Source organism: Amphiprion ocellaris, chromosome 19, assembly GCF_022539595.1.
Source record: "Amphiprion ocellaris isolate individual 3 ecotype Okinawa chromosome 19, ASM2253959v1, whole genome shotgun sequence".
Lineage (NCBI taxonomy): Eukaryota > Metazoa > Chordata > Actinopteri > Pomacentridae > Amphiprion > Amphiprion ocellaris.
In genome coordinates, this window is record NC_072784.1 from 27,553,775 (window position 1) to 27,624,642 (window position 70,868).

Consider the following 70,868-nt stretch of genomic DNA (forward strand, 5'->3'; position numbering starts at 1 on the left):
AATGCACTCTGTCTTATTTCTCTAGTTTAAGATAGTTTGCGTTTGTAATTCTCTCTTTATACTAATCACTGTTGTTCTTTTTTATGAGTAAGTGAGTTAAAGGAAAAGCAAAAGAATTACCTTTGACACACACACACACACACATCACCTCAGTGAGGCTATAGGTGATTGGCTGCGTGTTCCCACAGTGACAGCTGCTGTTGCTGCTGTTGTAGTTGTTGTTGATGCTGTTTTAGCTTTCATTTGGATGGAACCTTCTGGGGATGGTGAGCTGAATCAAATATTCATGATAGCAAAGAAAGGAAACATCAAACTCTACAAGCCTACTCCTAGCACCACAGCGTACATACACACACTTTCTGTGTGGTGGGAAAAATAAAATAGAAAAAAGAGAAAATATGCTTCAATGTAAGTGTGGAATTTGTGATTTTAAATCCTATAGGTGAGATAATAAGCTGTAGACATTTTATTTGACATTTTATTAATCTTGAAAGGAAAAATGCAAATTATTTTATTCAGTATTACCTTTAGAAAATAATTATGATTCTTCCTTCTGTGTATCATAAACTGGAACAACGCTGTGATTGCTTGCACTGGTCAAAATGTCTCTCTCGTCATAGCTATTGAACTCAACTGCGTATCTCCTTTGAGTGTTATCTGCCAGGAAACCCAGTTTGACCTTTTGTTTTGCAGGTCCATGTCTCTCTGCTCAGAGAGCCTGAAAAAAGAAGCTTTTCCATGAAACATTTTACTTTTGAAAGCTTGCTTTCTGAAATATTAATGCTAAGTCTTGTCAAACAAGGATGTTGCATTAACATTCTTAACAGAGCTATCTTCAGCTGCTGCTGCCCACTACTGCTTCTTGCTCAAAGTAGGGTATGGAAGGATTAAAATGGACCACCGGATGATTCCCTGTGGCAGCTGAAGAGCTCCGTTTCAGGAATAAGACACAGAGGAACAGCTCAGAAGTGGGGGATACCTACTTTCTAAGAATAATAAGGTTTTCAAAATTAAACACAGTAAAGCACAGTACTCAAGTAGTGAGCAAAATAAGCCTATAAATGAGATGAGATGTTTTAATTTAATCAATGAATAAGATACGTGTGATATTTGAGTTACTGGATGCATGTAGCAATAAAGTTTTAAACTTCAAGCTACATTAGATTTTCAGGCCTTTTGCATTATAACAAACATCAAACAGTACTGATGGTTTGTCAGTATATATATATCACAAAAACAACACAGTATAATTGAAGAAATTTAAATTTAAAATGAGCTCAGATTCTGCAGACTTGTTCATAACCGCAACACTGAATAGAAAAAAACACCAGTTTAGTATTAACAGGATGATTTTTTATTTTTTTTTTACTGTGTGGTGTTCAGTGTTAAAAGACGTGTTCCAGTTTGATGTCCGTCTTGTCTGTCTGATCAGTTTGTCCTCTGAATCTGCTGCTGCCAGTATTTCATCTGTGCAAGAAGAAAACGTATCTTTTTATCTCCTTAATTCAACAAGTTGCTAAAAGCTGTCAGGCACTGAAAAAACAAGTTTCAATTTTGCATGAATGCACCTGTGGATGAACAGAAAACATGTAGCTTCACTCTCACTGCTGGACACCGTGACCCTTTTATCAACCCAGTCTATTTTTATTTGGTTCTAAGCCTATTTAAAGTGAAGAAATTTGCTATTTTATGTAGTTTTCCATGCCAGTAATTTACGATAACCGCTTTGTTCAGCTGCACCTCCTTTTAGCTGTCATGTGTGATCATACATGCATCCATTTTGTAAACCTATCATATTTTTTTAAATTTTTAAATGCTTGAATATAAATGGTTAAATAATTTTTTCGTAAAGATTATTTAAAGAGGTAAAATATTTTTTTGTACTGTGTTCCACACACCAGGGGGGAGTGCAGCTCCCACAGCACCTCATGTCCAGTAGTTTTGTATAAATGTGGAGATAAAACTGCAATACAACAGCCAAGATACTAAATGGCAATAAAATATGAAAGTTCAATTTAATAGAGAAGTGCTGATTCATGTGTGGTCATTTTTGAGGCACTTGTTAGCATACTGTAAATTCAAAGGAATCATTTTGGGAATTCCAGTTTATGGAGTCAGATAAATGTCCCTGCATCCCTCTCGAAGTTACCACTAGCAGTCAGCTGGCTTAGCTTTCAGCAAGTAACCAACTGACAAGTATTCATCTCACCAAGATTGGAAATTGACAGCATGTTCTCATTCAAATAAATGTTGTTCTTCAGTAAGTTGCCCTAATACGACTTGCACAGCTGTTCAGTCTCATCCATACTTGTTGCAGTTTCTGTGGGGTTTGTCTGTCTTTATTTTCTGGCCTGCAGATTTCTGAGCCAGCTGCAGCTGTCAGTGAGCACAACAAATGCAAAACAGTGGAGTTGTAGTCAAATGGACTTTTTTGCTTTAGAAGTTTTCCAGTTGAGTGACATGACCTGCAAGTCTCTAGGTTGCAGCCATGATAAGAACTGGTTGATTTTTCTAAGTGCTATGTAAAGGAGATTATGCTGTCACTACAATTCCTTGCAACAGCAAAATGCAAAGCGATGCATGATGCACATGCTAACAACATCCACTGCTGCATGATTACATAGCCCAGAGTTAACGCAGCTGGATTCTCTTAGTGCAGTTTTCTTTTCAAGTGTTCTTATGAAATGTCCTTTACATATTTCCTTGTCCTAATTAATTATTCTGACAAGGAATGTGGTGGAATTATGTGATGATCAGTGTATGTTTGTCTGTCTGTCTGTCTGTCTGTCTGTCTGTCTGTCTGTCTGTCTGTCTGTCTGTCTGTCTGTCTGTCTGTCTGTCTGTCTGTCTGTCTGTCTGTCTGTCTGTCTGTCTGTCTGTCTGTCTGTCTGTCTGTTAGCATAAATGACACAAGGACCACCTCATTAGATTTTGGCAGTGATGCAGCTTATAGCCTGTATCCACAGATTTGCTAAAGATTTCTGTATCATTGCGACATAGTGGTACGGCATCACTGTAACCATGACAACAAGTGAACACAACGCTAGCTGCCTGCTGATGATCACATGATTGCGATCCTGCTACAAATCGACTGCTGCGGACTTATTGGGACTTATCTGTCAGAAATGATACAAGGAACAACTGATTAAATTGTGGGGGTGTTTCTGAGTCCCATCAATTCCCGCCTCCCACTACATATTTAGGTCATGCGATTCAGTATCTGTACATAACGTACACATGCATAACACACACTTGTGCTCAGCACAAGGTCATTTTGTTTGTGGATATATCTATATTAAATGACCACATTCTATGTTGCCGTGATGTCTGATAATCAGTAACTAATAAACAAATGCTGCATTTAAAAAAAAAATGCTGCATTTCTGACAATGCCATATGGGGGAATGAACAGCCTTGGTGGAGTACTGTGCTCTCTGAGTGCTTTTCTTTTTTCATTTGGGTCTAACTTGACTTGACTAACTGAAGTCATTGTGAACAAATATTCAGAGATCCAGGCTACAATGCTGGTGTTGCATAAAATATGGTAGCAGACATGCTGGTCAGGATGTTTTGTGCAAAAATAGCACAAATAGTACAAATCTGTGGTATTGTTTCAGTCCAAACATGATCTCCATTCCTTTTGCACCGATGGGTGGGCTGCCATGATCCGCATGGCTGTGTAGCGTGGGCTGCTCTATATGTGTGTGAATGACCTATTCTCACTACTGCTTATGCATCTGGTCTGTATTACAGTCTGACACAGCAGCGATAAATTATCTGCAGCAGTGAAAATAAGATCTGTAGTATCAGTGGAACATGTGGCTCACTAGGTGGCTGTAATGATGCAATGCTCAGAAGATGTTCCATTTTCACACATCACTGTAAATGGCTAAATGCTTAAAAAAAAAAATCTGGCAGTAAGGGCACCAGAAGATAGTGTGTTAAAAAAATGTGGGATATGAAAATGACAAAGAAAATAATGGCAAATATCTGTAAAATAATTAGATTTTTGAGCTGATTTTAACAGTAAAACTAGAATTTTACAGTGAGACTTTGTAAAATAATGAATTACTATAAAAAAATGACTTTTGATGTGGACATTATGTATAGCTTTGACCAGTTTTGTTTGTTTGTTTCTATAGTCAGCATCTAAAATAATACCTTTTTTCTGTGATTTTACTAGATATTATCCATAATTTAAGAAAAGTGCAAAATCTGTAAAATAACAGTTAAAATGATTTACCATTTTTCAGTCATTAATATACATATCTTTTAAATCGTGGCACATGTGTGAGATAATTATATGTTTGCTAATTAAAATACAGTAAAAAAACTATTTTACAGTAAACGTAAAAGAACAAAGTACATTGTGTGAAATACTGATTTTTTTTATTGTGAACACTATTTACTGCTTTATTCTGTGTTTTGTAAGGTTAGCAACATTTTTATTCCTGTGTTGTTATCATCTGTAATTTACCAAAAGAGGGAAAAACACATTGGTCACATACAACCTCTGTTAGTGTTTCACAAATCAGATAAACATTTTTCCCTCAAACAGCAAATGCTTTTTAACAGATTAGATTTTTCTGCATTATTACATCCAGCCCTGTGTTCGATTATTCCAGAGGCTGAATGTTGGTGAGGAAGGGGAGCAAGAACAACAGAACAAAAAGAAATTACAAAGAAAATGACTTGGATATGACTTATTCAGCAGCTAAATGATGTATGATGGCTGATGTGAGGGGAAAAAACGATGCGTTACCAAAATAATGAGATCAAACAACAAAGCAAATGCATTTCTCTGGAGTGTGGAAGCATGTGAGACTGCATTGGCAGGTAAAGGTTGTGAAGGTAAAAGGTCAGTCGATATGAGTCCCGCAATTCAGGATTTCAGGCGTCAGTTAAATGTTGTCACAAGCCATCTCCAAATTACTCTGTTTCCTCACCTGTCTCTGCAGCCTACGTGACGTCTGTGTGTGATGGCTGGGGATCGCATCAGAGAACCCCACTGGCCTAAAAGAGACGGAGAGAGCTAACTTTAAAAACAACATCCATAAAAGATTGATGTGCTCCTAATTTAGCTGCCAGCAGCTCCTCTGGCCATCAAACCCGTCTGAAACCATGTCGGACTGCACACTAATTGGACAACAGGCACTCACAGTCACTCGATCTCACACTGTCAGACCAATTTTTTCTTTCTTAAGAGGATACATCTATGTGAATACAAAGTGGTCTAAATGTGAAAATGCTACATGGATAAGTCTGTGAGCTACTGTCAAGTCATTCTCAGCAGCTGGTTAGCACAAAAAAAAGGAAGATAATCTGCCCTGCAGTAACAAAACCCACCTACTAAAGTTCAGTATTTAACATGTTATGTTTAGTCTGTACCATAAGTGCACAAAAGACACCTTGTAACTGGTAAATGGACTGCACTTATGTTGTGCTTTTTTTGCTCCAGAGCTTTTATTTTGCTTCATATTCACACACACACTCATGTACCAAGCTGCCATGCAAGATTGGCAACTTGAGGTTCAGCATTTTGCCTGAAAGCACATCAGCATGTGGACAGGAGAAGCCAATCCTTGTGTTTTTATGGCATCCATGTGCTGGACTACAGGACAGTAAGACTCTGCTGCGCTGCTTCTGTTTCCAGTCTTTGTGCTGAGCTAACTGGCTGCTGTTTGTAAACTCATCTAAGCTCCACGGGTTTGCTAAAAATGCAGACTCCAGCTATTTTTTTTTAATGTCTCCAGCTGCCATAATTGGCTCGCGAGGTAAATATTGTAAGCTTGTTCTTCTGGCGTGTGTTTTTGGACAGAAACAAAGTTCAATCCGACACTTTCCGTAGGCCAGAGGTGGAGAAATCTGCAGCTTGACAGGCTGCTGTTACAAAACTGTGATTAGACAAACCCATCCTCTGGGGGGACACACACTCCCCAGAGACCCTTCATGATTTTGGTGATCCCTCTAACTTTTTAACCTTCTTAAACGGTTAATTCTCCACGACCTTTAAAACATATGGGAAAGTCAAGATGAGAAAATGAATAAATAATATGCATAAATTATCTCAAACAGAAGGTGATTCATGCGTGAAGGATTTGGACTTTTTCTAAAAGGGTGTTTAGCTGTTTAGTGCTTCTGCTGTGTGTGTGTCCATCTGCTATCACTTGTTACAAGGTCTCTTTGTTCCTAAAATACTGTTAAATTTGAAATAGAAGAAAATATACTTTCAATTTTATTATAAAAATCTACATAAAGCTACAGAAAAACTGCTTTTACTGAAGTCAGCTTAAACTTAATTGGAAGGATGGAAGTGGGCCATTGTGGCTGCATGTTTTTCTGTGCAAACATTTCTTACAATATGATGTATACAAACACACATATACATTCAACCAACACGCCTACATTGTTGGCTGGCCTGGTATGTCATATCCTGTTGAGCATCTCCCTCTAGTGTTTTGCCATTAGAATGCAGGGGCAGAAAATTAAAGTTGGAAGTGCAGGAAGGCCATCTGAGATCAGGTCATATCCTCTCATCTGTCACAGACGATCCCTATCATGTCACCAGATGTATAAATCTAGGTTTTTTTTCTCTGAATTGCCTTGCAAAGTACAAAGAAACTGAGCTTTTGTGTAGCTGTGGAATTTGCTTTCACTGTAAAATCCATAGAAACCAAAGTGTAAAACTCACAAGTTACAGTTATGTGGCAGACTACTATATTTCTTGTTCAGAGGCTGTATTTTCTGCTTGCAATCTTGCAGTTCCATCAAGTTTTATAGAAGTTACCTTGTAAATTTAGTTTCTTTTGCACAAAGCAAGTTCAACCCCTGTTGCCAGTCAGTATGCTAAGCTCAGCTGACTAGCTGCCAAATAGATATAAGAGCGGCATCAATGTCTTCATCTAACTCTCCACAAGAAAGCCTAAAAGTATATTTCCCAAAGGATCCAACTATTCCTTACTGTCACTATGTGCACATTCAGAATAGACTCTGTGTGTTTGTGTGTGTGTGTGCGTGTGCGTGTGTGTGTCTGCATTGCAAAAATTTGCAAGCGTAGGTGTACGAGCAGGTGAGCACTCGCGTAAATCTGCGTTGTACATTTATCTGTGAGTGCAGAGGTGTGTGTCGGTGCACCTCAGAGTGAGTTACGCTAACAAGGCCCCTGCTCTGCTGACAACCGAAAGGAAGCAGGGGAACATAAAGTGACAAAACAAACAGCAGACGGGACAATCCCCATGTGTGTCACGGAGCTGACAGGAGGCTGCACATGCTGCTTTAATGTTGTCAAACCAAGTTTTAAAACAACAGCTCGCAACCTCCAACCCACCACCACACGGAGATGCACATTTGCCCCGACTAAGCTAAAGCCACTGTGTGAATTTCACCATTTTATTTCAATTTTTTGGTCAAAAATGACAGATACATTTATGAAGCCCATAAATTGAGATGAGATGAGATGAGATGAGATGAGATGAGATGAGATGAGATGAGATGAGATGAGATGAGATGAGATGAGATGAGATACGATAAGACAAGACACGACAAGACAAGACACGACAAGACAAGGTAAGATATGACATGAAAAGACAAGACAAGATGAGACAAGACAAGACAAGGCAAGATAAGATAGGATAAGATGAGACAAGACAAGATACGACACGACCAGACCAGACCAGACCAGACCAGACCAGACCAGACAAGACCAGACCAGACCAGACCAGACCAGACCAGACAAGACCAGATCAGATCATATGAAATAAGATATGAATAGAGAAGACAAGATAAGATACGGCAAGACAAGACAAAATACAAGACAAGGTAAGATTCGATAAGGTAAGATAAAATGAGATAAAATACGACAAGACAAGATAAGATAAAAAGACGATACGAGATGAGATGAGACGAGATGAGATAGCATCAAACTTTTTTCATCCCAAAGGAAAATCTTGTGCAAAATATTCCTCAGAAAAAAAAATAATGAAAAAACATAGAAATTGCAGTGCCTAAATGTAGAACGCAATACAATGTCAGTGTGGTACATTACTGAAATAAAATACATACGCTAAAATAAGGCTGGAATAAAACAGTGAAAAGTAATGCTGGCAAAAGGTAGCATGTAATGTCACTGATGATAATAAAATAATGACATAGTGCACCTGAGAAAAGAGATGAAAATGAAACATTGCACTTGAAAAATAACATGAAAATGCAATATTGCACCTTAAATCAACAATGTTGTGCATGAAATATTGCACCTAGGAAATGAAAATATGAAATGTTGCAAATTACATATTTCTAATGACTGTCATTCCTATTAACAATAATATAGCATTAGTATTATATACAGTAGGAATTTCAAAAAATAGATGCTGGTGTGTATCTTCTAACACCATTTAAGCATGGAGAGCAATGAGAAGCAAGAACAGTTAGTAGACTTTATTGCTGATAGAGAAAGAGAGACCATCTTACTAATCCACCCCCTTGTGAGTAATAAGTACATCTTTATGTTCCATAGTGCAAGAGTTCATACATCAGTTCACTATTTTACTGTGTGTTTTACAATGGCAAGACAGCATGCATGCTGGTAACTTTATTAAAGTGAATTAATCATGAATCCTGCTCATCTATGAATCATGCATTGATACCAGCCTAATTTTACACATGATCCATGAAGATGAAATGACAGATATATTTTTATAGATATGCTTAGAAAAAATAGCATGTAGTCAATATTTTAGAGATCTTTGTCAAAAATCTCACAAATCACAGAGGAGCTCATCACTTATTAGGAGGATTCATCAGTAAGTTCAAACCCAGAACCGTCCCGCTGTGCTAAACACTGCACCACAGTGCCACTCCAACCTGATCCATCTTTCTATTATTTCCTGCAGTTACATCTGTCGGGTTTATGTTCATTAGCTAAACTGCAAATAGTGGCAGCTGGTGTCCTGTCTGCTTTTTTAGTGGCAGTGACAGATTTAAACAATGTCAACATGCTTCACTAGCCCGCAGAGGACCAATCTCCTTATTATTAACTGTACAAAGTTAACTTTCAGGACCTCATAATTGTTCTCTTTAGCTCTAACAATTGTGCTCTAGCAACTATCATTATCCTATGTTTTAAGTATTTCCAATCTGGATTTAATCGTTATTTTGACTGGACTCATATCACTGGAATCTGCGATGAGAACAGTGAAGCAGTATAATTTTACGATAGATATTTGACTGTTTTGTCATTAAACAAAGCTGCTTTTTCTTAGTAGTCGAACAGTTTTACCCAGTAACTGCATCTAGTCATGCATCCAAATGTGCATATGGACATTTGATTTTTGATAGCTAAGCATTTAAAATAAGGCACAAGAAATGTAGACCAACCAGCACTGGCAGTGTAATATCTGATTATCTTGTTAACTTTCATGGAAAATCAGTCACGCAGAGTTGGGCGAACTGAAAGTGTGACTTTTTACAGAGTATCATACCACAGCCACAGAAACTACACATTTCTAATTGTTAGGTGTCAGTTGTTGCATTGACGGATAAGAATTTCCACTGAAATTGACCTAAACATGAGTCAAACTAGACACAAACAAAGTCTGAATATTAGTTTTATGACTTTTAATTATACCCACCTTTCTATTGTGGTAAGTGGTTTTGGCTATGAGCTAGATGAAAGCTGAAAATGTCACTTGAAACAGAGCACCATTTTTTGTCTCTGTCTGCCTATTGAAACGTGACAACATGACCAAATCATCAGCATCGCAGTCCTCAACATGATAAACTTAGATCCTGATTTGAGAGATGAGTTAAGGCTTGTGCAACGTCTATGTGAATAAATGAAACTGGTCTTTCAAATAAATGTAACTTCAAGTATAATGTTACTACTCAACCACTAGGGTCAGCTGGGTGTAACAAAAACAACCAGTTGTAATTGGTGAGGTAGAGCAATTTATTGTTCAGTGACAAATTTAACATAAAAATGATCAGAGAACAAGAACAACATCGAGACTGGTGGATGTTGCTAAATCAAAGAACAAAATAAAACCAACCAAAGGCTAACAGAGTTTTTTAACTACCTGAACAAAAACAGCACAACTAAACTCCTCAGCCAAACCTAAACACAATAGCGACACTCACCACCAAACCACAGAAACTAATACAATACAAATGTGTCAAGTGTGCATACTTAACTGAATAAAACTGGTGCCTCAAAACACACATTTCTTAACAAGACACAACACGCGAAGACTCGAGTCACAAGTAGCTTCTCACTGTAGTTTCTCAAACATCCATGATGTGCAGGTGAAGAAAAGAAGCTCTGCTGATACAGGCTTAATTGCTTAATAAAAGTTTATTATTACAAAGTAAACCAGTATCAGGAACAAGCTCCCCGAATGTCAGATATAAACTCATTTATATAGGTTTGTGTATGGGAACATAACATAACATATGGTTTCCGTCAATGACAGGCGCCACTTCACCTAACAATGAAGTAATAATTTCCCAGACACAGAAGCCTCTTCAACGTAAACATTCTCAGAACTAAAATAGAGAAAACATATGTCTCATGTCAGATACTACATGTTACTGAAGAAGAGGAAACATATGTTTCATGTCAAATACTACATCAAATTAGCAAGATGCTAACAGGAGCCACAGTCTTAACCAAGACTGGTAACTCCTACCGAATTAGCAGCTGCTAGCAGAAGCCCTAATTTCCAAGTAGCCACCCCTCAGTGGCTATGAAACCCACAGAACACACACAAAACACAACGACTCAAGAAGCACCAGAACGAACTGGTCATGTTAAATCCCAGCTGCCCCAACTGAGAGTTTGGTTGCAGATTTATATCATAGGTGTGGTAATGGTTGGGATCTCGTGGGAGGAGGAGTTGTGGTGGTGGACCAATCCGACGGGTTGGAAGGTGACAGTCATCACTCCTGATGACTGCCAGGTGGCATCTGGAGCTCGGTCTTCAGCCGGCTTTAAACAATACAGTCTTCTCAAGCCATCCAGACACACAGAGGCTGTACAAAGTCCAATACCAACCACCTGACTAGCAGGGAACATAACAACATATCAAATTATTAAATTATGTTACACTATGATTATAAAAGTGTGCCCGTTAGGCAGCCTATTTGAGATATTCCAGGCTGCAGCGTGGGCCTTTCTGTATTTCAGTCAGCAGTTTAACTCCCTGATCTGTGAGATGATTAAAACTGAGGTCCAGCTCCTCAAGGCAGCAGCAGTCTGACCTCAGAGCCGACGCCAGAGAGGAACATCCATCTCCTGTCACTTTACAGAATGACAGCCTACAGGAATCAAACAAGCGGTATTTCAGAGGTGTGCCAGGTGCCCTTATCATCTCCAATTTTCACCTGCTAACTTGACCTGAGTCCTGTTAGATTAGCCATTTATCCGGCTGTTCCTTTGACGTGTAGAACCACACAACACACACATTTTGAGGGAGGGAGGCAGAAGCAGAAGCAAAGCGTTCTTAAAGGATAATACTGACAGTGTTGCTTTTGATCAAATGATTCAGTGAAGACACTAAAAGCAGCAATGGAGTCGATGTAAAGAAACTGCTCCTGGGCAGAAAACTCATTTTCACACTGCTATAACAGTTTAAATATGAACTTTTCAAATGCAAAAAAAAATATTTTACTGCAAATTAAACAGCAATGCAACCTCTAAATAATCTTTCACTGTGAATCAGCACCTTTTGAAAACATTTTTTCAAACTAGACTGTATACTAGAACTCCATTGTTTTCAAGTATAATAGTTTTGTTTTACAGCTAGAGGCAACATTTGGTATGTTGTGCTAAAAGTTTACCAAGTCAAAGTGACTTAGAGCTATTTGTTGTACTAACCTTCGTGTTTCCAAACTTATCAGTGCATTACAGAGTCCTGCAGGTTATTAGGTGCAACTCTCTCAGGTGTGAAGGTCTGGAGCTGAACGCTGATTCCAGCATCTTACAAGCTTTTTCAGTCAGCTTGTTGTAAGATGTTGGAATGAGTGAACAACAGACGCTGAAATTTAATTCAGTTGCTTAACAAATAGCTACACATGAAAACACTGATTTTAATTATGTTTTTACCTCTAATTACAGTTGCATTTTACCTGATTGACTTTATCTATGTGACAGAATGTCAGTTAGAATTTGATAAAAAATTAACCTTGTCAACACTATTTTCGCTATTAGCACACTTTAAAATAAAAATTGTGTTTCTTTTTTCTTCCATACTACAAAAATAGTTGCAGCTGTGATTGAGAATTGAAATAAAAGTGAAGTATTTACCTCAGTGCCTCCGGTGTGCAGTTTGTGCTCATCGGCCTGGTTAAGAGGATCTCCATGTCTGAGTATTTAAGATTGGTGTAGCTCATTTCCAGCTCTCTCAGGTAACATGGTGAGGAGGTGAGTACTGTCACTAAGTCAGTTCCATCTTTTAGTGCAGACAGGATAAAACAACATCAAATTATAAATATTTAGAGAGAGTATATCATCCATTACCTATAACTTGCCTTGTGATTCAAAACAGTGCACAGACAGCTGCTAGTAGCTACATAAAAATGCAAAGACATTCACTACCAGTCAAAAGTTTGGACACACCTTCTCATTTAATGGTTTTTCTTTATTTTCATGGCTATTTACATTGTAGATTCTCACTGAAGGCTTTAAAACTACGAATGAACACATAAGGAATTATGTAGTAAACAAAAAAGTGAAATAAGTCAAAACATGTTTTGTATTTTAGATTCTTCAAAATAGCCACCCTTTGCTTTGATTACTGCTTTGCACACTCTTGGCATTCTCTGGATGAGCTTCATGAGGTAGAACCTGAAATGGTTTTCCAACAGTCTTGAAGGAGTTCCAGAGATGCTGAGCATTTGTTGGTCCTTCTACCTTCACTCTGTGGTCCATCTCATCCCAAACCATCTGGATTGGGTTTAGGTCAGGTGACTGTGGAGGCCAGGTCATCTCCATCATCTCCTTCTTGGTCAGATAGTCCTTCTACAGCTTGGAGGTGTGTTTGGGGTCATTGTCCTGTTGAAAAATAAATCATGGTCCAACTAAACCAAACAGGATGTGATGTCATGTTGCTGCAGGATGCTGTGGTAGCCATGCTGGTTCAGTGTGTCTTCAGTTTTAGAATAAATCCCCCAACAGTGTCACCAGCAAAGCACCCCCACACCATCACACCTCCTCCTCCATGCTTCATGGTGGGAACCATGCATGTAGAGACCATCAGTTCACCTTTTCTGAGTCGCACAAAGACATGGTGGGTGGAACCAAAGATCTCAAATCAGACCAAAGCACAGATCTCCACTGGTCTAATGTCCATTCATTGTGTTTCTTGGCCCAAACTAATCTCTTCTGCTTGTTGCTTTTCCTTAGTAGTGGTTTCTTAGCAGCTATTTGACCATAAAGGCCTGATTGGTTCAGTCTCCTCTGAACAGTTGATGTAGAGATGTGTCTGCTACTAGAACTCTGAGGCATTTATCTGGGCTCTAATCTGAGCTGCTGTTAACTTGTCATTTCTGAGGCTGGTGACTCGGATGAACTTATCCTCAGCAGTAGAGGAGACTCTTGGTCTTCCTTTCCTGGGGAGGTCCTCATGTTAGTCAGTTTGGCCGTAGCGCTTGATAGTTTTTGCGACTGCACTTGGGGATACATTCAAAGTTTTTGCAATTTTCTGAACTGACTGACCTTCAGTTCTTAAAGTAATGATGGATTGTGGTTTCTCTTTACTTAACTGATTGGTTCTTGCCATAATATGGATTCTAACGGCTGTCCAATAGGGGTGTCAATTGTGTACCAACCTGACTTCTGCACAACACAACTGATGGTCCAGACCCCATTAAGAAGGCAAGAAATTCCACCAATTAACCTTGACAAGGCACACCTGTGAAGTGAAAACCACTTCAGGTGACTACCTCATGAAGCTCACTGAGAGAATGCCAAGATGTGCAACAGGTGGCTACTTTGAAGAATCTAAAATATGAAATGTTTTGGCTTATTTCACACTTTTTTGTTTACTACATAATTCCATGTGTGTTCACTGATAGTTTTGATGCCTTTGGTGAGAATCTACAATGTAAATAGTCATGAAAATAAATTTTTTAAAAACATTAAATGAGAAGGTGTGTTCAAACTTTTGACTGGTAGTATAGGTGTTGAGGTCATCATATTTATTTGCAGAGAAAAAATACGTTAGCATGGAAAATACATGCCCAAGTGATTTAACAACAGTGTTTCACTGCTATTCCGACAATGCTTTGTAGAACAAATGTGCTACTCAAGGTATTTAAAGGCCGATGAAGGAGGACTGCATCCCTTTGCCCCCTTGTTAACCTGCCATCCAACCTCTGCATTCCTTAGTAGCAGACAGAGTGCAGGGAAGAGGGGCTGTTTTAAGTAAAATGTTATTTTATTGCCTGACTCACTGATTCTTTATATGACTGAGGTCTGTGCAAGTTACAATTTGTGACCCTGATCAGGTCTCTGGTATCAGCAGCCAACCTGTGCTGTATGTGGATGAATCTATGGAGCTGTCCTTGGTGCTGAAGAAGCAGATGGGTTTGTCGTGCCAGTTTGGCAATTTTCATCTTGGATCTTAACATTCTCTAAATGTTAAACTATAAATTCTCAACTCAAATCTATGATATATTGCAGCCTGCATATTATATAGACCTTCATAATTAAATTGGAGACATGTAGTCAGGGAAGAGCGTGAGGATCTAGACCAGGGGTGCCCAACCTTTTTTGACCCAAGAACTACTTTTCAAGTAGCCAACCTCCCGAGTTCTACCAGTCCAGTGTCAACATCGCAAACCCACACACATCGTTTCCAGCCTGCAGTAAAGAACCGAACAACATTTTTTCTTGTCACAAAACCACTCGACAACCCTCCCTCTCTCAAACACACACAGACACAAATTTCTCACACAGTTGCCAGCTTGCATAGTGCGCTGTAGCACAAATCCACTCTCTCTGCTCCTCTTTCTCACACACGCATGTCAATCTGCATGGTGAGAAATAGCCATAACTGACCTTAATATGAACTAAACAGAAAAACAAACGAGACACAAAACAGGTAGATCTCTGAGTTTGAAAAAAGGAAATCCCTTCCTACCTTAGTGGGAGACCTGGCACTGGGAGGAGGAGGCTAGCTTCTCGTAGTCAGGAGTGTAGGAGCTGGTTGCCAGGCGTAGTCAGGCTGCAAGGTGGTCATCTGTCATTGCTGATCTGTGCTTGGACTTGATTTTCATGTGCGAGAAAGCATACTCACACAAATAAGTTGATCCAAAAAGAGCTGTCAGGTTCAAAGCACATCTTCTGAGATTGGGATACTTCTCCACCAGTAGTTTCCAGAACACCACATGCTCTCCAGGTTGAGCAGATGTTGATCTGGCTTTGATCTCAATGTCATTTTGCAATGTCAGAACCTCATCCTCAAGAGCGGAGCTTTCCAAGTCAAAAAGTGATTTGACTTTGGCGGCAATGTCACCAACATCAATACTTGCACCAAATGGATAACACATATAGCTGGTTGCAGGCTCGATGGACGCAAAGTCAGTAAAACGTCTCTCAGACTCTGAGGAGATGCTCTGAACATGCTCTTCATAACGTGCACTGTCAAGCTGTGTCACACCTTTACCTTGACGTTGTAGTTCTGCTTGCATGTGAGGGAAGTTGCACAGGTTACCACGCTGCAGCCTGCTGGACATCAGCTGTAGCTTGCTTTTAAACGTGTTCACTGAACTCATCATGTTGACTACATCTGTACCCTGCAGCTCTAAATTCAATCCATTGAGCTCGCCAGTCAGATCAGTGAGGAAAGATAAATCTAAAAGCCACTGGTGGTCCTCTAGCTTTCTATGGTAATCCACATGTTTTGAAAGCTTCAGGAAGTCCTCAATTTCAGGCAACAGCTCCGTAAATCTGGCCAAAAATTTACCTCTGCTTAACCACCTAACATCCGTGTGAAGCAGCAGGTCTGTGTGCTCAGCATCATTCTCCTCCAAGTGAGCACAGAAAAGCCTTCTCTGCAGACTCCTGGTCCTCCATCGCAATATCCATCACTTCTTTCATATTTAAAATCTTTCCACACAACGCTTGCTGGTGAATTATACAATAATTCAGGATATCCGGGAAAGATTCACATTCTTTGCACAGTGCAATAAACCCACCAGTGCGGCGCATCAGGTGTGATGGAGATCAGCTTGAAGAGCGGCAGTTTTGTCTCGCTAACAAAGCTCATGAAAGCATTAAAAAATATCCTCACCTCTGGTGTGTCCTTTTAATGGCAAAATGGTGAGTAGCTCTTCCTTGGCAGTCATATCTTCAAAAACCATCCTGATGAAAACACAATTGAGTCACATCCACCACATCAGTGGACTCGTCAGATTGGAGGGAAAAACACTCGCAAGCGTCAATATCCTTCTTCAGTTGCTCCTCCACATCCACATCCATTCCTTCATATCGCCTTTAGTAGTATTGCGGGAGAGTTGTACTTCTTTAATGGCCTTCACGATCTCTGTTTTATTTTGAAAGCCATCAAAAAGGCTATCTGCTGCCTGGAGAAAGGCTTCCTTCACAATATCGCCGTCACCGAATGACTTCTTATGTTTAGCAAGGACGTGACTGAGGCGATAGGAAGCAATAGCTGTGGCCTTATATCACCCTGGGACTTCGGTTTGGTGAACACTGACTGTCGTGCTGCGAGCTGCGCTTTCAAATCTCGCACTTTTGTGGCGCGCAAAGGCGTTTTTGTCGGGAAATCCCTCTCGTAGCTCCCGTGTACTGTTTTAAAATGCCGCTCCAGATTGCCTTTCTTTGCCAACGCCACCGTTGCATTGCATATCAAACAAACAGGCTTTGAATGAGAGTAAGCAAAAAAGTAATCATCCTCCCATTCAGGGTGAAAATGGTAGGTCTTGGCTCGTTTCCCTTCGGTCATGTTCACGTTTAGGAGTACGTGACCGCTCTGATGGCTAGCTGCTAGCTGTTAGCTGCTAGCTACTGTTGACAGCTGTCAACTTCCTGTCATGCATGTCACGCCCTACCATAGGTTAAACGTGACCTACTTTTTTTCTTTTTCTCCTTTTTTAAAATACATTGTTTATGTGGAAGTGTTTAAGAGACTGATATGGTGCGCAACAAAACATACAGTCACACATTAAAAAAAAAAAAAAAAAAAAAAACAACCTTTATTTAAAAAAAAAAAAATTCCTGCAATCCTCACGGTCGACTTGGGATCAGCCCGCGGTCCACCAGCAGACCGCGATCGACTGTTTGGGCAACCCTGATCTAGACACATACTGTTGCCTGTAGAATTTGGATAATATTTCTTAAAATAAGTATTTAATTTAGGAGCATCTGTGCTGCTGTAAATACACCCCAGACCAATCCACATGCACAACATTTAGGAGAGCTATGATTCAAGATTCATTATTCGTGAGTCAAGAGTTTTTATTTGTCCTTCTGTTCCGTATCAGTAAGGCCTTGTCCACACGTAGCAGGGTTTTTGTAAAACCGAATATCCTTCCCCCTCCGTCTAGAGAAAAACTTACGTACACACCACCTCGTTTTTGGAAAAAAATCTTCATCCACACCTAACCGCATAAGTGCGTTTTTCAGCACATTCATAAGCATGCCGGACCTTTAGGTGGCAGTAGTTCCCCAAATCCTATCAAGGTGGTGGAGAATAACCGTCCTTCACGTCGTCCTTCGCCTGTGTTGTTGAATGTGGAGCAGTATCTGGGCTTGTAAAAACAAGCAAGTAAAAAGCGCCTGTACAAGAAACAGCGGCCAAAACCTTGTGAGAGCATCCATACTGTTACCGAATGTAAACACAGGTCGCATATGTGACGTAAGAACATATTTTGTCGCAGGCGGTGACGTTTCGAAACGCAAAACCCCGGTTACTGATGTCCACATGCAGACGCATAAAACGGAGAATTCACAAATCTTCACTTGGGTCGGAGTTTTTAAAATGAATCGTTTTTGATGACGTAAATCTGCGTTTTCGTGTGGATGATAGGCCGAATCGTAGAAAAATAGCTTCGTTTTGTAAGATACCCGGCTACGTGTGGACAAGGCCTAAGACATTAAAAATACATTCTTTAAAAAAAAAAAAAAAAGCCGAAGGCGAAGCTCTCAATTTACCGGTCGATCTACGTTCCTACCCTCACCTATGGTCACGAGCTTTGGGTAGTGACCGAAAGAACAAGATCGCGGGTACAAGCGGCTGAAATGAGTTTCCTCCGCAGGGTGGCTGGGCTCTCCCTTAGAGATAGGGTGAGAAGCTCGGCCATCCGGGAGGATCTCAGAGTAGAGCCGCTGCTCCTCCGCGTAGAGAGGAGCCAGATGAGGTGGCTCGGGCATCTAATTAGGATGTTCCCCGGACGCCTCCCCGGTGAGGTGTTTAGGGCACGTCCCACTGGGAGGAGGCCCCGGGGAAGACCCAGGACACGCTGGAGAGACTATGTCTCCCAGCTGGCCTGGGAACGCCTTGGGGTCCCCCAGGAGGAGCTAGATGATGTGGCCGGGGAGAGGGAGGTCTGGGCTTCCCTCCTAAAGCTGCTGCCCCCGCGACCCGATCCGGACCAGCGGTAGAAGATGGATGGATGGATGGATGGATGGATGAAAAAAAAAAAGAAAGAAAGCAAAAAAACTATAGAAAATAGAAAAGTAACTTCATATGCAGGTTTTAACGATAGATGTTGGGGAGTGGAGCAAGTAATATGACTGAGGAAATTAACCTGCATCATGATAAGCTGCTATAAATACATGAATCATGGTTTAAAAAAATATGATGTGTGTAAAAATAAGTTGTATTAAAGTGCTTAATTTGCTGAAATTTCTTAAGAAAAATAAATGAAATTTCAACAACATTATGCCTCAGTTTATCATTTACACATTAAAACTTTCAGATCACAGTTTATCTACAAAAAGCACAAAACTTTTAGTTACAGGCATGTGGAAGTGAATGATATAGTATTTTACTTCATGATCAAAACGACAATTCTGACAAAAAAGACAAAAAAACAACAAAAACAAGACAAAATGTTACAAAAATGAGATACAAAATCACAAAAGAACAATGAGCAATATAGTATTTTACTTTATGATCAAAACAACTTGTCATGATCTATAAATTATTTGAAATTTAAAATTTTACAAATTTACAATTGGCAGTTAATATCTTCTCTGTATTTTTTACACTTTATGAAGTCGTCCTGCGGGCCAGATTGGACCCTCTGGCAGGCCGGTTTTGGCACATGGGCCGCATGTTTGACACCTCTGCTCTAAGCCTTGCTAGAGATCTTTATGGTACAGAACGGAGTCTTTTTTATATAGATTTCACTGCTCACACAAAATCATAACAAATAGGAAAAGAGGAATATTTAAAAAAAATCATATTAAAAGTAATAGCTTTACCAACCCGAGAGCTTCTAGCTCACACTGAGAATTCATCAGTCCATCAGTCAAGATCTTTGCGCTTTGTTCATAAAAGTCATTATGTATCAGGTGCAGTTCAGTTGGCACAGAGTGAAGCATTAGAAGAGCCCAGAGATTGTTTCACAAAGCTGAGCATCTCGAGTTATGCCTGAGATTCTGCAGAAATTAAAAAGGCAACCGCTTAAGATTAGATGTAGTTTTAGAGGCAGACAAATCATCTACCAAGTGCTGGCAAATTATAAATATGTACTTGTGTATGCAATATAAATCCATTATTTGTGTCTCACTGCAAAAAAATGAGATGATAAAAATGAGATGATAAAGTTAGTTCATGCAATATACCACATTTTATGTACCCTACTCCTTCCTGACAGCAGGAATAATCCTAAAAATACCTTTTGCTGATGGTCTGGATTACTTCAAGCTGAATTCAGTTGGCTAAAGTTGAACACTGAGCAGGAGACAGATGCATTTCTGGACCATTATCAGGTTTCAGCTACTGCCACACAGTATCATGCAGGAAACCTCTTTGATGACATCTTCTGCTGCAGGTACAGAGGTAAAGACATTTACCTCAAAATATAACCAAAGCAGGTTCTTAAAACATCAGTATCTAGTGTATTTAAATGTGTTAGTGTATTAAAATTGCAATAAAATCTCAACAGGGTAAATGCACTGAAAATTCCTTGGTCAATACTTCATGGTTACAGAATCTCAAAATTTGGCACCAGTTACTACTTTACTGATGGTTAAAGGCATCCGGTTTAAGACCTCAACAGATGTCAACTCACCAAAAAGACCTCACAAACTTTCACATGTCTCTGGCTGAATTTCCAGGAGGATTCTGAAAAAGTCAGATTTCATTTATTCATTTACTTCATTTATTTACAAAACCGTTTGGGGTCACCCAGACAATTTCATGTTTTCTATGAAAACTTACACTTTTATTCATGTGCTAACATAACACAATGTAGCATCAGAACACGGGCGTGATGGCTGCTGGAAATGTTCCTCTGTATCCCTATGGAGATATTCCATTAAAAATCATTTCTATTTCCAGCTAGAATAGTCATTTACCACATTAACAATATCTAGACTGGATTTCTGATTCATTTAATGTTATCCTCATTTTAATAAAAAAAAAAGTTTTCTTTCAAAAATAAGGACATTTCCAAGTAATACCAAAAGTTTGAACAGTAGAGTATGTACAAGTAACTGTTTCAGTGCCATTCAAAGAATAATGGAAGTCCCATCTTATGGTGTTAGTTTCAGTGGTAGTGGACTCAGTGCTGCTCTTCTCACTAGAATCCTGTTTTCAGAGTATTTTTCTCTAGTTTGCCTGCATAAAGTGTCCTCCCCTGTTGTTTCCTTCACACTTCCCTCCTCCTCCCGCAGAGATGGACCTCTTTGGAGGTGACTTTTCTCCACTTTAAAGTGTTGTGGAAAAATCTTCAGTCTGCTGGTCAGATTTGTTGTTTTCCTTCATTGTAGTCCTGCTGGGTGCAGAACATTGGATCCCCATGAGGTTCTTTCTTCAGTGTCAGCTCAGTAGCTCTGTCATCTGGAAAGTATTGAAACATCAACATTCATTTAGAGAATAGATATATTGTGTTCAGAACAGCCAGACTTGCTGTCATTGCTGTAGAGGATTAGCTACTGAGTAAAAGTTAAAAAAAAAAAAAAAAACATTTTTAATCTGTATCCATGTTATGTTTTGCTATTAATCCTATACACAAATTGGCATTAAGGTTGTAATACATTTTTATAAAACAACTTTCACTATGTTCAATATCAGACTGGACTACTGTCTTTTTTGTCCATATTCAAATGTGTTTTGTCTCTTCTTTCTTCCTTTCGCTCATGTTTAATGCCAGTGGGAAAAACAGCTTTTGTCATAGACAGGAAGGAAGAATTTGGTGGGTGGACCCAGCGGAGCCTTCACACAGTGTGGGTTTGTTTCTAGGGGAATGCGACAGAAAGAGAAAATGAAGAAGTTGGGAGATTTTGTTGCACTGAAACTCCAAAACTGTTCCATTTTTAGTTTGTTTTTTTCTGTTCAGAGGTAATATTGATCAAAATCCAACACTGAACAGTGTGCACCTTACAACTGCACATCGCTGTTTTCAAAGGAAAATATAAATGTACACATTGTACAAATGGCCTCTCACTTTCGATGTACTCCAAAAAAAAAAAAAAAAAAACATTGCTCAAGGTAATGGCTTTAATAAATGATGACTGAGCAATGGACAACCTAATGCTCACATTCTGCACATTTGCAACAAACGTTTGGTGTCACATTTTGTCCTCCCAGTATTATAAAGGTGCAGTTTTGCTTTAGTTTCTCAGTGCCTGTTTGTTAAATGAACTGAAACCATTGCTGAAATCCATGCATGACTATTTAGCCATGCAAGAGGACTGGATGAGCCAAACAATGACGGAGACAACTGAAGTGACTGCAGAACGCTAATCGAGCTCACTGGGTTGTAACACATTTTCTGATTCGCTTACACCAACAAGAAGTAATTTTACTAGAACAGAACAGAACAGAACAGAATAGAACAGAATAGGTTTTTATTGCCAGTGTTACAAAAAACAATAAAAATCAATTTGGCACTCTCTGTAGTAACAGCATTAAAAGATAAATTATATAAGGCAATATTAAACACAGATTAAAAAATATATACAACCAAAATATACACAAAAGAGCAAATATGCACCACAGATATGAACATTCTATGCAACCATTTATATTGCAGTTAAGCACAAATATTACACTTGACCATGTATATTGCACTTGTAGGCATGTGACATTATCATTCAGTGGGGAGGGAGAAGACATTTGACAGCTTGTGGGTAAAAGGTGTTTTTCAGTTTGTTGGTTTTGGCTCTAAGTGTCCTGTAACGTCTGCCTGAGGGCAGGGGGGAGAAAAGAGAGTGTCCTGGGTGTGAGGGGTCTCTGGTGATTCCCCTGGCTTTCCTCTGAAATCTGCTGGTGTAAACGTCTCTGAGGGGGGGTAGTGTGGTCCCAATCCCTGGCTATGCTCCTCTCACCACCTGTTGCAGGTCCTTCCTGTCCTCTGCAGTGCAGCAGCTGAACCACACGGTACAGCAGTAGGTCAGGAGACTCTCAGTGGTGGAACGGTAGAAGTTTGCGAGCAGCTTTTGGGGGAGATGAGCCTGACGCAGCTCTGTTGGACTCTATTGAAGTACGGTCTCTGTTGGGCCCTCCCCACCTGCTGTGAGATGTGGGTGGACCATGTGAAGTCTGGAGAGATGTGGACCCCGAGAGACCTGAAGCTCTCCACCCTCTCTACCTCCTCTCCATCAGCGTAGAGGACGGAGTTGTCCATTCACTTTGATCTTGAATTTCCCGCGGGATTAATAAAGTATCTATCTATCTATCTATCTATCTATCTATCTATCTATCTATCTATCTATCTATCTATCTATCTATCTATCTATCTATCTATCTAGTGCAAAAAAGTACATTCTGAAATGTTCACATTTAATGAATGAGGTTCAGGTTGTTGTGACACCATCGCTGCAGATGCTGGACCTCCTCCCTGTAGACTGATTCATCATTGCCTCTAATCAGTCCTATGATGGTGGCGTCATCAGCAAACCTGATGATGGTGTTGCTGGAATGAACAGGAGAACAGTCATATGTGCCCAGGGTTGCTCAGCTTCATAACCAGTTTGTGAGGGAGAACTATATTGAAGGCAGAGCTGAAATCCACGAACAGCATCCTCACATAGTACTTACTTTTGCTTTAATACCATTAAGTCACTGCCATTTGGCGTAACAACACCATTAACCACTGTCTGGCTGGAGCACGTTCTCCTGTGATCCTCAAATTGCAATAAATACATTTCACAAGGTTAAAGGTAGAAACAATACTAACTAAGATGTCGAGCAGATCCGTGTTAAAATTTTATGAAAGGTTTGGGATTCTATACAAAGCATTAATTTAACAGGTGCAAAGTAAATGAAGAATCAGGCCACCATTCTGCCAACACTTCTCTTTAAACTTTAAACAACGCATTTGCTCCCTAATCACTCTCCCCGCTCCACCTCTGCTTTTTCTGTCTGGCTTTTTTCCTCCCCTTTTCCTCGCCCTCTTTTCATAAGCTCTGCCTGCTCTGCTGTCAACTCTAATGAGGACACTGTGTGTGTCTGCATGTGTGCGCTAGGACGGATGTGTGTGTGTTTTTAAGTGGTCTTAGGAGGCTCATCACTCTGCTGTGCGTCCCCACTGAATCCCACTGGTTGAGGGGAGACACACATACACATGGAGTATTGCTGATGCTGGAAGCAGCCACTCAATGTTGGTCTAACGACTCCCTTAACAATTGCACTCCTACTCCTTCATAGGCAGCATAATATCAAACTGGGCCTGACCAACAGCACAAGCACAAAATAGGACCTTCTTTGGAAAAAACGGTTACAATTTTTTCCAAATATGCATGCATTGTGTGCGTATTCTGTCCTGTGGGAGAGAAAACAACTCTCAAATTGGAATCATTTGACTGGCCAAAAACCACAAGGCAGACTATTTATCTGGCTGTCTCAATGGTGTTCTTATTGTAGTGTTCCAGGAGTTTAGGCTGGGATTATTGCCAAGTACGGAGTCTCGAGATCTCTGAACTGGATCTCACTCAAACAAAAAACTGCATTTACAAACAGCAAAACAGCCTTTTCTGTAATCCTCTTATTTTTTATGCTGTACTGCATAACAAAAGAGCATTACAACACATTAAGCACTGGCTTTGTTCATTTACATATCCTCAAATGCATTTTGGAATTATTCTGTTCTAACAAAACATACTTAGCATGTACTGTAAGGCTAAATAAGAAAAACTATTAATTGGAACATTGAATTCAACTGAGTGCACCTATTTTGGAACTCAGTTAAGCAGATTGTATTTTAAAATGTGTCATGATATAGTAACTATGACAGGAGCAAGGACATGAAGTGACAAAGTTACAGTCATGAGTGCATATTGTGAAGAGGTTGGGGCGGATGGATGTGACCACAAAACATTGGACTTTGACATAGCTGTTTGGTTTCCGCTGGTTCTAGGCTCACTTGTTCTTCTTTTCTTTGTTGTAGTTGTTTTTTCCAGACCTCTTTTTTCATTTGATGAAGGTTTAAGTTGGGATAGCCACAGGTTCGAACTGCTTTCTTTTTAAGGGTGTCCTCCTTTTGTCGTCTGTGTGTATAGGTTCCCATCCTTCTCAATATGCACAGCGCCATCCAAAAAAGGCTGTTTATTTTCTCTGACTACTTATAACAGTGTCCTCAGATCACTCCCTAGAAAGTTTCACCACCATTAACACAGTGAGTCATCCTTCACCTGGCAGTTTCACAACCATTCACACCTCAAGGCATGTGAGCCTTGGGTTGGCAATGGGCCATTAGCTGTGTGATTTTTGGGGTGAGAATAAATTCTTGGGACTTGCAGTCAGTCAGTTAGAACTGAGCAAAGTGAAAGAACCAAAAAGAGGAATCCAGTTCCCTTTTACTAAAGCACTAAGGATTAAACTGTACATAACTTTTCCTGCAGGAAGACTTGTTACTTTTTCCTATGAGCCAATAACACTATTAGTATTGCTAGAATGTACATCTTAAGCCTAGCTACCAAATTTTAGTCGCTTCAGATTCACACAAAATACAATAGAATATTAAAATGGCACTAATACATCGAAAAAACAAATATAATAGTACTTCTGGCATTTTGTGTCGCTTCCACATAAAGAAGCATGATTATTTTTTTCTTTTTGTCGTTTACGTGACTTATGCACATAACTTATTTCATAGACAATTTCAAGACATTCTTATTTCTTTATTTCTTTATTTCATTCCTTTTTAGAAATGCAGCATTTGTTATTAGTTATTGATGATCAGAAATCACGGCAACATAGAATGTGACCATTTAATATAGATGTACCCACAAACAAAATGACCTTACACTGAGCACAGGTGTGTGTTATGCACGTATACATTATGTACTGATAGCAAATTGTATGACCTAAATATGCAGCGGGGGATGGGAATTGATGGGAATCAGAAACACTCCCACAATTTAATCAGTTATTTCCGACGGATAAGTCTCGATAAGTCCGCAGCGGTGGATTTGTAGGAGAATCACAATCATATGATCGTCAGCAGGAAGCTGATGTTGTGTTCACTTGTTGTCATAGTAACAGTGACGGCGTGCCACTATCACACAATGATACAGAAATCTTTAACAAATCATGTGGATCCAGACTATAAACCACATCACCGCCAAAATCTAATCAGTTGATCCTTGTGTCATTTCTGACCTTCCCTGAAAATTTCATCCAAATCCGTTAGACCATTTTTGAGTAATGTTGTGCGCAGATAGACAGACAGACAAACCAATGCCAATCGTCACATAACTCCACCGCGTTCCTTGGCGGAGTAATTAGGCTTGGTAAATAAAATTAATTAGGATCCAAGTAGTGCAATAATGATGCCTGTCAATGTAGAAATTCTGGATAAACAGGATATACACTTAACTTGGTCCGTATTTAACATCTTTACATTCGCTCTGACTCCTAATTTAATTGTGTTCTGTTTACATATGTCCTCATAGAAATGTACATTCCAATCAAAATGAAAACAGTGAGTTAAAATCCATCGCAACACACTGACAAATTAGACAGCTGGCAACAAAAATACTCCATCTGACACTGATGTGATTGAAGTTGTACATGCCAGTCAAAAATAACAAGCTTCAGTCTATGGAGGACCAAACTAGGAGAATAAAAAAGGACAGAATATATAGAGAAATACAGAAAATACATACAACTGGGGAAAAACATACTTGAAAGGATCAATCAACTTCCTTTCACATTACTTTATCCTCAAAATAAAAGTTCCATATTGAGTTTGACAGTTACAGACTCACACACTGACTGGATGCTAATTGGCATTATTTAGATAGACTGTATATGTTGTAGATGAATTGGAAGGTAGATGACTGAAGAAATGTTTTGTTTTTTTGTGTGTGGAAATCGGATCCACTTACCTTGTCAGGACTAGCCAGGTCTGTAAGTTGGGCTCACAGGTCTCCCATTTGTGTCAAGCCACTGTGGTGACTGACAGAGGTTGTATCCGAGCTGTCTTCTTAACTTACTGTACCTCAAGAAAGAGCCAGAGTAGACTGTTAACTGCTGTCTGCTGGTGAGAGAGTGGAGCTCTGTCATGCTGGTAAAGGAAACATCTGGAGCAGCAAATAAGAGCACAACCGCAGCTTCGTGAGTACACGATACAGCAGACACACTGCATTATTTAGACTTTATATTTGATGTCATTTGGTTGTCTATGACTTTATTGTACTGAATTTCATCCTAATGAATAAGGGTGCAAGACATCTGATCATAATCTAACAAGGCAGTTTGTGTTATCAGAGTCAAAATCTTTGAAGACTAATGCTCTAGCTACTTGAGCCACTCCATGAGGTTGAAATGCTTGTATGACACACCCCAAAAGCAAAATTGGAGTTTTAAGCTGTTTTTAAACCCTATAAGAATGTTAAACAGTACATCTACAGGATGGTGCTGTCAAAAAATCAAAGGCATGGGTCTTGCTCACTTCCATGATTGTTTATGTACAGAATCATAAATCATTGATGCAAAGGCTTTCAGCAGAAAAAAAACACTTCACATTTTTATTCATTCTATACATAGCACATGCTAAGTGTATATATTTCAATATAGAAAAACATGATTGTGATTATGGAGTCCACACTGTCATTACTGCTATATCAGAGTGTAGTTTTTAGTGAAAGGTTAGTGAAGGTATTGGAAGGTACTTCAAAACTGTTCTGAATTTTACTTCAACTGACATTTTAAGTAAAGAAATTATTAATATTATTAATTTAATATTTTAGGTTTGCTGTCTGTTATTTGAACTGCAGTCAAATAATCCTGATATGAAACCGTTCTGAGTTTTTTACTGTATAAAAGACAAAAAAATTTAAGAAAAAATACATCCACAGTACATTTAAACATAATCAACTTTGTCATTCATTCATTTCAGCTACACTTCAAAATGTTGAAAATTCCATTTTTTTTTCCCAAGTACAATTAACCTTTTATCATGGCTTAACCAAATACTGTGGGTTATAACAGTGACATTTAAGGAGATGACTTAACTGTTTTTTTTTTGCCATTCAACTGTGTGTTTGTGTGTCCTGTGTAAAACCTGGACATCCAGTTGTGCTCATCAGTTTACATACCCTGGCAGAAGTTTGAAGGTCTGTAGCGATTGACTGCAGAAAGTTGGCCACCTCTTGGCACTATGTGCCTCAGCATCCGCTGACCCCGCTCCATCAGTTTACGTGGCCTACCACTAGGTGGATGAGTTGCTGTCGTTCCCACACACTTCCACTTTCTTATAATACAGCTGACAGTTGACTGTGGAATATTTAGGAGCCAGGAAATGTCCCGACTGGATTTGTTGCACAGGTGGCATCCTATCACAGTTCCACGCTGGAATTCACTGAGCTCCTGAGAGTGACCCATTCTTTCACAAATGTTTGTAAAAGCAGTCTGCATGCCTAGGTGCTTGATTTTATACACCTGTGGCCATGGAAGTGATTGGAACACCTGATTCTGATTATTTGGATGGGTGAGCGAATACTTTTGGCAATATAGTGTATATTTGTGTAATAATAAATAACTCTAAATGAGTAAAAAGTTTTTTTTTATTTTTTTCTGTAAGTAAATGGAAACTATTTCACAAATTTTGCCATGGTATGTAAACTTATGAGCACAACTCTATGCAGCCCTCCTCCTGCAGATGTTTCCTCTCCCCTTTTTGTTCTAAGCCCCTCCCACCAGAAAAGTAAATATTCCATTGTGGCTTCATGCAACATTCATATACACTACGGTTCAAAAGTTTGGGGTCACTTGGAAATGTCCTTATTTTTGAAAGAAAAGCATTTTTTTCAAAGAAGATAACACTGAATTAATCAGAAATCCAGTGTAGACATTGTTAATGTGGTAAATGACTATTGTAGCTGGAAACAGCTGATTTTTAATGGAATATCTCCATAGGGGTACAGAGGAACATTTCCATCAACCATCACTCCTGTGCTCTAATGCTACATTGTGTTAACTAATGGTGTTGAAAGGCTAATTGATGATTAGAAAACCCTTGTGCAGTTATGTTAGCACATGAATAAAAGTGTGAGTTTTCATGAAAACATGGAATTGTCTGGGTGACCCCAAACTTTTGAAGTCAACTTTAACTCATTTTGAGCAACCTTAACTAATACAGAGCATCTTTAACAAATATGCAGCAACATTAACTAATACAGAGCAACTTTAACCAATATAGAGCAACTTTGACTAATAATATCAACTTTAGCCAATACAGGGCAACTTTAATTCATGTACACTACGGTTCAAAAGTTTGGGGTCATTTAGAAATGCCCTTATTTTTGAAAGAAAAGCAGATTTTTCAATGAAGATAACATTAATCAGAAATCCAGTCTAGACATTGTTAATGTGATAAATGACTATTCTAGCTGGAAACAGCTGATTTTTAATGGAATATCTACATAGGGATGCAGAGGCCTGGGCTCTAATGCTATATTGTGTTAGCTAATGGTGTTGAAAGGCTAATTGATGACTAGAAAGCCTCTGTGAAATTATGTTAACACATTAATAAAAGTGTTAGTTTCCATGGAAAACATGGAATTGTCTGGGTGACCCCACATTTTTGAACACGTAGTGTATTTTGCTCTTCCAAGTGAACAGCCTCCATCTAACCCACTTCCCCGCCACATCGTATTCTCACTTCAAACATTTATGCTTTTTCTAGTATCCTGCTCTGTGTAAAAAAGTCTTTGATTGGCTAAAATCTCCCATCGCAGACTACATCAAGGCAAGGCAAATGGAACCAAAAGGAGGTACAGAAGTCTAGTTTGCCCTCAGATGATCTGAACAATAAAATGCTGAAATGTTCTTCAGTAAAACTTTCTCAATGCTGACAAAATAATACACTAGTATAGTATAAATAGTGCCTGCCCCAGTCTTAAACAAAGAACAGCGGTCCTATTTCCATGTGTGCAAAATTATTAATTTTATTGTTTAAAAACAATTGTGTACTGTGTAAACATAGTACAGCAACTCAGAAAACAGCAAAAATCACATTAAACATACTGCTAAACATACTGCTTTGTACAGATTTTAAAAATCCTCATCGGTCAATCCCACTCCGAGCAGCTGTTTCTATTGTCTCCCCCTTGAAGCCTTTTCCTCCGTCCAGCTATTCAGGGATGGCAGCGGTTGCAACTGCACTGTAGGGTCCATACCGACCAAAAACATCTTTGCCCACCACGACAGCGCACACCTTGTGCCCGGGCTTATGCTTTCTGATCAGAACACACATGGGCAGCTCGATGGCCTTCACCTCGCCAAGGACCTTCCAGTCTGGAAAGATGCCGCTACCTTTAGTTTTTTCCATTGTCAGAAAGATCCTACACACAAGAGAGTGAGTCAAGGATAGCTGTAGTGAAGGAAGGCCACTCACTGACTGAACTTTGCTTCCATCTGGTGGTCACAGTGGATGCTGACATCTGCAGTACAGTAATATTCTTTAGAAAAACTGGTAAAAAGACGCCACGCCTGCATCAGTTTGAGAGCTGCTACGACTAGAACTGAAACAATGTGTTGATTGAGAGGAAATTAATCACCAGCATGTGAATAGAGAGTAATTGGTGCTGCTCTGGGCTCTAGTGATACAACATCCAATCTGTGCAGCAGTGTAATATTATCTGCTTTTACTACTGCAGTTAGGACTGTGCTGGTACAGGCTTTGGACATTGTTGTGTGATGTTATATATATTATTGTATTATGTTCTACTGTGTGCAGTGTGTGCGAGGGTTGTTTCTACTGTACAATGACACTATAGCCTATTACAAATTTCCCTTTGGGAGAATGAGGTATATCTTATTTTCTCTTAATTACATGTTAAATTGTGAGAAAAAAAGCCACACATTCCAAGGTTCAGGCATCTCAAAGGCAGGTCTTGGTTGTTTTTCTTTGTCAAACATAATACTAAACTATAAATAGTTAAAAAAATAAAAAATAAATAAAAAAAATAAATAAATATGTATATATATATATATATATATATATATATATATATATATATATATATATATATATATATATATATATATATATATATATATATATATATATATATATATATATATATACTGTGACCTGTGGACTTCTGATTAGACGAAACAAGAAACATTTTTTTCCCAATATTTTCTGGCATTTCAAAGACAAGGAATTCATCAAAAAAAAGCACAAAATCATTCCTTTTAAATTTTCTACAGTCCAGTAATGTTTTCCAGCATGTTGGAATACATCTTGTGCTTTACTGTGAAATTTGGATTAGTTTCCTACCACCTACTATATCCAGCCAAAACATGCAATTTAAGCCAATAAGAATAGATGGACCATGTTTAATTGCTAGTAATCATTCTAAAATGGCAATTAGACCCATCACAAGTATGGCACTAATTTAATTAGTTTTCTTTTTTATCTTTTTTCTTGAAAAATCTGCATGTTTTAGAGGAAGAACACCACTGCAGTAAAGTCCCGATGAGGATTAGCAGTATATTATACACTACTGTTCAAAAGTTTGGGGTCACCCAGACAATTCGTTGTTTTCCATGAAAACTCACACTTTCATTCATGTGCTAACATAACTTCACAAGGGTTTTCTAATCATCAATGAGCCTTTCAACACCATTAGCTAACACAATGTAGCATTAGAACACAGGAGTGATGGTTGCTGGAAATGTTCCTCTGTACCCCTATGGAGATATTCCATTAAAAATCAGCTGTTTCCAGCTAGAATAGTCATTTACTACATTGACAATGTCTAGACTGTATTTCTGATTAATTTAATGTTATCTTCACTGAAAAAACTGCTTTTCTTTCATTAATTTTATCTAAGGACACTTCTAAGTGACCCCAAACTTTTGAACCGTAGTGTAGGTACGGCTGAACATTGCCTACTCAACACACAATCATTTTTCTAATGCTGCTTCTCACGTGTAACTATCCATTGGTGGTGGAGAGGGGACTTCCTCCGCCAGCTTCCAGAGCACTGAGAGACTGATGGGGTTCTTGATGAGGGCCAGTTGCACTTCTAGTTTCGGAGGGATGCTGTACGAGGCCGCTTCCATGCTCAGGACTGAGGGGAAGGTGGGGTCAGGCAGACGAGGAAACGAGAGTCCACGCTGAGAAAAAAAGACAACGAGGGTAATGTGAGTTGCAAAAACTCAAGTGAAATACTGTTGTGGTTAGCGTGGGTGTGTACATTTACCTGAACTGTGTCTCCGTCTGTGTGGCTGGGTACGTATTCGACTTTCATCTTTTTAGCTTCAGGCTCCTCAAACTTCTCATTATTGTTTTCCCTTGTCTGTGGATCCTCTGGCTCCTCCTTTATGACCTTGACAAATCCCTGAATTACATATACCAAAAAGGAAATTGAAGAAATAAAGGCAAGATGGGGCGACAGCTATTAGTTATACTTATTAATAGTGCTGTGAAACGCTAAAAATGTTTAATCAGATTAATTACAGGGTTGTTGTGGATTAATTTTAATTCATCAGGATTAAATATCATTCCTTTTTAATCTATATTAATCGCATTTCATTTTGCGTGAGCAAACAGATTCAAGAAAGAAGGAAATATATATGTACTTAACATTTTTATTAAACACCTGTGCTTCAGTGAAAAGAAAAATCCTTCCTGCAGTGTTCATATTACTGTAATTTGGTGGACTGTTCCGTCTTTGGGGGGGATTTTTTTGTATTCACAAAGAGGGCCAACATGCTGTTTAGTGCAGAGGTATTCAACTAAAATTCAAACAGTTCCAGCCAGAGAAAATACATTAAAGCAAAGGTCCAGAAAATCTTAATGTCTAACTTGAATTAGTGTGATATATGTTGATGTAACCTGGTAGCTTTATTAGTGTCTGCATGTAATTAATAACTGACCTTCAGATCAAATAAATTCAGTATGGTTCAAAAACATTTTGAAAACATTTATAAATAAATAACTTTTGATATAAGTGTACATCTTAAAATAAAGTGAAAAATGACTGAACAACCTGAACCACCTTATATACATCAATAACAATACCTAAATCTCAAAAAATGTAAACAGTTGAACATTTATACATTTTTTTTTCTCTTATATCACTCTCCTTATATCCCTGCTGCTTAATGGGAGAACTGAGCTGCTAGTGTTTTGACTCATGGCCTGCATGGTGTAAGGGCCATTATTAAACACATCTGGAGCTCATTGGTGAGTCTGTAACCATATTTAGTTTGGATTATATTCATAGCTGAGAAGCTGGCTTACAGCAGGGCGACTTTCCTCTCGGTGTCTTGTTTATTACTCTGCCAAGGAACGCGGCAGAGTTATGTGATGATCGACTTAAGTTTTTTCTGTCTGCAACATTACTCTAAAACGGACTAATGGATTTGGATGTAATTTTCAGGGAAGGTCAGAAATGACAAAAGGACCACCTCATTAGATTTTGGCAGTAATGTGGCTTATAGTCTGGATCCACGGACTTGTTCAGGATTTTCCATTGCGAGATATAGCGGCCGGCACAGCATCGCCGTAACCATGACAACAAGTGAACGCTGTTTCAGTTACCTGCATCAGTCCACTCGACCCGTTACATATTTCAGTCAAGCAATTTGGTATCTGTACTACATAATGTACGCATGAACAACACATGCCTGTTCTTAGGCAAGGTAATTTTGTCTTTATTTAGTCTGTGGGTTGATCTATTAAATGGCTAAATTCTATGTTGCCATGATTTCTGAATACACATATTGAAGAATGAACAGTCTTGGCAGAGCACTGCACTCTCTGAGTGCTTTTCTTGTTTATCTTTTTGTCTGTCCTCCTCTCGTCTGTCCCTCCCCTGTTTTCTCAACTCAGCTGCGATGTTTAGCGGCTGGAATGCAGAGACCAATTCATTGGCTGAGTAGCATCATTTGGGATGGCTGAACTCGTACCTAATTGGTCTGTGTGTTTCCTGAGCTGATAAACTAATGCCGTAAACACTGGAGAAGCTGTGCAGGTAAAATGGAAGCGACACATTAAGTTTAAAATACACCAAATGCATTGCCAGAGACGTTTCAGGGATTTTGAGTCATTCTGCGCTGCAGATGCGTTAATTGCCTTAAAAGTTTTAATCTGATTAATTATGGTGCTGGATTAATCCACGTTAACACGCTAACTTTGACAGCCCTACTTATTAATATATCACACGTTTTGAAAGAAATTCAATCTAAAATCGGAAATGAAATCAAATACCAAAGCTACTTACACTCCACCCAGGAGAATCGTTTGGAGCATGAACTGGAGGATGATACTTCTGCAAATCTGCAAGGGCAGGTGTAAAAGCTTATCATGGATTAAAAGCATCACAAGCAGAAGAAGACAGTAAAAGGATGTAGTTATTTGGTCATATGCTGACCGATTCATATGAATTTCAGTTATTTTAATAGCTTGTCATTTTCATACTTTGTCACTGCATGGAGGAATAATATTACCAGAAGCTACAACACAGATAATAGGTCACACACTGGAAATAGTTTTAATTTAAGCAATTCTCAAACATTTGCTAGTGTGAAATCAACTTACCTTCACTCCCTGCAGACTCCTCCGGTTCCTTTTTTATGGTTTTCTGCACGAAAAAAAAATATTCAAAGCCAGTGTTTACACTTTTTAGATTGTTAAATACAGTGGAAAATACAAATTTAGCATTCAAATAACTAATTTTGAAACCAACTCTTCCTCCATATATAGTACATGGTAGGATTCTTGACCACAAAATACTTAAATAATTACAGTTCAAATGAATATAAATACTGATCCAAACTCATTTGTTTCTTTATGATTCTTATATTTGTTATTTAAGGCATTATTCCCAAGTGACCTAAAACTTTCTCAAAAATTTATGATTAACTACTTATTTAAAGACCACTCCACTCTTGGCCACACAATCCATGCTCATCTAATCTACATTTTTCTTTCTTTTTAAACATTTTTATTCTCTATGTAAGCACTTGGAATTGCTTCTCTGTATGAAATGTGCTAAACAAGTAAACTCCTCTCGCCTACTGAACAGTCTAATTGTACATACACAATGCGATTTCATCATTTTAGCCCACTCAAACGGCTTTAACTTTGTATTATTCTTGTTATTTTTTTCTTAGTGATGCATTTTAACTCTGTCAAGTCTCTGAATTACCAAAAAGAAAATTGCAGAAATAAAGGGCAAGATGGGACAACAGTCAGAATGAAAAAACACACCCAGACAACTAGGTGATGTCAACTATTTTGCAAACTAAAAGATTTTTTTCGCCTCTTCAGGTAGCTTGTCAGTAGTTATATCTATTTATACGTGGCGTGTTTTGAAAGTTTTACAATATCAAATCAAAATCAGATCAAATAACAAAGCTTCTTACCTTGTACTCATGAGAACGACTTCGACTACAAACTGGAGGAGGCTGCTCTTGTTTTAATTCTGCTTTTGCAGGAGTCAAAGATTATCAAGGATGAGGGAAAAGTTAAGAATGGACAAAGAAGAGTGGGAAAAAAGACGTAGTTATTTATTAATGCTCTGACTGATTCACGTGATTGAATTTCAGTACGTATAATTGCTTGTCATGTACTATTTTCTTCAAGAGGAATAATGTTACTAGAAGTTACATAACACAGATTTTCAATCGAGTTTTATTACAAGTTACTAAATCACCTTACCTGCATTACGTGTACTCTTCTTCAGTTGATTTTTCATGCTTTCCTGCACAGAAAGAACGCTTCAAGTTAGATCACACTGTTTACACTGTTTTTAGGTCACCAACACCAGCGTGGGTCACTAAATTAGTATCCAAATAATTCATTTTGACAATAATCCTTCCTCCATATGTATTATATGGTGCCATTTGTAACCACAAAAGACTTGAAATTAATATAAATATTGACCCGAAATAAAAACTGTTCAGTTGAGTAAAAAATTGTTTTCTTTTTCAATGATTCTTATCATTTTATTTTATTCCCAAGCCTTTCACAGAAGCTGCTAACCCAACACTATTTCAGATCAGAATAGTGACTTAACACTACTTCTCAAAAACTCACTACATATTTAGTGTTATTTGAAAGAGTGCTAAACTCACAGCCTCACAAACCATGCTCTTCTTATCTACAATTTTCTATTTTTGGAAAACATTTTAATTCTCAATGTGAAATGCTTTGAATTGCTTCTGTGTATGAAATGTGCCAAACAAATAAACTTTACTCGCCTACTGAAAAATCTAAAGAGGCACAGTCTACTTTCACTGTTTCACCCTCAGGCTCCTAAAACTGCTTTAACTTCTCATTACTGTTTTCATTTTTCTGCTGATCCTCTTGCTCTTTTGTATTAACCCTGAAAAGTCTCTGAGTTACTCAGACCAAGGGGAAAGTTTTAGAAAAAACACCTAGAAAATTACCGATGTAAACGAATTTATTTTTTTGCTTCTACAGTCATTAGTTACTTACGTACTTACATGTGGCATGACTTGAAATTAATCAATTATCAAATCAAAAATGAAATAACTAAGCATCCTACCTTACACTCAAGACCGTTATGAGAAGTAAAAACTGGAGGAATGTTCTTTTTGAAATCTTCTGTGGCAGTCGTTAAAGCTTAATGTGGATTATGAAAAATGACAACAGAACAAGAGACAGGAAAAAAGAACTGTTACTTAATCATACAGCAACTCATTCATATGACTAAATTTCAGTCTTTATTATGCCTCATCACGTAAGTTTTTTCACACTTCATGGAGCAATAACATTACCAACAGCTACATAAGACAAACACTGAAAATCGTTTTAATTTAAGCCACTCAGACATTCACTTCTACAACATTCAAATGAGAAAGAAAAAATCTAGGGCAGACAGCAGCGGGGAGCTGTGTCCGTAAGAAAAGGTCAAACCGTGCTATTTTTCCTAAACCCCACCAAGTAGTTTTAACTTACCTTCATAAAATCCATGCACCTCCTTTAGAGCCTTTTTGGTGGTTTTCTGCACAGAAGGAATCAGTCAGCTTAACTGTCAATGTTTGCACTGTGTTTTAGTTATTAATAATATGTAATCCACTAAAGCAGTATCCAAATAAAAACATTTGACTGCAATCATTTCTCTGTATACAGGACATTGTAGAATAAAAAAAATGATTTAACTAAGGTGAATAATTACTGCCCAGATTCAACCATTCCCAATGAATTCATACAAGCCGTTAATTCAATACATTTACATATCAAAAAGTAATTTAAAGCTACTTATCAGAAAGTGACTGATAAATACAGACTGTAACTACATATTTACCATCATTTTCAAGACCTCTCCGGTCCTGGCCGCAGAATCCCTGCTTTTTTCATCTACATGAAAATGAAAATACATATTATAAATACTCGTCCAACCAACAAATAAATAAAAATATGAATTATATTTGCACATGTGCTTGCTGGGGTCTTACTCTGTGACGTGGTTTCGGTGCTTTCATCCTCTGAGTCTATGCTGGAGAGTTGAATTTAAATCAAATTGTCACATAATTGATAAAATCCAAATATAGTCAAGGCAAAAATTCACATCAGGGTATTCATAACTTTTGCTCAGGAGTAATACTATTAAATTAGCCTCGACATACCTGATGATGTCGTCATTAACACTGCAAGGTGGTGGACACTGAAAAGAAATTAAGGATCATCTTAATATTCATCATGTTTTCACTGGATTAGATTGTCACAGAATATGTATTATATGTTTGTCTGTAAACCTTCATTTGTGTCTTTGTCACATAGGAAATAGCTGCTTCTGCTTTCTTAGACACTCTGTTAATTCGAGCCTGAGGAGAGAAAGAGCATCTGTAAAGATTACTGGTTTCAAGGTCATTTTTTTATCATCAAGGACAGACAGACAATACATCCAAGTTTGGTTCAAGACAGCAAAAGCATAGAAATAAAAGTAAATTTCTAACTCGATTTAAGCTGACGGAGAAAAAAATTAGTAAGCAAATAAACAATGAAGATAGACAGATGAAGAATGAATGCTTTAATGATTTAACAGTAGCTGTCAAAATTTGGAATCAAGGCAGAAAAGAAGAAAAAGGCAAGATTTTAAAGCACTTTGGCAAATTGGGTGAAATGAAGAAAAAAGGACAAGAAGAAAAGGAAAGAAGAAAGTCAATGACAAGCTCAAAGCAACGGAGCAGGCATTTGCTGGCAGTAAAGCAAACAGAGGGGAGTTGTGGGTCTGGACACTCCTCCTCATCCACTCCCTCACAGTTTACATTCCATAGTCCTAAACTCCCATGCAGGTGTTGAGCCCATAAGTCATGTTTTATATCACTACTTTCACTCACCTCCAGGTTTTGAATGGACTTTTCACAGTTGAGTCCATTATCTAGCTGTTGAAAAGTTTCTATTAAACTCTGCAGTCTGGCTTCATGCTTTCGCACTGCACTGCGAACCTCCTGCTTGACCAGAGCTTGTACCTGTAGACAAACACCCCAAAACACACACACACACACACACACACACTGTTATGTTGATTATCCATCCATCCTTTATCTATTCAACACCTAATCCTCATTAGGGTTGCAGGGTGATGAAGTCTATCCCAGCTGATTTAGGGCGAAGGCAGGGGACACACTGGACAGGTCACCAGTCTACCACAGGGCTACATATACAGACACTCACAATCAACAGTCACACTCACATTCACACCTGCGGACAGTTTAGAATCACCAATTAACCTGAGCATGTTTTGGGACTGTGGGAGGAAGTCGGAGTACCTGTAGAAAACCGACGCATGCACAGGGAGAACATGCAAACTCCATGCAGAAAGATCCCAGGAAGGCTGGGACATGAACCAGGGATCTTCTTGCTACCAGGAGAAAGTGCTAACCACCAAGCCACTGTGCAGCCCGTTATGTTGACTACAGGGGGTTCTCGACTTATGTCAGAGTTCGGCTCCTACAGTGTGACGCAAGTCCATTTTCGCCGTAAGTCGGAACTCCGGTGAAAATGTAAACAAAGCATTGTAACTGTAACTCTGACTTACACTTGGAGCCATAATACAGTTAGCGAATGTAGCATAATCTAATGTGGCAGAAAATGTAAACAAAGCCGTCCTAAAGTGCCACGTGACGACTGTACATACAGTATTCATCCTGTCCACTCGCCGTGTGACGACATATTCATCTGCTCCGCTCGCCAACTCGTTCCACTGAACCACTTAGAACAAAACGCCGTATGTTAAACTGAGGACCAGCCTATAATCAGTTCCAACATAACGGCAAAATGACGTAAGTTGAGGACGTCGTCAACCGAGGACCTCCTGTATATTACAATTAAGTACAATATCTGCAGCAAGCACATATTTGAAATGGAAATGACCTGCATCTAAGAATCCTGCTGCTGAGATTCCACATTCTCCACTGATTGTATAGCATTTGCATCCACAATTTACTGATATTTAGCAGAGTTGCTCTAGTCATGCAAAATATGATTAAATATAAAATGCATGTTAGCTGTGAACATAACAATACACACACACACACACACAAAAATGATAATCACAATTTCCAAGGTTGGTTCTTACTTCTGATTGGGAAATTTTTATCCGACCATCGGTTCCCGTGGAAGCTGACGTGGAGGGCAACCTCTTCATTCTTTACATACAAACACAATGTCAGAATCACAAAAGTATTAAGTTGATAATATTTGTTACTCTACATTGAGGAGATTGTATATTTCTTTGTGTGGAATAAAAATTCTAGTCCTTTGTTGCATAAACACACTTATATATGTTGTATTTGACAACATAAAACATTTACACAGCCGAAGCAGACATTTTTCTTTTTGCTTTAAGTGGATAAAAATAGTGGGTGATAAAAACTTTTTAAAACATTTATAACAACATTGTGTAAAATTGGAATAGCTACAAAGAATCCAGTGTAGCACCACCAGGCAAAGCCTTGAAATTTCTGATTTTACTTTATCTAGACTAGGGATGCACCGATCCACATTTTTTCACTTCCAATCCGATCCCTGAATTTGGGTATCTGCCAATACGGATACTATTCCGATACCAGAGCTCTGTTTGCTTTAATATTATCATTATTGTTGATTTTATATGAGGCTGTAATAAACTCCTCTCTACAGGCATGCACATTGATTTGTTGATGCTACAAGAGCCTGTATACTTAATTTATGCTGATCAGATGAAGCAGCCCTTTGTATTTTATTTGGACAGGGGTAGTGTTAGCGAAGTTTATCCTTTGTGTGTATCAGTCTTGGATTTAATAAATATTGACAGTCAATTTGAAACCCTTAAGCCGTGTGTCCACTGGCATTTCCCCGCATGTAAAGACACTGGATCTGAAAGTCACTAGTGGTGTGATACTGCAAGATGTGGTATTGATCCAATACCAAGTAAATACAGGGCACCGGATCTTGTGCGTCTGCCTGGAGCGGGCCGCAGCTTATCAAAGTAGACTCGACTTCTACTTTATGCAAATCCGATGCGGCATGTGGAAACAAGGCTTTTAGGGATACTTTTCGCTGAAGTATCTTTGAAATAAAAGAGAGAGTTTGTGGCCGAGCCGCCACGTTGGTCCAACACATCTGCCGGGCTGTCACGCTGAAAGAGCTGTCATGTGACAATGTAGTGGCCCTCTAGTGACCGCCCACCATGCGGACGATTTTCAGTTGCGGTGCGTTTACATGCGGGAAAAACACATCTATTGGACACTTGCCTTCACAGTTGCATATTTGTTTTCAGGATGGGATTTTCCTGTTAACAGGATTTCCTGTGTTTCCGACTTCCTTTTCTGACCTTATACTTGTTACCTCAAGTTGCGTTTTGGGACATACATGCATACATTCGTACATATCATATTTCCACACAGCGGACATGTGATGAGAAGTTTGTTAGCCACAGTGATGCTCAATGCTCACCTGCATGCTGGCTGCAAATTGTGGAATGGATTTCCTGAGCAGAGGCATGTCTCATTACTCAGCATCTCATTGAGACACGCCTCCATCCAGGAAATCCATTCCACAGTTTGCAGCCAGCTAGCAGAGCAGTCAGCAGGGAATCAATGTAGGAGTCATTTCAGCAGACAACATTAAAGCACAGACATGGATCACGGATCGGAAATTTCCAATAGTGAATTACGCTGGTATCGGAACCCGATACCGGATCGGATCGTCTCCATCCCTAATCTAGACCCTGGTCCCTGTGATGGGTAGTTCCTCCAAAGTTTCCCGGTCATATAAAATGCCATTTCCCGATAAAATCCATCCCCACATCTTTTTCTGCAACTCAGCTAATAACACATCTAGGACCAGGCCATGCTAAAGCTGGAGAAGCAAAATAACTATTTGCTTGCAGAACATTAGCCCTACTGCAAGCCACTCTAAAGCAGTTACTGGAAAGCTGCATAGATTTACAAAGCTGTTCTGCAATTGTGAAGCTGGTGGAGGATTGACTCACACATCAAGAAGACACAGCGCCACTTCTGCGTCAGAATTCAATCCTTTTGTTGCTTTCAGTGCACGCCATCTATTAAATGCCATTCCAATGTTCACTCGCCTGGACTTGTCTTGTAGGCTCACAGACAACCGTTTGCGTTTCTTGGATTTGGTGGAAGGGTTGACTTTCTCACGAGCTGGCCTTTTGAAGCTACTGCAACCCTGAGTTTGATCTTGAACCTCTGACATTTTCTGAATTAATCTGCACTGTACTGTCAGGACAGAAGATGCCTGTATAACTTTCAAGAGTTGGGAATCAAACAGTGTACTGAGCTAGTCCAATAAACACAGTTGGCTAGCTGAAACCTGACAATAACTAAAATATTCTTACTGGGTAAAGGGCAGTAGTAGGGAAAGAAGAAAAAGAGAAAAGCAAAAAATGTATTAGCCACCTTACAGTTTACGTTTTGCAATATTTTACTCATAGTTAGATCAATGTGTATGAACTACTGTGATGCAGTGCTGTCTCAGAATCAGTGATGCCATAAAGTTTTTTTAAAAAACTGTGTGTTGACATATTTATCATCCTATCTACGTTGTCTAATATGTTCTTGCAAGTCCTTGCTTTTCAAAGTGTTGAAACAACTAAAACACAGCAAATATGTACACATGTAGGCTAAGCAATGTTTAATGTACTTTTTATATTTCAATGTATCTCAAGTGGTTGCAGGTACTATATACAAACACTGCCTTGATGAAGCAAGCATGGGCATTTATTTTCAGACAAAACAAATGAACCATTCATCCTTAGACAGCGTGGACATGTGCATGGATCTAATCAGTGTCAACACAAACAGGCTAAATGATAAAGCACTCTGATCAGTCTCTTCAACATATTTTTTTGAAAATCTTTTTCATTCTTTGGACAATTTAAAAGCTATATTGTCAGAATAATAAACTTTGTTTTGGGGATTAAGATGTAACACCTGAATTGGATGAACATAACAAATCACTTGAAGCTAAAGCTGCTCCATAAAGAACTATTCAGGTTTATGCAATCAAGCTAACTTGATGCAGGTTCAAGTAGTCAAGTCAATTACATGTGCACGGTATTCATAAGCATTCCAAGAGGTCAAGCACAGAGTGTGAGTGTTCACAGCCACTGAGCAGTGCTCATAATTAGAAAGACATGAAAATAATCTAATATTTAGTCATCAAACACACAGCTTCTGCAATCAAAACCAGAGAGAAAGTACGCTATTTTCCATGCAACTCCAATTTCTTCATTATCATGGATCATACATAAAATTAGGCTGCTATTTTTGTATCATTCATGTCAATCATTAAGGAGATTCATCCATCACCACCCCAAAGATCATGGTGTAGTTTGCATCCTGACTGATCCTTGGCCATGATACATTCAAAGAGTCTGTTAAAAACCGAATAACTGTAGGGTATTAAAATATCTAATGAATCAAAAGTACATCAACTCACCACATCTAAGTTCAATTGGCTTAGATTGTTGTTAATGTAATACGCAATACATTGTAAAAACTATTTTCTATCAGGAAAAAAGAGGAGGGGGCATCTGGATTTAAATATGATTTAACACATCTCTGGATAATATTGCCTATTTACAGAGAATTTGTTTATGCCGCTGTGCTGTTAATTATTCATGTTGCTATTATCATTCTATTGGGGTAATTTAGAATGCGACATAAACATTTTATTACACATAACTTACTACATTAAACATGTATTAAGGCCTGCATCTTAGCAATAATCATTGTGTAATGTATTTAGATCATTATTTAATAAAGGTAATTCTACATAAACTTTCATTTTCTAGGCTGATACTGGTTAATAAGGGTAGGTAATATGGTAACACGCCAGAGAGTCAAGGCTAAAGCAAGTCTGCTTGAAACACAACGGCCTGACAGTTAGCCTGCTCTGGACATGGTTAGTTTCCTTGCATAAGTTTCCATAGTAACTCAGAAGTATGTTGAATTTACTGTAGGGAACCGAAACAACTTAAAAGTCAGAATATTTGAAAAAAGCCCATGTCAGTAGATAATCTCGTTTTAAGGAAAAGGATCCTGTATATCAACAGTTAGCAGCATCGGTGGCTAATTATTTATTAAGCTTGTTGCTATAGTTAGCTTACATGGCTAGCAAACCTTTAGCGGTTGCCTTAAATAAATCGTCACTCTGAGTAGCAAACCGGTAACATGTAAGACAGTCAATGTGAATGGACATACAGTTCGCATGCAACTGAAAGAATACCTGAAAGAAACAGAATGAGATGGAATTTACACCTGAAGAATCTCACTCACTTCAGCTTGTTTTGTTCATAGAAGAAATACGTCCCCCAGGAAAAAGGAAGTTTCCTGCAGGTTTCCGAAATCTATTTAAGGGCCAATAATATGTGTGTATCAGCCGGAAGTGGGAGGAGCATGACTCTGATTGGTGGATGAGGCTGAATTCGTGGAGGTGATTGGTTGTTCGGGTCAGATAGCGGGTCTGATCCAGTCTGGCGCCACACATCCCTGCAGAATAACATAATCGATCCCAAAAATGTAAACGGAATAAAGTGATTGTCCTCATAGTATCTGTAAAATAAAATAAAAAAAACAACATTTAAATACAGACAAAAACTCTAAATTCTATCAGATGATTTTAGGTTTTAAAATAAAAATATTGTTTTTTTGCTGTTGTAAATAATAATATTAATAATAATAGCTTTATTTATATAGCATCAATCTAAAAATGATTTCAATGTGCAAAAGCCAATATTAAAATGAGAGATAAAGCCACAACACCATAAATAAAATAACCACAATGCAAAGGATACAAAGACAAGCAAAGCCACAATATCAATGTAATTTGTCAACATTATCAATGTCGTGTGCAATATTTCATTTTCATCTTATTTTTCAGGTGCACTATTTCATTATCATGCGTGATACTACTTTTTTCCCCAGTATCATTGCCAGCATTACTTTATTACTGTTATTTAGCCATATTTTGACTTACTTATCTAGCACAAAAAAAAAATAAAGTTAAAATTAATAAAGTTGTATCTTGTCTTAATTTATCCTATCTTATACTATTGTAAAAAAAAATAGACAAAGAATAAAAATATATATATACATTATAACCACAATAAAAATCAGTTCAGAGAAGGCCTTTGTAGAAAAGAAAGTTTTCAGTAATGTTTTTAAGGAAGACAGTGATGTTGACAGTCTCATTCTCTGGGAGGGAATATCACGCTTAGGGGCATGAACAATAAAGATGCAATCGCCTTGGATCCCTAGGTGAGATTCAGGAAGAACAGTTAGAGGATTCCTGCAAGAGGATCTCAATCAGCCATCAGGCTCATAAAACACAATTGTTTAGATAGCATATGGATGTGTAAGACTTTTAAAACAATTCATTTCATTTCTAAAACTAAATGGTACCATAAAGTGTGGTACAGTAATCAGGTCTGGGGGTGATGGAAGACATAGAAGAATACCTCTCTGTGTCTGACAACAAAAGCATCTGACCTTAGGGAGCAGTTAAGCGAAATAAAACAAGACTGACTTTTGACACCTGAGCATTAAAACAATTACACGAATCAGAAACCATTTTGAGATATGGGGCTTCTTGTTTGACATATGTGGCTAATGAGCCCAAACCAGATAAATGATCAGTGTTGTTCAGTTTTTGAGATTTAGGACATTTTTGGGCATCAAGCATATAATGTCAGTGCTTTTACAACTGCACTTGAGCATGGGAAAGAAAGAAAAACTGATCCTTTCTAGAAAATAGGAGAGAAGATCAACCAGACTGACACTTCATTCAATGAAAGATTAGACAAAAACACAGAAAATGTATTTTTTGTAAAATATGTTTATTTAGATCCATAACTGGGCAAGTGGAGGGAAAAAAACACAAGCACCTATAAATTCTTGCAGGAGAGATGAGTCTTTGTTCCTGAATTCGGTGGATGTTTGACCAATCCGCTGCTCCGAGATTTGCAGAATTCAATACGCAGAAACACATTATTTTCAGGAGTGTTTTACAGGATCTTGCAGCAACTTAGATTGTAACCTGACATTAACACCGACACATGGTGCAGTCCACTGGGTGTCAGTAGCAGACAAACATTTTAGCTTGATGACACGTGACCACATGAACACAGAGGGATATCTTACAAATTACAGAAGCTGCCATCGATGTTGCAACAGAGGTCAAAATAAATAGCAAGTTGTAATTTAATGTCCGAAAAAACAATAAAAGCAGAGGATCTTGTAAAAAGCAGAAACTAAAATGCAAGAATGTGTCAATGCTAACATAAAAAAAATTGCATGCTGTAAAATAAACAGTTGTTTAAGTTCTTCAAACATTGACAAACATTATAGAGAAACATGAGATTCTCAATCGATTTGGAATTAATACTTAAGTAAGCATTAGAAATATTTCAACTGCAAAAATTCATATAAATACAGTTTTGACTTCAACAAGTCATGATTATTTGCCAGTATGGCCGTTTGATTATTCATAGAACTCTACACATGACTACCATCTATTAAATCTATAATTATATAAAACACAATATATTTTTAAAAAATGGTCTAATCAATCATTTTAAAGACAGATTGCTGTGATTTCTGTTGAACATCTGCAACTGAATGTGCACCGAAGTTAAATTTAACATTTTCATATTAATAAAAAGATTTACAATTGACTTTTGATCTCAAATTTTGGGATTTGCTATAAGGTGAATATTTGCTCACAAACAGGAGGCTTATTAATTACTGAAATACTCTTAAGATGACATCTTTACAAAAAAAAGTTACAAACATCACAATCTTGGCCTCTAACATGTTGTTTTGTTCATTTTCAAGTATCAGCTTGAGATAGCAGAGCAAAATCACTTCATTTCCATTTTATTTTCCCTGAATCTTCATTACTGGTGAGGCTCTGTGGTCCAAATTCCACCCAACATTTCTATCACAAGTCAAGCCAGAGACGGTTTCACCCCAAATCTAACACCAGCCAATGTTGACCTAAAGGCTGTTGTAAGAAATAAATCTGGGATTTGGTGGCAGATACAATACAGTACCACATTTACTGTTATTAAATGATGGAGCCTGTGTGCATAGAGGTGTTAGAAATGTTCCAGTCATGGATCAAACAGCAGCGTGGCCAGCGAGGGGAAAAATATGACAAGATTTTCTTCATACATCTTCAGTCACATGATGCTAAAATACAAACACAACAGTGGTTTTAAACAATAAATAAATTTAGTCTTTTTATGCAGTGAAGCTGCGAACAAAAAGGCTTCATAATAGCGAAAAAAAAAAGTTCATTCTTATTTCAAGTTGTTTCTACTCTGTAATTTTAAATCCCAAATATCACAGCACATCATTGGTTCATTTCTCACCGTTAAAACACAAGTCAGTAACAGAAGAATACAAACAAAAGGTTAAAAATCCTACATATTATATGTCAACTACGACTTCACTACACTTCTTGTTTGCTATGATTAACACAGGATTTTTTATTTTTCTTTTATATTTATAATTTTATTATGAGTCTTACCTCAACTATACATACACACAGCAAATATGTACAAAATCAATTCTGCTGACTAAAGCTTCACAAAAACAGTATGGACCCTTTGGGAAGTTCAGGGGTTGTGTCCAGTCAGACAAATCTCCACGCTTGTCTCATTCAACTTCTTTCTGTGGTGATGAAACATTCCTATGAATGGAGTTGGTAGAAAACAGGAGACAATGACATAAGAGGAGGAGACAGATCAGTGTGCTTGGAATCGAGTTCAGTTCTTGAGTTTCTGCTGAGGGGAAAACAGGATCGTGAAGGTACATTCTCACTAAATGCAGTAAGAAAGCGGTGACACTGTGCATTAGCTTTGAGTAGAAATGAACCTGCACAGTTTATAGAGCTGGCAAAAGCATTTTTCTGCGTCTCAAATTAGTATTTGTCACCTTAAATTTTTCCAGAGACATTTTCAGTTGCTATAATACATGGAAAATAAGGATAAGGTGCTTTTGTCAGTAATCTGCCAACTACACTTATGAGGCACTTGTTAGGAAATTAAATAGTACATTCTACTAGTTGAACACACTGGCAGTGTCAGTGAGCCCTCATACATCTATGCCACATTCAGTAAGGACAATGTACCATCAGGAAAGGGATAGGTGACTATTTTGGTTTCACATCTGTTGCTGGATGTTTGATAGGTGTGTTGTCTGATTCTGAACCTGCAACTAAGAATTATGCAGGATTTGTAGTGGATTTTCTTAATTCTAATACTTCAAACATCTAAGGGTTAGAGAGGGAATGCAGGTTTATTGGGGAAAATTGTTTACTTGTATGCATATGTAACCAAATTCTTATTTTATATATTTGAATATGTTAAGCCTATCACATTTATTTGCGTTTCCTGAGCACCAGGTACATGAGGCCGCTGATGAGGGTCATGGGGAAGCTGATCCAGGCCAGAATGTAAGAGGAGCCATAGGAGCCTTCCTTAAGGCTGGTCACATGGAAGCTGTTTTTCTCAGCCGTGTAGATGGACGCTGCAATCATCACACATAGAGCTGGAAGAGGGAGAGATGAGGAGAAGGGTGGAAATTATACATAGATGGTGATTTTCACTCACACTTTAAAATAATCACATTTAGCCAGTTAGCCAGTTGGTAAACCAGCTGGATCCGCAGCAAGTTGGAGCTACATACACTACTGGTCAAATGTTTGGGGTCACTCAGACAATTTGTTGTTTTCCATAAAAAAATCACTTTTATTCATGTACTAACATAATTGCATAAGGGTTTTCTAATCATCAATTAGCCTTTCAACACCATTAGTTAACACAATGTAGCATCACAGTTGCTGGAAACGGGCCTGTAGATATTCCATTAAAAATCAGTCGTTTCCAGCTAGAATAGTCATTCACCACATTAACAATGTCTAGACTGTATTTCTGATAAATTTAATGTTATCTTAATTGAAAAAAACTGCTTTTCTTTCAAAAATAAGGACATTTCTAAGTGACCCCAAACTTTTGAACAGTAGTGTGTATCAAAATGATGCATATTAAATGATGAATCAATGAGTTTGAAGAATCTTCTGTTCCTCTACAACTGTCACAAAAATTGCATTAAGGTTAAATATGTGTTTTACATACATGCCAATAGCTGGATAATGGCTGTGAAAATGAATCTCTCTCCCTGTTTGATCCTGAAGAGCTGAAGGATGAAGACAAAGAAGCTGACGCAACATAAAATGGTGGCCAGGATCATAGTCGCCTGGACCGCCTGCAGATAGGCTGAGGAGACAGAAGAAAGGAGGTGTCACATACACAAACATACATTTTAACAAGCATAGGGAACACAAAGTTACACGCAGACTTACCTGCTTCAACAGTGTGGCTGTTCTCAACAGGGTAGCAGGTGGAGTTACAGGAGTACCACAAGTCAGTGTAGATCACATCACGGCCGGCTGGCGACACCATCCACCACGCCTACGTCAGAGAGGCACATGTGGACGTTTAGAAAAGCGTCTTTCTGCCGTGTTCTGTGTCAAATGCATGTTTGTTCTTGCTGTTTGCTTACATTGTGAATGGTGGCAACGAAGAGCAGGATGGCCGCAGCCAGATGAAAGAGGATGATGAAGGCTAAGACGATCAACATGGCTGATCTTTGGTCTGGCTAACTGCTGTCAGCGGATAGTCGCCCCTCAGTCGGACCAGTTAAACAACTTACAGGTCGTTTCAGTAGCTGACTTTGCAGGTGTATGTTGTTGCACTTGTGTCTTTATGCTGCTTGTCAGACAGGTGGAGCTGCAGGCTGATAGTCAGGAGTGGATCAAGGTCGCTCACATGAAAAGAATCTGTGGGAAGAAGCATGTATGTAATACTTTGTTAACACACACAAACACATGAAAGATTACTGGTTTCTTTGTCATCAGTTCACATGAAACACACCAGCAACACTATAAAACCCTTACTGACTTAACAGCACAAAAATCTGTAAACATGAACACAAACCAAGAATTCCTAAAAAAAAAAACTACAAAAGGGAGAGTTTTGAATTGTGGATTTTTGCTGAAGAATTTCTGACCCCCACATGCAAACTTCATCCCTGAATTGCACAATCATTGAAATATCTAAGAAATGAAGGTGATACTGCAAAAGTAATTCAAGTTCATATGCACATACAGCTGTTGTTACATCTGGAGCCAATTACCAAAGTATAGTTGTGAAAAATCACTCTGAGGAATATTTGTAGCCTCCAAGTCTTCCCACAAATTGCAGAAAATGTGCATGTTGTGTCTATATGTACCATGTTTGTGTGCAAGCGTGTGTGCATATGTGTAAGTATACGTATTTACAACATGTGGGAGTGTTTACTGAGCAGAGATTGAAGGCCTTAATCCAGACTATGACTTGTTGATGTAAGCGAAGAGTCGACTGTTTAAATTTTTTAAAGGCACATTTTATGCTCTGTTCTGTCTAGTGATGGACCAGAATATAAGCATTGCATGGCAGCATTAGCAGATAATTTCATGCAGAATGCCAGTGTATTGAGATGCTAAAAGTGATGTTCAAGAGGTCAAAGGTCAGCAGCACCACCTAAACCGGGCAAAAAAAAAATACAGCATTTAAATGACGTTTTATCACACATTCTTGAGAACTGTCGTGGATACGTTTTCATTAAATGTACAAAAAATAATCTGGACTCTGAATTTGGACTCATCAGACCAAAGCACAGATTTCCACTGGTCTAATGTCCATTCCTGGTGTTTCTTGGGTCAAACTAATCTCTTCTGCTTGTTGCTTTTCCTTAGTAGTGGTTTCTTAGCAGCTATTTGACCATAAAGGCCTGATTGGTTCAGTCTCCTCTGAACAGTTGATGTACAGATGTGTCTGCTACTAGAACTCTGAGGCATTTATCTGGGCTCTAATCTGAGCTGCTGTTAACTTGCCATTTCTGAGGCTGGTGACTCGGATGAACTTCACCTCAGCAGCAGAAGAGACTCTTGGTCTTCCTTTCCTGGGGAGGTCCTCATGTGAGCCAGTTTCATCATAGCGCTTGATGGTTTTTGTGACTGCACTTGGGAATACATTCAAAGTTTTTGCAATTTTCCAGACTGACTGACCTTCAGTTGTTAAAGCAATGATGGACTGTTGTTTCTCTTTACTTAGCTGATTGGTTCTTGCCATAATATGGATTCTAACAGTTGTCAAACAGGGCTGTCAGCTGTGAACCAACCTGACTTCTGCACAACACAAGTGATGGTCCCAACTCCATTAAGAAGGCAAGAAATTCCACAAATTAATCTTGACAAGGTACATCTGCGAAATGAAAACCATTTCAGGTGACTACCTCATGAATCTCACTGAGAAAAGGCCGAGGGTTTGCAAAGCTGACATCAAAGCAAAGTGTGGCTACTTTGAGGAATCTAAAATGTAAAATATATTTATTTTTTTCACAATTGTTTGTTTGCTACATAATTTCATATATCTTGCATCATAGTTTTGATGTCTTCGGTATGTATCTACAATATACAAAATAGTAAAAATAAAGAAAAACACTGAATGAGAAGGTGTATCCAAACTTTTGACTAGTAGTGTACATTTAGTGAAAAAAAATAATAAATAAATAAATTTAAAAAAAAAAAAAACAGGGTCACATAAGGTGCTGGAGCAAATACCAGCCAGCTCCACTGTTGCATGATAAAACAATCTAAATGTTCCCAAGTGTGAGCTTTAGAAAACACTGTTGATGGTCATAACAGGCGTGAACACGAGCTTCTGCTTTAGATATGATCGTCTATGGAGAGCTGGGGTTTGTTTGTACTTTTCTGTTTCTTAGCAAAGGCTTATAAGACTACAGTTCTGCTCTTTGTGGTCCTGCTCTGTATGTTGTTTTTCTTTGCCGTAGTCATATATTCTTCGACAAGTAGTCATGAAGGGAAGATTTAATTAACATTAAGATCCAATCAAAAAAATCATTAAAACCCACAGACACATTCGCAAAACTATTTGTTAATTAACTCTCTGAACCCTACAACCCACTGCAGGTTTAAAAGGCATGTTTTCTTTATAAATTGGCCAAATGACACAATTTATTGAGCCAGAAATGGTGAAAACAGAAAGATTCATCAGATTTCCACCAGTCCTTGAATGTATCATGTGTGACACGTGGTTCCCTCAGGAAGCATGACCAAAAATAAACTCTAAATCACCAAAAATAAACTGTGAGAACATCAAGAAATTCAGCACTCCACAGCACAACAGAGGAGCCTTAGCCGACTCAGATGTGACAAAAATTCATGGAGTTTTCAGGTGAACTGCAGGTTGTGTTCATACAAAGGAGAGAGGAGACGACATTAGAGACTGTGAGGAAACCTGAACAGACCTGATCAATAAAATAAATGCAGCATGGCTCAGAAATAGTACACAGAGAAGCCAGAGGTCAACAAGTTGTTAAAGATACATTCACGGTGAAACAGCTTCCAAGAGAAAAACAGCAGCTCGATAGAGGCTGTAAAGGTGCTACAAAAATCTACTGAATAGGGAGCCTCTTATTTTCTCTACTCCAGTTTTTCCATTTTTTTATGCTTTATGGCATCATATCTTTACTAAACTGCACAGAAGACACTTCTAATTTGTCTCTGCTGGTTGTTCTGTTTCCATAGTAGTGCAGGACTGACTGAACCAACAGTGTGTAAAAATGTGACTTTCAGCAGAAAATGGCTCAAAACTCGCTTGGGATTCAGAAAGTTAATCCAGGAAAGAGTGTTGCTGAGCCTGTAAAATGCTCTGTCAGCATCAGTCAGTTACTCTTAAGACAAGATTCTAAAATTAACAATTCGTCTCTCCGAAAAAACCTTTTTACAGCATGGCTTTACTGGCTGTTTTACAACGTGATGTGGCTGCAGTGCGAAAACTGCATCTCTGAAACCACCATGATTACAGTCTGTTGTCTGTGTACAACGTTGCACATCCCCCCCATGGGGATAACACACATAAAACTACACGTACACACACTGTCTCCCACCAACACCTCAGATGCTCAGGAGGCAGAGACACAAACATTTAGAAGCACATGTGAGTTTCGGCACGCACACACACACACACACACACACACACACACACACACACACACACACACACACACACACACACACACACACACACACACACACACACACACACACACACACACACAAGCACGCCGCCAGACGGCAGAGGAATTAGCCTTCTCCGCCAAAATGGAGTCACAGTAAAAACAGCCACTCCCCGCCAACAGGAAGCAGGCCACCGTTTTTGTGCGTGAGCTTGTGGCTGTGGGATGTATCTGCCAGAAGACTGGTGCTCCCTGTCTGAGATGGGGGAAGGGGCAAACAAGGGGGGTAAACAGTTTAAAAAAAAAAAAAAAAAAAAGGAAGTGAGGCAACAACAAAAGTAAGCTATATGCACAGGGTTGAGGATTTAGACGAGGATGCAAACAGTACGGGATTTTCAAGCCAGAGCATCGCAGTCAAAAGGCTCTGAGAGTGAACCCAGAGAAGACAATGGCAACACACAGGTCAATTTGCATGAGAAAACTTGAAGCTGAAACTGATCATATGTAAGTGTGCAGCAATATGAGCTTTTTAAAACAACATTAGGATATCTGGTTACTATGATTGATATATGGGAATCACATTATATACAGCATGTGGTTGTTTGTTTTTACAAGCAACATGTAAGTTAATGCTTTTTTCTGTGATTTTTACTAGATATTATTTATAGTGAACAGGGAACATCTGTACAATAACAGCAAATTGTTCAATGGTCATGTTTTTTTTAGAGAGTGAGAGCACCTTACTGAACCACTGTATTAAATACTTTCGATGAAATCACCCCAAAAGCAATCCAAATCCTCAGTCACACAACATGCAGAGCATATGGAGCCACTACATCTAACACCATACAGTACATACATAACAGTATACATACCTAATAGATGGGGGGGGGGGGGGGGTTTGGATGCATATGTGTGAGTGACAGGTTGCACTGGGTGGAAAGATGAGACACAAACCTATTTTTAGGACTGGCAACGGTATGTGAGAGGTCTGACTTTTGCAGCTTCCAGAAAATCGTTTATAGCATTTTAGAAAACATGAATCACAGTTTAGCTTTGACCTTATTGCCTTCACAAAGCTATTGCAGAGTAAGTGGAAAACGAAAAATGGAAAAGAAGAAGAAGAAGTTGGGAAAACAGGAAGACCGACAGTTTAAGCCACTACATCCACTGCAAAGCATCTCCTCAGTAATCAAGTCTAATCTGACCTGCAGGAACCTTCTGCAGAGCAGCAGATAATCTGTTAGGCATGTACACACACAGTCAATCACACACACACACACAGTCACACACAGTCACACACACACACACACACACAGTCACACACAGTCACACACACACACACACACACACAGTCACACACAGTCACACACACACACACACACACACACAGTCACACACACACACACACACACACACAGTCACACACAGTCACACACACACACACACACACAGTCACACACAGTCACACACACACACACACACACACAGTCACACACAGTCACACACAGTCACACACACACACACACACAGTCACACACAGTCACACACACACACACACACACACACCTGGATCTTCTAGCTGCCTTGACATCCCGGTAAAGGAGGCGAAGGAGGAGGAGTGATGGAGGAGGGAGGACAGAGAAGGAGGGGAAGCCCATTGGAGGGAAATGGAGGGAAGAGAGAAAAACAAAAACATCAGCATAAACACACACACACACACACACACACGGACACACATACTGATGTACACACACAAGTAAGAAAAAACCACAAAAATATAGTCTCTCAAGCAGCTCACAAAAAACAAGGACTCAGTTCAGATGGTTACAGTTACTTTAAATCATGTAGACATCAGACATAAAAGCCTGCTGATGACAAGGCACTGTTCATGTAAATGATATGTATACATGTCCCTTTGTGTGTGTGTGTGTGTGTGTGTGTGTGTGTGTGTGTGTTTGCATTGTAGAAATGCTCATTACTTTGCCTCCTAAGCCTCTAATTACGACATTAAAATGCAATTCACCAAAAACTACACTTGTGCAGGTTAAAAACTGTCGTCTCTTGCTTTGAAGTGACACAAATAGCAGTTAAGCCGATTTAATGTAGCAGGTGGATGATGACTTTTGATGTATTTAAAAAACATAAAATAATAATATTCTTTTAACGATGACTAATGTGCCACATTTTGTGGAGAACAAACCAGACTTTACTCTATTACTGCTAAAAAACAATACATATATGGCTCGTAATAGTAATTATCACACACATTGGCCTAAATGTGCAGCTCTGTATTCCAGGAAATCCTGGGAAAGCTGATGTTTGGCAGAAGTTTCACTCAGCGGCAATAGTAAACTGCTCTGATAGTCACCTCTGACACCAGGCAACAGCTGCACACACACACATCCACATGCTTGCTGTACACATTAGTCCTGCTACTCTGGTATGCATAACATTGATGTTTCCCAGATCTCCGTGCCTTATCTGTCATTATAGACACATGCACACAAAAAGGAGGATTTCTCTCAGGTGTGTGTGTGGCGTGTCAATCAGCAGGTGTTAAACAGTTTTCATCACCCAAACTTGTCCTATTGATATGTTCGTCAGCTAATCTGGATTCAAAGAGCAGTCTACTGAAAAGGAAAAAAGAAAATGTTCTTCTACAGAAGCAGGTTTTTGTAAACTATTATGTTTCTCTGGTGAGGCTAATGTTTTTAGAGCTATTCAAAGTGGGTTTATATCTGGTTTCAGGGGCTTTAGACTCATGAAATCCACTCGGCATATAAAAATGTCCATGGAAAGTTGCCACTTTGGTTGGAAAAGGGGAAACACCAAAAGTGTAGCAGTGCTTTTCATGCACATCAGCCTTATATTATTATAACACAAGTCACTTCACTGCAAGCATATTGTCCTGTGTTCTGCTTGGACTGGATGTGACAGCTTCTTCGTGTTTATAACTTTTGGAGACTCATATCTATATGTCATACTGTGGCTGAGTGGAACTGAGCCTGAAGAAGACAGATAACTGCAGCCACCTTCCCTGACACATCTACACTCACTGACAAACAGGCACACATGCAGCCATTCCTCCTCTCCACTCAGCCTTATAATAGGACACTGGGGGACTCGGTGTGCGAGTGCAAGTGTGTGTGTGTATGTGTGAGCGTGTGTGTCGACTGATTCCCTTGCCTGGTGGAAAATGCTGACTTTTAATGTCCTTTTTTTTACTCTTTTCATAAAACACAAAGCCACAGACTTAACTGGGCCTCCGAATCTCACTCCCCCGTCTCTCTCACTGTCCCACTCTCTCTTTCTCTGTGCTTCTCTGTGTCTCTCTCTCTCTCTGTCTGTCTTTGGCCATGGAAAATCTGATTGAGAAAGAGAAAAATCAAGCAGACTTACAGTGGAGCCCTCTGGCCCATTACCCACCTTTACCCTGGAATACTTGTACAGATTGGGGATGCTTAGACTTGACTGCTTCACTTTGCTTTTGCATGTACCCTAATAACATATTCACTTGTCCAACAGGGTCAAAAGTCTCCAAATCTGACAAAAATAAGCCTTTCAAATGTTAGCAGCGAAGCATTTTACTAGATTTCAGTGGAAACAGGATGAAATTAGTGGTAACAACAAACTGTGCTATGGTAGGACAAGAACGAAAGCTGCAGTTTTGCAGCTCAAGCATCCAATTTGCCCAGGATTTATTTTGCAGATGAACATTTAGCTGTGTCATGTGTTGATAGTGAGTTACATAAAAACAGTGAAAATACAATCAGTTGATCAAGACAGATGGGTGCAGTCAAAAACTCTAGAAAAACTGTATTCAGTTTCAATGGTCAAGAATGAACCATGATGCTCATTTTAGCTTTTTGTTTCTTGCCAGCATTGCCTGAAAACTTGCATTAATTTGTGGAACACAATAGTGTGCGCACACAAGATAAGTGTGTGTGCGCCGTGTGTGTATGTGTGTGTATACAACAACAGCCAAGCTATGTCTTATTTTTAGAGAAAACACAAAAGGACCATCTTCCCTGGACGGAAGCCAGCGACCAAACAAAGATTTGTTTAGGATGAGCTCACAAAAACCTGTAGCTACACAAAGGCAAACACACACACACAGACACACACACACACACGCACAGTTTGGGTTTTAGGATCTCTGAGCAGCACATAAGTGTCCGCTGAGCAAGTACAGAATCATAAATATAACTAGATTACCCATTATGACAAATATAATCCTGTACGCTTGTTCATTATTGATTTCCAAGAGGCCGTCGCTGCCTGCACGCTCTGAAACAAAACCGCAGTCTTGTGAAGCAGAAAGAAGTGGATAAAAGATGCAGAGATAACTTTGCAACTTGTACATCTTCACAACTAGTTGGCAAACATTTTAAAGTTTGACCTGAGGCTGCGACCAGAGGACCGGCTACATTTCTAGACCTGATATTGTGCAGCATAGCAGGTAAACCTGCCCGTCCCATGTCAAAGACTCCAAACATGCAGCCAAGAAACACAGACTTTAACTGGATTTGGAGAACACCGTCAGCAACTGTGAGGCTGGAATGTATCCTGCGGGGAGAAGGCTCAGTCTGTCTGCATCTTTCAGGGGTTTCAGCCTTGAAACAGAGACACGGCGGTTACCAAGGATTTATTTTCTATATGGTGGCCCTTTTTATGGCGTCTTTGTCTCAGCTTGTGCAAGTCAAACCTCTTTCATCCTCTCAAGTCCAAGCTTTTCAGACTATAATGTGCAGCTCATTGCTAAGAGTATGCTGCTACTATGCACCAGTTTGCATTTTAAGAACGGTGGAAATACCACAGTTCAAATTTCTTAGTATCTATATTCCAAATAATAGAAAAGTACGCCATCTGTTCTATAACATACTTGCAGTCTTCTGTAAGAATTTGACTCAAATGCACTTACTGTATCTGATGACTAAGGCGGTAAGACAAACAGACCAAAAATATGTGAACAAATGCATACCAAACTAGCCCAAATTGACAAAAACACTCATACAAATATGCATTTTCAGAATGATTTCTGCAAACTGTAAATACTTTCAACACAAACCTAATAATTCATGAGTGCATGAGTGCATCTGTATTGTCCATATGAATAAAATGTTGCCTGTCCTGAGGCTTAAAAATGAATATTTTAGTTCGACAGAAGCACCAGGTGACAGTAGAACAGACATTATTCTGCACAAAGAACCCTACACGGTTGCAAAGGAACCTAAAAACACAATTTAATGCACCAAAACACACACAAACGTTTCCCTGCTGGGTTTAAAGACTTCCCTCCGATGCAGGAATTCTTTCATGTTGGACACTAACACAGTTTTTAGGAGTGTGTGTGTGTGTGTGTGTGTGTGTGTGTGTGTGTGTGTGTGTGTGTGTGTGTGTGTGTGTGTGTGTGTGTGTGTTTGTGTGTGTGTTTTCTAACACATTCCTAATGTGACGGTGCTGAGTAATGACTTCCACATGGCAGAAAGAGGTCTGGCAGCACCTGATGTGGAGGTGAAAAGGAGACCACCACCTCCACATACTCCATCTCCATCCATTTATCATCAGCCCATTGTCTTGTTTTTCTCTTCTTCCCTCGCTCACTTCACACTTGTTCCCTGATTCTTTTCATCTGTCAGCAGCCCTTAAAGTGACCCTGCTGTCTAAATCCCCCTGCTATCAGATATCACCACCTCTCTCCTCCTGCTGCATTCACTATGATGGGAAATACTTTCTAATTAACACTGCTGCTCAAAATTGCATCAGAAAACTACTTCAGATTAACAAATTATTGGGCTCAAGCTTCACTTCCAAGGCATTAACCACCAAAACATCCTGCGGCCTTCAGAGCTTCACTTTGGTGGAACTCAAACATACCAACAGTGTCCACCAAAAGCAGCTACATTCAACTTCAGCGGTTCATCCGTGCATTCATCCAGCTGTCTTTAAGACATCTCTTCACAAGTTTTCTCAAAGTGTTGGATGGTATAATTAGGATTTATTAACCTTCAACTTTTAAGAGTTGATTTATAAAAAGACTGGGGGGTTTTCACCTGCAGTTTGCTTTAAATTTCCTGAATCTGCACCACTGGCGTAACGATGACAACACACAGCATCCGAGCTGGAGTGGAATACATTTTCAGGAGTTTCCTGGAGCATGTTGCAACTTGAAGGGGTCCAACTTCAGGTTTCATAATCTTCATTCTCTCATTTTTTCATTTATTTTAGCTAGATCAGCTTTTTTCCATGTATCACATGAAACTGCAGCTCATCACTGGGGATGTAAATTAGTTTCCAAAAGATCACAATGTGTTCTTAAACCAAAACTTGTCAGCTAATGTAAGATTAAATATTCCAGTGGCTTTTCCTGAGCAGACTCCAGGGATGTCCACCTCTGTGCCTCCATTTGAGTAATCTTCTGTCTCAGCATTGCAAATAAGATTGGGTTGTTTTTTAACACAAGAGGGCGCCTCCTATGAAGGGAGACTGCAACAGTGGCCTGATCAAAACCAAAATACAAGGGACCTGAGTGAAAATATAATCTATACTGCCGATCTGTTCCTTCTACAGACTCTTACACTCACTTGATCTAAAAACACTGACAAGTAAACAAGCAGGACAGAAAATGGATCACAGTGAATTTTTTTTTTTTTTTTTTTAAATAACCAGGTCAATGCAAACTACAAAAGTCAATTTGTCCAATTTGAAAGTTAAAATTTGCTACCCAAACTTCTTCTTTTTTTAAGTAACCATGCACGGTACAAATTTTTCTGCGTTCATTGATAAAATAAACTTCCCTCCACAACGCACAAAACATTCATTCAGTGCACCCAGACAAATACATTTCACTCACTCTCACACTGGCGGATGACAACGCCCCTTTCATTTCCAACTCTGGAACTCTGAACTTAAAGTCCTGCGTTATGCGTAAAAATACCCACCAGGGAAAACACCGAGAGATTTAGTCTATGGTAGATGATCTAACAAAATCTAAGGAAAAAAGGAAATATCCAAATGGAGCATGACTTATTGCAAGCATTTGAGCTATTTCCCAAAATACTAAATAAGGACAGTTAAGCTTAAAACCCCACATCAAAGACGCACGAAGTCAGTGCGTTTGTTTGAATTACGCACGAATCCAAAACCGAGCAGCAAACATGCGAACTAAAAATAAAGAAAAAAGTTCACTCACCGAGTTTGGACCAATAAATGAACAAATGTGTGTGGAGTTCCAGTTATAGATGACCAAAAGATGGAATATGGGGCAACATAAGTGAAATTATTTCAAGAAAACACGCTCCAAATGTGGCAAAGCGGCAGCCGCTGGAGACCTCACCAGAAGATCATCCACAAAAAAAAAAAAAAAAAAAAGCTAGAAATGCACGTTCTCTGGTCCGGCTGTCGGGAGCGCGTGTGGGAGTGGCTCAAGACCTGGAGATGGGTGTGGTTTTACACAGGGAGGTGTGTGTGTGTGTGTGTGTGTGTGTGTGTGTGTGTGTGTGTGTGTGTGTGTGTGTGTGTGTGTGTGTGTGTGTGTGTGTGTGTGTGTGTGTGTGTGTGTGTGTGTGTAAGTGTGTGTAAGTGTGTGTAGGTGTGTGTAGGTGTGTGTGTAAGTGTGTGTAGGTGTGTGTGTAGGTGTGTGTGTGTGTGTGTGTGCGCGCATGAATGTGTGTGTCAAGAATTTAGGGCTCGGCGGGAAAAGTGTGTGTGAAAAAAAACATTTTGATGTCTGAAGGGGAAGCTTGAAAGGTGGTGTTTCCTCACATGGCAGACAGACTGAAAGAGATTCAGGAAAACAAAGGAGGGGTCAGACTGAGAGGAAGACAAGAGGAAATGAAAAAGATAAAAGTGGATGAAAAGTCAAGGAGAGGAAGGAATGAGGAATGAGAGGAATACTAATAAAATTAACAGGGTTAGGAAACGACCGGGCGATGATCATAAGCAGGTTTTACGCACAGTTCTCTCATATTTTCTCCATTCTGCACGTGAATACACTGTAAAAACAATCCATTAAAAGTGAAAATCCATAAGGGTGGCACCCTTATTCCTGGAAAGAATATGTTAAAAAATTAAATTCAAAGACTGTTAAAACAGTGACAGTAACGGAAAATGCTTGTTTTTCAATTTAAAGACAGTAAAACAGTCATAATTTGTAAAAGAATTAATTATTATTTGTAAAAGTACAGATTTCTGATGTGGGCATTACGTGCAGTTTTGACCTGTTTGTTCTACAGTCATGATGTTAATGAATGAATGAATGAATTGATTAAATAAATTATTTTTCCTGTCATTTTACTAGGTGTTAACTATTCAATGTTAACTGTAAAATACAACAATTTAAAAAATCTACTATTTTTCAGACATTTTTTTCTTTCAAATACCACCAAATGTATGTCAGTTATTCTTTAATGAAATAAAAAAAATTATGTGAAAGAACAAGCCACCATTTACAAACATGTACATTTTTAACATTATTCACAGTTTTTCTTACAGTAAAGATGTAAATGAATACTTTTTTTCTGGTATTTTACTAGATGTTAATTGTAACAACTAAACAGGAAAAATCTATCTGTAAAACAACAGATTAAAAATATGTTAAACATTTCAATTCTAACTTTTTTTGTTTTAAATAATGGAAAGTATCTGTAAAATAACAAGATATTCTGCTCATTAAAAAATTGTTTTAAAATAGTGTATTAGTATAAATTCCTACTTATTAAAATACGTTATTTGATGTGAACATTATTTATAGTTTTGGCCTGTTTTCTTACAGTTAACATGTCAGATATGACTCTTGTTTCATAAATTTTACAACCAGCATTTAGCAAAACAGAGGAAAATCTGTAAACAACACTTCATTTTTTTTAAATGCAGGTAATAATGCTTTAAAAACATTTTATCCATGTTTCAGGTCCAAATGTTGGAGTTGTCACTTTACTGTGTTGTTGAACTTCTCTCTTTGCATTTTTGTATTATTCTACATCACCTGGGAATTCTCCTTTCATGTAGCTGTGGTGCTTTTGGAACAGCACAGGCAGAATTTGGATGTTTGGTTTCTATAGATAGCTGTCCTTTCTTGGCTGACTCGTTGTAATTAAAATCACTCCTCGGATGCCGTGACATCCAAAAAGCAGAAGATTTTCTCTTCCTTTTAAACCTCTCAGATCTCTGCTCTGCAATCAAAATCCAGCCTCAGTCTTTGTGCTGACAGACACCACCAGCTGCTGCACTAAATTTTCTTTATGTCAGCTCCTGCCGTAAATATGCACAAGCGTATTTACTCAGAAAAGTGCTCGAGACTTTATTCCTCATGCTGTCAGTCCCATCATTCATCTCCGGAATGATAAACACTACCATTCAAATGTTTGGGGTCACTTGGAAATGTCCTTATTTTTTGAAAGAAAAGCATTTTTTTCTAATGAAGATATCATTAAATTAATCAGAAATCCAGTCTAGACATTGTTAATGTGGTAAATGACTATTCTAGCTGGAAAGGGCTGATTTTTAATGGAATATCTCCATAGGGGTACAGAGGAACATTTCCAGCAACCATCACTCCTGTGTTCTAATGCTACATTGTGTTAGCTAATGGTGTTGAAAGGCTCATTGATGATTAGAAAACCCTTGTGCAGTTATGTTAGCACATGGATAAAAGTGTGAGTTTTCATGGGAAACATGAAATTGTCTGGGTGACCCCAAACTTTTGACCAATAGTGTATAACTGAAAGGAATAGTTTGATATTTTCACTAATATGATGATTGGCTTTTTGCGCAGACTTAGATGACAACATGTTAATAGCCTCAAGTCTGTTTAGCAAATTTGAGGCAAAAGGGAGATGGTCAGCATCTGCGGTTATTTTTTCTGGCGTTGCCATTCAATTTTTCAGTTTTTCAGTTAGTTTTTCAGATACAAAGATCTCATGTGGTCAGGTATTTCAAGACTGTGTCCCCATTTGCCAGTAATGTTTGGACGGACCAGTCAACAGACCAGAACTGTAAGGAGTGGTAAGACTTGGTCTTATTATTACTCCCCCAAGGAACGCAGTGGAGATATGTGACCATCGGTGTGGGTTTATCTGTCTGTCCATCTGTTTGTCTGTCTGTTACAACATTACTCAAAAACGGACAAATGGATTTGGATGAAATTTTCAGGTCAGGTCAGAAATGACACAAGGATCAAGTGATTAGAGTTTGGCAGTGATGCGGCTTCTAGTCTGGATCCACGGATTTGTTAAAGATTTCTGTACCATCGCAAGATAGAGTCGCTGTGACTATGACAACAAGTGAACACTACGTCAGCTGATGATCACATGATTGCGATCCTACCACAAATCAACCGCTGCTGGCTAATCAGGACTTATCTGTCCGAAATGATACAAGGAACAATTGATTCAATTGTGGGGGTGTTTCCGAGTCCTATCAATTCTCGTCACCCGTTACATATTTAGTTCACGTGATTCAGTATCTGTACATAACGTACACACGTGTAACACAAGCCTGTGCTCAGCGCAAGGTCATTTTGTTTGTGGGTACGTCAGTATTAAAGGGCCACATTATATGTTGCCCTGATTTCTGATCATCAGTAACTAATAGACAAATACTGGATTTCTAAAAAAAAATAAAATGCTGCATTTCTGACAATGCTGTATGGGGGAATGAACAGTCTTGGCAGAATACTGTGCTCTCTGAGTGCTTTTCTTATTTATAATAGTCCAGCTCCGACGTCCTTTTAAAACTTTTATCAATTGTTTCGGCATTCATTTAACACATAAGACAGGGCCTGTGAAGTTTTTTTTTGTGGAATTCATAAAGAGCACGGCAGCTTTTCTCATCTAATTTCCAATCTTTATGCTAAGCTAAGCTAACTGACTGCTGAATAAAAGCGACAGATGTCAGAATGGTATCCATTTTCGAATCTAACTCACGGAATTAATTCACAAAATTAAAATAAATAAATTTAAAAAAGGTTGTTAACTATTGTTGTTGTTGTTGTAGCATGATCCAGCCTAAATAAAAGAACATGTCTGTAGGAAGGTGATTGGCGCCAGTGGGTCTTTCTCATCTTTTTGCATAATCACGCTTTAAAGAATGCCAACATTTTAACCATGACGTTTGGTTCATCAGTCTGACACATAGAACATTTGATTTCATATTTTTCAGCATCCCTGCATAATTGTCAGTATAAATTATTACTTCCCATTAAAAGGGAATTTTTTCTTGCCACTGTCGCCTTAGGGCTTGCTCTGGAGGTTCAGGCATATGGGTTCTGTAAAGCGTCTTGAGACAATTTGACCTGTAATTGGTGCTATATAAATAAAATTGAATTGAATTAAATTGCTGACAGTGTTAAAAGCCTGTGTTTATTCAATGGCACACCCATCTCTAAAGGAGTTTAAACACTAGAGCTGAGTCAACAAACAACTCTCCCATGAAGACGTACCATTTACAAATAATTTATATAGGAAAAATCAATATTTAACTGGAGTTTCAACAATTATCAAACACGTAAAAGTGTGGTCACTTTCATACCTGCCTAAGTTTACATTATGACTTCAGTACATCAAATTCTTTGTCCCTTGTGCCTCAGAGTCCAATGCTGCATTGTGACTAGATGGAATTCTGTTGTGTGGTCATAAGGAGACATTTAGTGAGACCCAGCACGAGGTGATGAAGAGGACATTGTTAAAGTCCCTAATTCCTTGCATTTTCCGTCCAGCATCACGGTGACGATGAGGCTGAATGATTTGGCATGATGTAAACAGGTTAAAATGAAACATCTTTGGGTTTAAAGTCAAGTGAGAGTGACACCAGCCATATGACATTGGACTGTCATGTTTAACTGCACCAGTGGTGTAAAAATTAGGGAAGGAAATTGAGCATAGAGGCATCACTTCAATGTAAAGAAAAGCACATTCACCAAACCTGCTGTCAAGTGAATGTACAATTTTCACTGACCAAACTGTGTTTAAGGTTATAATTGGTAAATTCAAACATTTAACTGATTTAAAAAGGACTGTTGGTGGATTAAAAGAAGAAAAAAGGTCCATCCTTTTCTATGGTGTTGCTTGACTTCTCTATATGTTCTTATAGCAGACAACACTAGTCAGGAAAGCTGCTGGAATTCTTTTAAAATGTGTCAGGACTCCTCATTTCTGTTACTGTTTGGAGCAGGTTAACATGGAACAAATGCATAAATATTAGTGCGCTAATGCACATTTACATAAGATATAACATAATTTGTGTTTATTTTTAGGAATGCACACATGATGTGCTGTGCAGGCTGGATAGGAATGGATGGAATCTGTAGGTTGAGCTCATGATGTCATGTCGTAATACAATGGATTCTGTCTTATTTGCTTTCAGTGGATTCCTTGCAAGCAGACATCAGCAAGTACACACTCTGAAACACACTTTTCCTTGCAATTTTTTGTGTACCATGTTTTTGACCATAGCATAGCAATGGCACAGGATTACAAATATTGTTTGTCCAGGAAGATCATGTCAGAAATTTAAGAAAACAATCTAAAACTGAACTTAGAGTCACTGTCTTGTCTTTTATTTTGACTGTCGACTGGGTGTAAGCCTGCTTCACACTTGTTGTTCCTTTCAACATCACACTGCTGTGCATAACAGTACACACACACACACATGCATACAGGTACATCCAAGGCCAGTGCCTGTTTAAGCAACAAAGCAATCCCATTTTCCCCAGCCCCTTGGGCATCTGACCCCCCTGCCACTCTGCTTTCACACACTAAAACCCACATAGGAGTGGTGGGAACTGGTTTAACTTCTCTGCCAGGTGCTGGGTGTCCATCACGCGTCATGCAAACACACACACATTGTACCCTTTACGTCGATGTAGGCACGTATCAGTTACCTTCTATTGTTGCAGCCCTATAGGTGGAAACAATAAAACGTACACATCTCCACCCAAAACCCTGTAAATAAGGCTTTCTACTCCAGTATGATATCTCACCTGAGGCAGAAATAGATTACTGCTGCCTCTTTCTATTCAGTGTTTAGTTTCACCTTCACTGTCTTATTAATTCTGTGGTAACTCACACCTCTTTCTTTGTAATCCTTCATCAACACAAACTTAAATTATTTGGTTTTATAATTGTTTAACCCTTGTGTTGTGTTCGTTTCTCAGGAACAGCAATGATATTCCTGGGTCAATTTGACCTGGAGCATGTTTAATTATCCAAAAGTGTCAGAAACAAAAAAATCCAAGTAATATTGCTTTTATCTCATTGTTAACTACATTACTAACCATTCCTATCTATATTTAGTGCACTGGTGTTCTTTAGCTCTCGCAGATCATGGTTCAATGGGGTAGTTCACTTGTTTTTCACAAAAAATGGATGTTAAAACTTTTTTAATGTACACTGGAAAGACTTAAATATAAAATACAACTCTTTTTTTTAATTTTTTCTTTTTATGGACTGATGTAGATAAATTAACATGAGACACCTCTTCTGTTCAGAGCAGCACAATGGCACCACCAGCTGCTGCACTAAACTTCAATGTTAGAGTGATTGTTTGTCTCTCTATGTGGCCCTGTGATAGACTGGTGACCTGTCCAGGTGTCCCCTGTCTTCACCCTAAGTCAGCTGGGATAGACTCCAGCCTCCCATGACCCTAATGAGGATTAAGTTAATGCATTGATAATGGATGGATGGATCTTTTGACTTTCACACTTTTGGGTTTGCTACATAATTCCATATGTGTTCATTCATAGTTTTGATGAAGTTAGTGAGAATCTACAATGTAAATAGTCATGAAAATAAAGAAAAAAACATTAATCGAGAAGGTGTGTCCAAACTTTTTGACTGGTAGTGTATACTCCAGTGTTTCTGAAGTTTAAAAGTCTTGTGCTCTTGAAAGTTCATAGCAGGAGCAACCAGAGTATGTTAGCTTCTTTCATCTGTAGTAGTGCCTCCCATGTGATCATTAAAAGTAAACTCTCCCCATCTCATTCTCCAGCACTTCTACCACCTGGATGCATGCCAGGCATCTCACACACACACACACACACACACACACACACACACACACACACACACACACACACACACACACACACACACACACACACACACACACACACACATTCACACGCACATACACACATATGAAAACACACACAAAGATCTGCATCCAGACAGGAAGCGCCCCCACCTCCCCTGTTCCTGTTTCTCACAGCATGTGTGTGTGTGTGTGTGTGTGTGTGTGTGCGTGTGTGTGCGTGTGTGTGTGTGTGTGTGCTCACCAAGTAGACTCTTGCTACTGTAAGGCAATCAGCAGGAGGCAGGCAGAGCAGCACAGGAAAAATCTACACAAAGACGCAAGATAGAAGATAGTGGAAGATAGAGGCAATATTATTGGAGAGGAAAAAATATGCAGAAGATTATACAGAGAGAAACAAACCAAGTCACCAAGCCAGAGGGATGTGATTGTGGAACAATGCTGGCAGTCAAAGTGTTTTCTTCACCTTTCTCCTCCCTCCCTTCCTCCCCCCCAGAGACACAGGCAGCGTTTACACTGACGCATAAATGTGAAAAGTTTTAGGATGTGACAATCGTTAAAACAATGCAAAAATAGCTTCTTACAGTTTTAGTTTGGTGAAATATGTGTATTTATGCCTTCATCTAGGCCTTTGAGAGAAATCCTGGCAGAACGCAAAACAGAAGCATCCTCATAGCAACAGTTTCTCATTTATGAGTATGGAAAAAGCGTTTTCAAGTTGTCACAAGACAAGGCAAAATCACGTAGATCCTGTTTATGTTTGGGTCAGCATATCTGAGGTTTTAAAGAGCAAGCAGAAAAAAATTAAGTTATTATTTTTCTTTCCACCTTCTCTTTCCCCCATTATCTAAATGACTCACCTTGGTCAACCATATGTGTGTAACCCGGCCAATCTGGGAAAGACAAAAGCTCTCACACACACAAACACATGCTACTTTCCATTGCATTTGCATCCCCACATTTTCATTCATTTGCGTAAGCACCTGGCCACAGCAGACTCAGAACTTTGGACATAGAAAGAGCAAATAGGAGTGCACACAAACTGAAACAAAAGAAACTGGAAGCAACTTCGCAGTTTAGGTCAGGAGCATTTGGAATATCAGGCTTTACACCTTGCAAATAAACGCACACAAAGAAAGAGGGCAAAGCCACCCAATCCTCATGAGTCAACAAGGAAATGAGTTTTGGCATAAGAGCTAGGCTGATAAGAAGGCTGACATTAAGATCTGTAATTTACACAGTCATCACGGTTTATCTGAGCTGTCTCACCCAGCTGATGGACATAAAAACACAGACGCACCCATGAAAAACACACACACGTGCACAGATCCAGACGTGTGCCCAATCAACACGTCAAATATCTTATGACCTCACTAAGATTTTTTTTTGAAAAAAGCAGAAATAACAGAAAAAATACACTGAATGGTTAAGTTTAATGTTTACAGTTAGAACATTTATACACTTTATATAAACTAAATCTACTGTTCCTTGACTGCTTTATTTGGGGAAAATGCACTATAAATTAATTATTGTGTCCATGCTTGTCATAGCACATGTTTGTGTCAAGTCAGGATGGCTAAAAAACTGCCATTCTCAAAACACTATTCAGTTTTTTAAGGAATTTAGAAAGACAAAAACTAGCCATACTTACCAAGAGGATGCCGAACACAGAATATACACTACCATTCAAAAGTTTGGGATCACTTAGAAATGTCCTTATTTTTGAAAGAAAAGCATTTTTTTCATTGAAGATAACATTAAATTAATCAGAAATCCAGTCTAAACATTGTTAATGTGGTAAATGACTATTCTATCTGGAAACGGCTGATTTTTAATGGAATATCTCCATAGAGGTACAGAGGAACATTTCCAGCAACCATCACTCCTGTGTTCTAATGCTACATTGTTTAGCTAATGGTGTTGAAAGACTAATTGATGATTGGAAAAGCCTTGTGCAGTTATGTTAGCACATGAAAAAAGTGTGAGTTTTCATAGAAAACATGAAATTGTCTGGGTGATACCAACTTTTGACCAGTAGTGTACAGTTTCTCGTCATGTATGTGTCCACTTTATAAGACATTTTAAAATACAATGAGAACAAACATCTCTATTCTCCTTCAACATTAAGGCCCTGTTTGTGTGTTTGTTGATTTATGTCCAGAAAATCTAACATATTTTCATTTATATAGCAAGAAATGCATTTTTTGTTGTTGTTTTTTGGCTCGTCTTCGAAAGTAAAAACCCATTACATGTGTGTTTAACAATGCAGTGGAAAACACTTGATGTCTAAAACTGTGTGGCCAGAAATAGGCCGCTAGCCCCCGCTAATCTTCCTTCCTTCACATAAACACTACGGCAGTACACACACACACACACACACACACACACACACACACACACACACACTTCCCTTCCTTTCAACAAAGATATTTTCATTATCATCGCAAGCTTCCCAACTGACACACATGTGCAGACGGAGAGATAACAATGGTCATCCTGGGGGTTATTCTGATCAGGCAGTACGTCAGGACAGCTGAGGGAGCAGAGGACACCACCCAGCCTCCTGTCAGTCAACACATGACCCCTCTAATGACCCCTGATTGTGTACGTGTGTGTTTGTGTATTACTAATGTTGTGGGGACGTGAATCTGTTTACACAGTCCTATTGTTGGGATTTGACTTCCTTCTGGGAACCACAAGCAAGTCCCCATAATGTAAATTACTACATTTTAGGGTGAAGACTTGGTTTAAGGTTCGTGTGTTTGTGTGTGTGTGTGTGTGTGTGTGTGTGTGTGTGTGTGTGTGTGTGTGTGTGTATGGGTGGTGCAGGCCTTCATTGCCTCTACATTGTGATGGATTTTGTTAGAATATAACCTCTGGGATTATTTAATCCCCCTCACTTATGATCACGGAGCATTTTCAAAAGCAGCATTTTTAGGCAGAAGTGTGAGGTTAAGTCTAAAGTTTTGGGGCGAAATGAGACTGTTTGATTAGTTCAGGTCCTGGAAGCTGGCAGTTAATGTGGTCAGCGGTTCGGATTGTGGGCTGGTGAGACGGAGGCTGGGGGTATGAAAACAGAGTTGATGTCTGGGATTCCTTTGGCTGCAGCATGACCAGAATAACTGCGATGAGCATCTGAAATTCTTTCTCCGCTGCAGCAACATTTATGTCTGTGCATGTGGTTGTGTTGCTTCATCTGCATAACATAATCCCCCAGCATGCAAAACATGTCAGGCGGAAACACTGTCTAGAATTATGTGAAGAACTTAACGCTAGAAGGTTGTTTCCAGAATTATTTGATGAAGGGGGAATGTTTAATCACAATTAGTTTGGAGGCCACTCTTGGTCCAATGTGCAGCTTATATAAGCATGATGTGGAAACTAAAGACCTCCTGTGCACATATAGACACTTATTTTTGTGTAGGAGGCATGTTTTCCCCACAAGTTAAGTAACTTTTAAATATACACTACCATTCAAAAGTTTGGGGTCACCCAGACAATTTCATGTTTTCCAAGAAAACTCACACTTTAATTCATGTGCTAACATAACTGCACAAGGGTTTTCTAATCATCAATTAGCCTTTCAACACCATTAGCTAACACAATGTAGCATTAGAACACAGGAGTGATGGTTGCTGGAAATGTTCCTCTGTACCCCTATGGAGATATTCCATTAAAAATCAGCCGTTTCCAGCTAGAATAGTCCTTTACCATATTAACAATGTCTAGAATGTATTTCTGATTAATTTAATGTTATTTTCATTGAAAAAAGTGCTTTTCTTTCAAAAATAAGAGAAGATTTCTAAGTGGCCCCAAACTTTTGAACGGTAGTGTATGAACAGTAATGGTTAAGAAACAAAACATGGAGCTTTTGCCTTCATACTAGATTTTATAAAGTGTACCAGCAGAATGGTTTTTTTAAAAATTAGACCTGGGTGAGTTATCAGCAGCGTGTTAAGAGGGATTGTGTCATTATCACTGCACCAGTCTTTCCTTTTTGGTAGAATGGAAATCATGTATGGAAGGTGAAGGTCGTATATGCATTATCTGCCCTAGTTTAAAGAACAAGTTAAGAACAGGTTAACATTTTGGGAAACAGTAATTTAAAATAGAAGGACTATACAATAAATGTGAATCTACAGGGAGAAACAACACATCTGACTGTAATAAAAGCTGCCCATCAGCACCTCTACAGCTCTTTATGTATTATATCATTGTGATGGCCACACTTGCAGCCATTCCAACTAGGAATGTCAGGAACCACTTTAAGTTGAAGCAGTTTACACTCATATTGCCCATACAAGATAGATAGATAGACAGACAGACAGACAGACAGACAGACAGACAGACAGACAGACAGACAGACAGACAGACAGACAGACAGACAGACAGACAGATTAAATAAAAACCCTGTAAAATTGATTTCACCCATGAGTTCTCGTGCTTTGCAGCTCCATCTCTCACAATCTTGCTTGTTTAATCCAAACAAAAACTGAGGAATTTCCTGCTTCCAGCCAAGAACCAGCTCAATGCATCACCCTCCTCACTTTTACACAAACACAAATTATTCCTTCCTTTAAAAAAAAACTAATTTTCCACCTCGAAAAAACAAAAAAAGTCAGT

General features: G+C 38.8%; 2 protein-coding genes across 6 annotated transcripts; both read right to left on the reverse strand.

Annotated features, from left to right (window-relative positions):
* Nucleotides 1–29,555: 29,555 nt before the first annotated feature.
* Nucleotides 29,556–43,524, reverse strand: atf7ip2 (activating transcription factor 7 interacting protein 2). 5 transcript variants are annotated; one of them, XM_023272539.3, is made up of 17 exons: nt 43,407–43,524; nt 41,096–41,463; nt 39,200–39,269; nt 37,959–38,090; nt 37,374–37,442; nt 37,245–37,282; nt 37,074–37,114; nt 36,923–36,975; nt 36,574–36,619; nt 36,161–36,237; nt 35,311–35,353; nt 35,016–35,077; nt 34,189–34,231; nt 33,872–33,927; nt 31,847–31,984; nt 31,573–31,760; nt 29,556–29,977 (listed from the first exon to the last, which is right to left on the reverse strand). In XM_023272539.3, the coding sequence occupies exons 2-17, from the start codon at nt 41,320–41,322 to the stop codon at nt 29,767–29,769; spliced, it is 1,494 nt and encodes a 497-aa protein (XP_023128307.2). In that variant the 5' UTR covers nt 41,323–41,463; nt 43,407–43,524; the 3' UTR covers nt 29,556–29,766. The 5 variants fall into 5 exon arrangements, with proteins under 5 accessions (XP_023128307.2, XP_023128308.2, XP_023128312.2 ...); XM_023272540.3 differs by having other exon boundaries at nt 43,357–43,451; XM_023272544.3 differs by lacking the exon at nt 41,096–41,463 and having other exon boundaries at nt 43,357–43,437.
* Nucleotides 43,525–44,944: 1,420 nt separating this feature from the next.
* emp2 (epithelial membrane protein 2) lies at nt 44,945–59,594 on the reverse strand. Its single transcript, XM_023272536.3, has 5 exons — nt 59,410–59,594; nt 48,696–48,972; nt 48,496–48,604; nt 48,269–48,409; nt 44,945–47,681 (listed from the first exon to the last, which is right to left on the reverse strand). The coding sequence occupies exons 2-5, from the start codon at nt 48,771–48,773 to the stop codon at nt 47,512–47,514; spliced, it is 498 nt and encodes a 165-aa protein (XP_023128304.1). The 5' UTR covers nt 48,774–48,972; nt 59,410–59,594; the 3' UTR covers nt 44,945–47,511.
* Between the last annotated feature and the right edge of the window lie 11,274 nt (nt 59,595–70,868).

What these genes read in the sequence shown, in the direction of transcription:
- atf7ip2 (XM_023272539.3), bottom strand. Translation starts at nt 41,322, where the DNA reads ATGTCAGAGGTTCAAGATCAAACTCAGGGTTGCAGTAGCTTCAAAAGG. An exon ending in GGTGCATGGATTTTATGAAG is followed by an intron (nt 36,238 to 36,573) that starts GTAAGTTAAAAC and finishes ATCCACATTAAG; the next exon opens with CTTTAACGACTGCCACAGAA. An exon ending in CCACCAATGGATAGTTACAC is followed by an intron (nt 29,978 to 31,572) that starts GTGAGAAGCAGC and finishes TCTTGTGTGTAG; the next exon opens with GATCTTTCTGACAATGGAAA.
- emp2 (XM_023272536.3), bottom strand. Translation starts at nt 48,773, where the DNA reads ATGTTGATCGTCTTAGCCTTCATCATCCTCTTTCATCTGGCTGCGGCC. An exon ending in CAGCCACACTGTTGAAGCAG is followed by an intron (nt 48,410 to 48,495) that starts GTAAGTCTGCGT and finishes CTGTCTCCTCAG; the next exon opens with CCTATCTGCAGGCGGTCCAG. An exon ending in CATTATCCAGCTATTGGCAT is followed by an intron (nt 47,682 to 48,268) that starts GTATGTAAAACA and finishes TCCCTCTTCCAG; the next exon opens with CTCTATGTGTGATGATTGCA.